General features: G+C 40.7%; 1 protein-coding gene across 2 annotated transcripts; it reads right to left on the minus strand.

Annotated features, from left to right (window-relative positions):
- Nucleotides 1-6,177: 6,177 nt before the first annotated feature.
- Nucleotides 6,178-57,219, minus strand: VLDLR (very low density lipoprotein receptor). 2 transcript variants are annotated; one of them, XM_075597176.1, is made up of 19 exons: nt 56,644-57,215; nt 32,513-32,632; nt 26,684-26,806; nt 23,759-23,881; nt 21,427-21,798; nt 19,200-19,322; nt 18,970-19,092; nt 17,361-17,480; nt 17,094-17,219; nt 16,604-16,775; nt 13,961-14,185; nt 13,364-13,482; nt 12,978-13,117; nt 12,508-12,649; nt 12,016-12,162; nt 10,524-10,589; nt 9,160-9,237; nt 7,464-7,633; nt 6,178-6,974 (listed from the first exon to the last, which is right to left on the minus strand). In XM_075597176.1, the coding sequence occupies exons 1-19, from the start codon at nt 56,864-56,866 to the stop codon at nt 6,939-6,941; spliced, it is 2,748 nt and encodes a 915-aa protein (XP_075453291.1). In that variant the 5' UTR covers nt 56,867-57,215; the 3' UTR covers nt 6,178-6,938. The 2 variants fall into 2 exon arrangements, with proteins under 2 accessions (XP_075453291.1, XP_075453302.1); XM_075597187.1 differs by lacking the exons at nt 6,178-6,974; nt 7,464-7,633; nt 9,160-9,237 and adding an exon at nt 9,270-9,721 and having other exon boundaries at nt 56,644-57,219.
- Nucleotides 57,220-72,089: the final 14,870 nt, after the last annotated feature.

The raw sequence follows: 72,089 nt of genomic DNA on the forward strand, positions 1-72,089 counted from the left end.
TAGTTATCAAAAAGTGCCTTTGCATACTTCAACTTTGTTTTTTTTTCCTTATTGAAGTAAATGAACTAACTGCAATTCAGTCATACAGCACGGTGCTCGCAGGTTCAGAAGACGCCAGTTTATAAGTGTGTCACAAGGACTCATCTTCCTGAATGGGCTCAGTCGTCAGAAAGACTGGATGCACCAGCTACACCCAAGGATCCTGTACAGCTACAGTAGGCCTTCTAATAACCAAGGTAACAAAATGTGATTGGCTCATTAGCAACATATACATCTCACCTGGGGGAAAACTGACACTGGGCTTTTTCTAATTGTTGGTCCTAAGTTTCTTAATATTTAGGTTCTCAATTTGCCATTAAAAAAAAGAAAGCCCATGAGCACCATTTAATGCCACGAGGACAAATTCAACCATATTGAATTCATGATTTAATTTAATTCAATAACCTTCCATTTGATATTTTACATAGCAACTGTGAGGAAATTGTATATTTGTGCCCCGAGAATAAAATAAATGCCAGAACAATTCCTAAGGCTGTGAAGTCACCAGCGTGAAGCGGGTGCTTTCCCTGGTGGACGGCGTCACAGAGCTGCTTCGCCCTCATAGGGCAAACTGCTCACGTGACCCGCGTGTCACGCCAAGAAATCTATGGACACGATCAATGCCTTAAGGCAATCTGATCGTGCTCCGTGCGGTCTCCCACATTATGGACTCAGCCTAATGATTCTCAATTAACACTTGGGTAATAAATATAAAAGAAACAAGTCTAAAATCAATGTGGGTAAATAAACAGGTAGGGGAGGAAATGGAAAAGAGGCAGGTGTTTAGATTCTTGTAGTAAGGGACAGAGGCATATCAGATTTAAGGAATGTAACAAAAGTTGCAATCAAATTTGCAAAAATGGATAATGAAAAAAGGATTGCAATAGAAACTAAGATCAACGCTAAAAAGTTCTTTAAGTACCTTAATAAAAAGCAAATTAGAATAGAAAATATAGGACCCTTTCAGTGTGAGATGGGCAGGCAGATATATTGGAGATAAGGAAAAAGCAGTAAGTATGAAACATTTTTTGCCTCTGTTTACTAGGGAAGAATTGCAATAGCAGTGCCGCAGGAGGAAACCACAACCCATATATTAAACGAACAATTGGTTAACTGAAGTATAAGTTCTTAGACGGCTTGATAAAATTAAAGTATATAAGGCACCTGGCCCGACGTCATACATCTAAGTGTTCAAGGAGTTAAATTCAGTAATAGCCAGATCATTCCATTTAATATTGAAGGACTCCACAAGATTGGCGAAAAGCCGATGTGGTGCATATATTTAATATTCAGGAATACCTCAAGGAAAACAAAATTAGTAATAGTTAGCATGGTTTTATAAAGTAAAGGTCATGCCAAACTAACCGTATTAGTTTCTTTGGAAAGGTAAGTAGGAATTTAGACCAGGGTGATTCAGTCAACTTCAATTGTGCGAAGGCTTTTTATATGGTTCCACACAAGAGGTTAATGTACAAAATAAAAGCAAATTGGACTTGGTAAAAATATTTGCACATTGTTGTCTATACTTCAAACCAGTTTTCAATCAGAGAGTTGTCCTAAATTGACCTTTTTCAGGTTGGGCTAAAGTTGAGTGGAGTACCTCAGGGATTGGTACTGGGACCCCTGCTTTTTTACTTGTTTATTAATGACCTTGAGGGTGGCAGAGAGCAAAGTCTCCATCTTTGCTGATGACAAAATTGTGTAAGTTAGTAGAATCAGAGCAGGATAGAATTTCTCTCCAGAAGGACTTGGATAGACTGGAAACTTGGGCAGGTAAATGGCAGATGAAGTTCAACACAAATGTAAGGTTATGCATTTGGGAAACAAGAAGAGGCAATTTACAAATAAAATGGGGATAAATTAGGGGAATCCTTGATGGAGAAGGATTTAGGAGTGCTTGTAGACTGTAGACTTTGTATTAGTGCCCAAAGTCATACAGTAGCTACAAAGGCAAACAAGATATTATCTTGCATTAAACGGGCGATGGAAGGGAAGTATGGAAGTGTAGTTATACATATGCTAATATAAAAATATTATAAGGAAAGCCATGCTTTGTGTTCATGTATTATGGGTAGCAGTGAAGCAGAATAGAAATATGAAAGTAGTGTTTTTTTTTTCTTCTCACCTTTATAAAAGCTGACTATTTGTGATCTTTTCCTATATGGTGTCTCACTTTATTTTCTCTATAAACATTTGAGCAGTAAGGCGAAGGAGGGACAGCAGTTAAGTGTTGGGGGGATTAGGGAGCCATAAATTAAATCTTTGTCCTGTCTAGTTTGCAAAATATCATTGGTAATTATGTAGAAATAAAATAGGATACCTGATGAAATCATATGGGCAGGCATTGCAAAATTATGTATCCACACCCATTATATTTTGGGGTATAAATATACACAAGTTAGTACATTTGTTAGATCAGACTCATGTTTAATTGTATATGAATGTCTCTTGCAATTAAAGTGCTCTATACAAATTGCTTGCCTAAATATGTGGAACAGTTTTTTCCACCACAGAAGTAAACATAATTATGCCCATTTAAAAAGCATTAGTAAGACCACACCTTGAATAGGGAGTACAATTTTGGGCACCATTCCTTAGAAAAGACATGATGGAACTAAAATGCAGATAAGAGCCACCAAATTAATAAAGGGGATGGATAATCTGATTGATGAGGAGAGTCTAGAGAAATTAGATTTGTTTATATTAGAAAAGGGGTGTCTAAGAAGGGATGTCATAACTATACAAATATATTCAGTAACAAAACGAGCTTTCAAAAGAACTATTCATCCCAAAGGCAGTACAAAGGACACGGGTCATCTCATAAGGTTAGAGGAAAGGCGATAAAGGAAAGGGCTCTTTAAAGTAAGGGCAGTTAAAATGTGGAATTCGTTACCCATGGAGACTGATGGAAAATACAATAGATATCTTAAATAAAAATGGTTGACATCTTTAAAAACGTAAAGGTATACAGGGTTATACCAAAAAAGTAAACATGGGAAGGATGTTGATCCAGGGAGTAAACTGGATTGCCAATTCTTGGAGTCAGGAATTTATTTTTCCCCTTATGCGATATTAGACATTTCACTGGTTTGCTTTCCTCTGGATCATTATACTCAATTTAAGGAGTAAGTATTTGTCATCTAAATTTAGCATAGGTTGAAACAGGACATGTCTTTTTTTCAACCTCATCTATGTATGTCTTTACATAAGGCCATGCTGCCGCAACTATTTATATTTACTCTGACCTCTTTTCAAGATATGTCTTTCTACCAGCCTTGTTATATCCAACTATTCATATATCCATAGCCACCTCAGTTCACATGAACTCCTTTCTTACCTGCGCCCTCTGACATTAAATAGCTATACCCCCTGCATTAAAAAAAAAAAAAAAAAAAAAACCCTACAAATCATACTCCCATTCTCTTTCCATGCTTCTCGGGATCTCTCCCAATCCTGGTCCCTGCCTTCTCATCCTCACCTCCCACATGCAACTTCTACTCCTTCAGGGGCCAACCCCTGTAACCCCATACCTGGCCCTCCTCTCCCTTTCGCCTATGCCCTTTGTAATGCACATACTCCCTTTCCAACAAGTTCCTGCGCATGACCTTTTCTCATGCTCTGCTCCACTTTTCTATAACGGAGACTTGGCTCTGCGCTGGAAGCTGCCCTCTTTCCTCTCCTACACTCCACGCCGTGATGGCATGGGTGGAGACATGGGGCTCCTCTCTATTTGCAGTTACTGAACTCGTCATATTCCTCCCTCCTTTGAGGCCCACACCATCCATTTTTTCTCTCCTCTCCCTGTCTACATGGCAGTCATCCATCGCCCATTTACCTCTACTCACCCCCCTTCTATCTCACTCTGAATCCTGGCTCTGCCCCCTGTTCTCCTTGGGGACTTAAACTGCCATATTGATGAACCCTCTCCCACTTGGGCTTCCCACTTTCTCTCCAACCTCTTTTGGCCTTCAACAGTGGATGGAAGCCAGTACCCAATAGGGTGCCCTCTACCTAGATCTGGTTTTCACTAAATTAATTTCTCCATTTCTTCTCTGATCACTTCATCTCATTTTGTCATACTCTTCCCTTCTCCACCTCCCCATCGTTTCTGCTGAAACCTGTGCTCTATTAACCTACCAGCTTTTGATTCCACTTTACAATCCTCCCTCTCGGGTCCAGACCTGACAACCTGGTCAGGAACTACAACTTTGCTCTAACCTCTCAACTACATGCCCCGCTTCCTCTGTGCCCTTCCAACCCCTGACTAAATTTCCCCACCATGCGCATGCTGCGTTCCTGCACTCGTTCCACTGAACGCCTCTGGAGGAAATCTCCTTCCTTCACTACAAATGTATGCTAGCATGTTTCAACTTTGCCCTCAGGCTAAACAAATACACTTTTCTTCACTAATCAACACGCATAAGTGTAACCCACACCAACTGTCTTTGACTCTACTCAGACCACCCTCTGCTGCCCGTTCTTCCTCCAGATCACCTCAAGACTGAATATTTCAAGGGAAGAAAAAAGTGGCATCCATACATCAGGACATCCTCCTCTCATCCTACACCACTTCCTAACTTCTCCTGTCTGACACTTTCCACTGTCAGGAGGATGCACCACTTCTCCCTCTACCACCTGCCCTCTTGAGCTCCATTCCCTCCCAAAACCGCTTGCTCCTACTATAATCCCCAAGCTCACATTTAACTCCTCCCTCTACTCTGGTACCTTTCCCTCCTCCAAAAACATGCAGTTATACCATTACTCAAAAACAGCAGACTTGACCCCATCTGCCTTTCTAGCTATCATCCTGTCTCCCTCCTGCCTCTAAACTCCTTGAACGTCTTGTATTCTCTTGCTTGCTCCATTTTCTCACCACCTATTCACTTCTAGACCCGCTACAATCTGGCTTCCACACTGCTCACTCCACTGAAACAGCCCTCACTAAAAAAAAAAAAAAAAACCCCATCATGACCTCCATGCTGTGGAGCACCCTCTTCGAATCGGAAACAAAGCTCTATCCTGGATCTCCTCTTACCTCTCCCATTGTACTTTGTGTCTTTTGCCAACACCTCTAGCGATCTGCAAGGGCTCTATCCTGGGAACTATACACCTGGTAGCACAAGCATGCTGGCTAGGGGTCACTACTACCCAAATTCAAAAAGGTAGCTAAACCTTGACTTTTTCCTCTGCCATATTACAAAGATACACCCTTTCCTCTGTTGCTAAAACTGACACAGGCACTCATTCTCGCGTCTCGATTACTGTAACCTCCTGCTGTCCGGCCTTCTTGCCTCCCCTACTCTTGCCTAAATCTGTCTCAGCGTCTCCCCTGCAGAAAGAAATCCCTCTCCTGGCTTCCCATCAAATCCCGTATCACACACTCCATTCCTCTCACTTTTAAAGCTTTACTCTCTTCTGCTCCTCCTTGCATCTCAGCCCTAATTTCTTGCTATACACCATCCAGACTCTTGCGTTCTGCTTAAGGTCTTCACTTACCTCTTGTATCTAAAGCCCTCTCCCATCTTAACCTCTCACCGACTGCCCTTCCCCTCAATATCTGATTAGCACCCTCTATCCACCTTAAAAACACACAACTGCTTAACAAATCATCCAAGTAGCTCCGCTGATTTTACACCTCATACATAAACCTTTGCCCCTTGCAGACTTACAGAACGCCCTCCTACTGTCTGTACGCTCTACCTACCAATTAAACCCTTTGGAGCAGGGACTCCTTTCCCCAAATGTTACTTTTCTGTCTGAAGCACTTCCCATTGTGTTCTGTATTTGTTATTTATATGATTGTCACGTGTATTACTGCTATGAAGCGCTATATACATTAATCCCCTATATAAATAAAGACATACATGTAACCAACTTCAGTCTTCCTGACAACATTGTGCAGTTTCACTAGTTTAAAAATACTAAGCATTGTGTTAGCCTGCATTGCAAGAAGAATTTAGGTAAATACTGCATGGCCCCAAAAAATAAAAATGCATCATAAGTCCTCAATTTCCAGTGTGTATCCAATTCAGCTAGATCATACCAATATTTTGTTTACATGCAGTCTAGCCTAAAGACCACCAAAAACAAATCCGGAACTTCAGGTTTTAAAAAACAACAAAGACAATGCACAAGACAAAATGTGTAAATACATGTTTTTCTTTTTAATTCTGAAAAGAATCTACAGTGGTTCCTTTGATAGGGTGCTTACCCTCTGCATACCTCTATAGAAAAAGGTCACAGTCAAGACAGATTTACAGCTGCATTCACTCACATACAAAATGTTTATTTACTTTTAGAAATTATTTGGCAATTTGATATGCATAACCCGTTTTTTTTGTCTATTGCCATCGCCCCAACCATTGGAAAAAAAAACAAAAAAAAAAAAACTCCAAAGTGTGTGCAGAAACCATTTATATTGAAATAGTTCAAAGTGCTTCAGAATAGTGATTGTGTTCCCTTAGTCATATGTACAAAAGGCCTATACAAATATGTACAGGTGAATTCACTATATATAGCACAATATTTAATTGCTGGGATATGGCTTTTTATGAAAAGTGCTTTATACAGTACTTGGCCTGTGTGGAGGGGGGTGGGGGAGGGGAGAAAGGTTGTTAATACTGACAGAAAAGGCTCAGGGGCTATAGAATAAATGGTAACCATATCAAGAGCTGAGCTACGTTGGTAAGAAATATTTACAAGAGGTTTCTGTTGCAAGCAGCGTCCATACTCTAAATCCGCTTCAAGCGTACAAAAGATTCTCTTCACATTCTTCCATTGGAGGAGGGTGGGAGGTGTTCAGCCATTGGCCTGGTTACCATCCAGAACAAAAAAATAATTCTTGTTGAAGCGGTGTAGACTGAAGGAGGATGGTGAATGCCAACAAAGTAGGATCATGCTCAGGAGAGATCATCATCAGTGTTTACAACAGATATCTAAAAAGAAACAGATTTAGAGTAGGTTGGCTTTGTAGTCAAGGAGTTTGTACTTCAGGAACTAAACCCACAGCTTTGTTCATGAAGGACCGACAGTAGCATCTCTCGCTATATTTGTAATAGACATGGCACAGTTCTAACTTATGAATTTGGTGCTTCTTATTCTCTTTTCACCATAGATGAGCAACCACCCCACTATTGTAGAGAAAATTTGCATTTCTATTTTGCTACTGACTAAGCAGGCATTGGTTAAGAGCGGCAACTGCACATTTCCAAATGAACCGCATATTACATAATTTGGATAATCAAAGGAGGAACCTAGTGGTTATTAAAAAAAAAGTATGGTGGTGTCGCGCCAAATTACTGCTTGACCAAAATATTTCAGAAGCCTCAAGGAGGGAAAAATCTGAAAAGTCATTTTTCAATTTGCAAGCAACCCAATAGACGAGTGAAGTGATCCCTTTACTTTAGGTTCATGCAAATACTCACCGCTGGATACGTGTGTCCTACAGAGCTGCTGTGTCTCCCGATGTCTATGGTGAGGTCCTCTTCGGTCGTCTTCAGGTACACTGGATTATCAAAATTCATGCTCTTCATGTTCTTTCGTTGCCAGTTGCGCCACATGAGGTAACCTCCGGTAGCCGCCATCGCCAGTAACACTTAAAGGGGATAGTTTAAACAAAATACTAAGTATTTACACAATACTGCTCAAGACATTCACTACATGATTGCCATTACCATAATTAGCATTACCATAATTAGCATTTCAAGCCAGAAATGCAAGATGTGCAACACGCCCACTTATAAAGGTCCATTTATAGTGTTGGAAAATAGCTGAAGAAAAACCTACAGTATCAAGGTTTTATTTACTTTTAAAAAAATTAAAATAAAGTATTCTTTATATTGAGAAATCGCAGAAGCAATTATGCATGTGATGAATGCACAGAAGTGGCCTGAGCCATTTGCCACAGTAGTAAAAAATCACAAAATGCCCTATTATCCTACAAGTATAATACATTAGGACATCAGATCATGTTATAGTGGCTAGACGCACTGGCCTTTAAGTGATTTAATGTTTTATGAACACTGATTCCTGGCAGTACTTGAAATGCACAATATTTTATGTTTTGTTGAAGGTGAACAGTACAGGCATACCCCGCTTTAAGTACACTCACTTTAAGTACACTCGCGAGTAAGTACATATCGCCCAATAGGCAAACGGCAGCTCACGCATGCGCCTGTCATCACGTCCTGAACAGCAATACCGGCTCCCTACCTGTACCGAAGCTGTGCACAAGCAGGGAGACTATAGAGCCTGTTACAAATGCGTTATTTACATCAGTTATGCACGTATATGACGATTGCAGTACAGTACATGCATCGATAAGCGGGAAAAGGTAGTGCTTCACTTTAAGTACATTTTCGCTTTACATACATGCTCCGGTCCCATTGCGTACGTTAATGCGGGGTATGCCTGTATACGCCTGTCAGTTTTTAGATTGTATGTGCCGATGAAGTAGCTAAAGCCCATTCATTAAAGTTTCATAATGGTTTTCCAACGCTGTGATGTTCTATCCAAGAGCTACTCTTCTAGGGAAGACTTTATATAATGAAAGCTACCGGGAATATGATTAGATCTGCAGTCTATAATAGACAACTAAGAATTGCCAAAATTTAGGACAGATTTTAAGAATATGAAAACACTGCTAACTTGGGAGCAGTTGAAGTACAATTTGTAATTAGGCCGACTGGTTAATTTTTTATTGGCTCACAGAAAGGTAAACTTCCAATGGAATATGAAATCAGAACCAACTGTGTCAGAAAACGCAGTATTGAGACAGATAAGATATCACCGGTAATAAATGTGGTGCTTGAGCTGAATTTAAATTGATTTACAAGAGGGAAACAAATATTTACATGTTTAGAGTGAAAGGACTGGCCTGTCATTAGGGTGCCCGAGGACTATGGAAGCATTGATTAAAAACATGAACGTGAGGGCACCATGATTTTCAGGGATTGTGGTGGTTCTGGATGTGTCAACCAAGAACCTTAGTGCAATATTTAAATTACTTAAGTTTGCTGTGAGCAAACCTGTGACAATCGGGAAAGGGAATGAATATCTTTACATTAGGAGTAGTTTAATTCAATAACCATTCTATTTTTCATAAAACAAACATGTACTTACAGACAGGAAGAATAGCCCAAGCAGCAGAGCCTCCTTTCGCCGGTTTATTTGACTCAAATACAGAAGCATTCAAATTACCTACAAAAAATAAATAAATCCAATGCCACAATTTGTAAACCGATGTTAAAAAACAGAACCTTTTAAAACCACTTGCCAAATGGTACTCTAAATTGTGATGCAAACCTTCAAATGTAACTCCAAGAGGCACGAACATTAAATTACAAGAAAGGATTCAAACCCTAGGATGGAATTAAGAGTATAGATCTTTAAAGCATGGCATGGCAGGGAAATTATTTTTGTAACCAAGGATGAAGTATAATGGAGTATATTGAAAGAACCCCCCGCAAAGAGGGAACAATTTTTATAAAATGTACAATACTGGTTGGGACCTTCACTCAGACCACTCCATAGAGTTTAGAACCTTAACAGAATCAAGAAGCGCCAAGCCAGCATAAGGTTTATTTTCAGTCATCACTGCTGAGACCAAAATTGCATGTAACAGTTTGAGCTGGCATTTATTACAACTCACCCAATGAAGTAGCACTACCTTCTTCTCTTGGCCCTCAAAAACAAGGGAATAATAACAAAAAGATTGTAGTTAATCAAAAAGGGCAACCATAATCAGATTATTGGGGTGGAACCCCTGATGACTTGCCATCATACCAACAGAACACAGGTGAAAGCCAGAGCTATACTGTGATTTGGTCATGAGCAGGTATTTTGTAGGCATCTGATAATTTACATGGATAATTAGAAATTCTGTGGTCTTTCCAAGTTTTAGAAATGCTGTAGGGTACAAATAAAGGCCATATTGCAGGGAGATTTACTTGCTATCCAGGGAGGCAGAATCTGGGCCTTCCTGGACTTTGCCTACCACCAGGGGATCCATCAGAGTTGAAACGCACCATTTTTCAATTCCCCGGACCCCCAACTCCCGATCTTCCTAGTTATTAAAAGGGAATTTGAATGGCCATCCAATAGGGAGCAACAGATGTTTCAGTTTCCTGAGGGAGATTTAGATTATGTAACTTCACTGCTAAGTATCTCAGGAACCAGGGGGTTCCTGAAGCTGATAATGTTAGCGTTTGGCTCGGGGAGACGTCTGGTTGACACCGTGTAAAAAGAAATGTGGTCTTTAAGTGGAGAAACTGTTCTTTAAATCTAATTTTTTTTAATGCATTTTTGTTGTGGGGCCTCTGTTCCAACACCGATTAAAAATAAATTCTGTTTCAAACCAGTCTCAGTTTTCAAAATAATCTTATTGCCATAGATACTATAAAAGCAAGAAGGTTAGCACGTTATGTTGCACATGATACCAGATCAAGTGTAATTACACTTGAATGAGCTGCACATTATACACTTACCATCTAGGAGTGGTTTTACAGCAGATAATCCTGTAGGGCTGACAGTGTGGTCCTTATTTTTACTACCTGAAAACAGAAAACGAATTGTGAGCCTTGCTCTGCTGATGTGTTGGTCCTGTCTTTACAACATTCATGTCTGGAATCCATTTATTAATTTTACCCCTACACTTTTCTATCCTACTTGGGCCTTTTATCTAGGTCAGTGGTTCACAGCCTACCCCCTGTAGAAAATATTTGTTTGGCAAAACCCAATTAAGAAATCTTATTGCCTACTCAGACTACGGCCTACAAAATGGTTTGTATGATTCCAGGTAATAGTGGGGGGGGGGAGGGAGAGGAAGAACTCTGCACCACCCCAAACTGCAGCTGCGTGTGCAGATTGCATGGGTGTTGCATAGTTACATCGTAGAGGTTGGGAAAAAAAAAAATCCATCCAAGTTCAACCTATGATAAATTTAGACAGATACTTTATCCTATATCCCTACTTCCAGTATAAGGTGTTATAGCTGTTTACTGCAAGAGCTTCCAAAATCCCACCTTACAATGCCTTGCTGCTTTGGATACCAACCATTGTGGGCAGCGACTTTGAAAGCTCCTGCTGTATACCACACACGCCAAGGGCCTTACCAAGTGCACAGTCCCCAAATGGCTTAGGAACCCACTATATGGACTGGGATATGCCATTATATTTTGGGGCACGGGTGGGGGGGAGAAAAACACCTCCTGAACCCCTGCTGAAAATACTCTAGCCAAGTCATTGACTGTTTAAGTTGCAATCTAGCGTCACATGCACTCCCTGTACAACATTTGATGAACACCTTATATAACCAAAATTACATTAATTCATTAGTTTAAAAATAAAAACTTCCAATTCAAAGTTAAGTGTAAATGTCAGCAACATATCAAACAACGTTACTATTTATCCAATGAAACGCATTAAAGTCTGGCATTTTCAAGACCACATGGTTACATCTGCTCAGGTTAATAGGTCTAAGAATATAGCACTGCTTTACTGCAAGTAGTATAAACAAGCTAGTATGATTATTTATATTACAATAAAAAGGATTACACACCTTTGTTCAAGATTAGTAAAGTTTATATAAACAATGTGCATAAGTTCAAGTCTACGAATGGTTTTATTTTCAGATGTGTAGTACATCTACAGTAGATAGAGTTTAAAGCAGTAATCCCACCTACTTTTTAATCTCAATTTAAATGAACAAATCAATAATGGTCAAGATCACTGCCCGTTTTAAAGGTAAACAAAGGTTAAAAAAAAAAATTGTCACTTAGGCAGAACATCTAGTAGGAGAAAAAAAAAAATCAAGAGCATTGTTAATATGTATGGAGGTATAAAGGAAAAAAAAATTAATTTGTTGCCTAAGCGAGTAGTTAGGTTAAACCCTAATGGTAACTTTGACAAGAGGACCAAGACATTGGTCAGCATGCCTTTAAACCGCAGTTTTCCATTAGTAGGTCTGTATTAACATACCTCCTCTACATCTTCGGCCATCATACAATTCGAAACCAGTGGGGCATACACAGGTATATTTAGGCGAATGCTCATTTATCTGGGGAGCGGGTAAACACAGATATTCACAGCCACCGTTTTCTATACCTTCATTGCACCAATTTTTACCTGTTGAAATAAAGATTCCGTTTCAATTCATTGCAACTTCAAAATCATAAGCAACATGGTTTGAGCACAGTATATTCAGACACTATGCAATTAGAGAACTGTGCCAATATATAAAAACTGAAGAACGCTCACTACCCAGAATCCTTGTTTGCATTAAGTCACTGTATGATCTGACAATGGTATGAAAGAGTAGGATTTGGAGGCTTGTAGAAAATAAATGTGCATCTGTAGTTCTCATCTTTACATACTTCAGTAAAGTGGAAGGTTTGTCACTTGCCATAACCACATTAGAACTAGTAAACATGAGCCCCCAACCCCTTCAGTAATTTACAAAGGTTTGCTTACCTGTGGGCTGGACAAGTTCATGATAAACAATAATGTCCTGAGCCTCATTTAAGTTGTTAACTAACGTTGCCAACTCCTGCCCGGTAAACTTATTGGCACCGTATATCGCTTCATTCTCCCCATCAATCCAATATACACGATCCTAAAGAAGAAAAAAAAAAAAAAAACAATGTATGCCACCACATTTAGTAAACTCGCTTTGCATCTCAAATTTAGCAGCCAAGCAATTATGAAGAATCCAATTCGTAAAGGGTGGGGGGAGAAGAGAAAGTAGGTTACAGCCAGATGTCATGAGGGACAGATTAACACCCCCCTCCCCCCCGCAAAAACAGAAGTATTAGTGTGAAGTTTTTTTTTTACATTTTGCCAAGTGGAACACAGGGCATGTCCACATAAATTAATCCAAGTACCCTTTTATATTGACAATTCAGATATTTGCCACATGAGAATAAAACAGCAATAAATCCTACCTCAAATATTGTAAGCGCAAGAGGGTGAGCAAGGAACTCGTGAGACTTTAGAATGATCCTGCGGTCCTGACCATTAAGATCCACGCTAGAAAGCATGTGCAGTTTGGAATCAAGCCAATAAAGACGACTTTTTATCAAGTCTAAGCCGGGGGGGGGAAGAAAAAAAAAAAAAAGTCATAAATTACTACTAACCCAACACTTGCCACTATACAGTAGTACAATAAAGGCGAGGGATCGCCAATACATTATACGCTATATAGCTACGTTAGCCAATTACAGATTTCTGGTGTTAACAATGTGTTTTATACTTTTATCCCTACAGGGATGTAGTATCTCAGATTAAAGCCTTAACAGTAATCTATTCCAGAAGCACAACAAAATAGTACCTAGTGCAATTCCATTGGGTCGCTGGATGTCAGTTGTCACCAATTGTTGTCTGTCTATTCCATTCATTCCTGCTTTTTCAATTTTGGCAGGCTCGCCCCAATCTGACCAGTAAATAAATCTAATATAGAGTATATAAATTTACAGGTGTAAATATCTAAAAATAAATGGATAATCTTTGTATACAAAAACATTGAAGTGTCACTTTCCCATATTGATCACATCATGTTCCATGGGTAGTAAACATTCACGGGAGTGCTTCTATTAGTCCTGATCATTTGTACCTTATGGGATTGATGCTGCATTGTTTCCGCAGCTGGGTGTACACCTCTAAAGATTGCAGCATAGATTATATTTTACCAGTTGTGTAAGTAACCACTTTATTGTCAGAAAATTGGCACCTTAAGTCAGTGAAGCGAAGGCACCAACATCTCATGTCTCAAATTTAGACTTCCAAATGGGCCAGGGCCTTTAGAAAGCATTAGTCTAGATTGTAAGATTATATACTTTGACTATAAGCCTGTCTTTATTGCATCATGCCCATAATTATGCAGTAACAGGATACAGTTCTGACAAGGAATAGACAAATAAATAACTACCCAGATATTGGATCCACAGCAATGGAGGTTGGATCTTTTAAATCTGTATTAAACAAGATGACCTTCTTGGATCCTTTATAATTTGACACCGAGATGGTCTTTAAACCAACATCTGTCCAGTATATGGTCTTATAAACCCAATCAACAGCAATTGCTGCAGGACTGTGCAAGTTGTCTATGATCTTCACATGGTTGCCTATTTTGTCACGGGTATCCATAGAGGCACTAGAAGAAAAAAATTAAATATAGACAACATTCCTGAAACAAAGTTCGAGAGGTGAAAGAAATTTGACTGGGCACAAGTCGCTGTTTTAAACAGTTAGCAATGTCATTTTAGCTTTCTGCTACTGGCCTCCAACATACTCTAAAACTTGAAAGTAGCAAATACTTACACTGGGCTACTAAAAAATAAATGCTAGAGAAACCAGCTGGGGGGCAAGCAAACATCAAAAGGGAGACCGAGCAATGTTAAGATTCACAGACGTTTGAGCAGAAAGAGGTACTCAGGAGTTTGATCGTGATAAAAACTGCATGGCTGATACCAATCGCTCAATATGCAAAGTTCAGCCTTTTAGGTGAATGGGGAAATAAAGCCAACAGTAAAGGGACACGTGGATGCTATATCAATGGGATAGCGGTTCATTCCAACACGGAGACACCTGGAGCAGGGCACAATTTCCTCTTTGCTTTTAATCTGGAAGGTGCAGAGAGCATCACGGTACCAATTTTACAGAAGGCCTGCCGAGCCCCTATGTGCCATAGAGTCTTCATTTTAGAGCCCCTATTCTGAGATAGATAGATAGATAGATAGATAGATAGGATAGATAGATAGATATATGATGAGCAGACTGATTAAAGTGAAATGATTTGAGCTGCAGAATGTTGGGTAGATTGCAAAGGAGAAAGTTGTGACAGAGGACTGGTCTCCACTATTGTAACCTGCTACAAAAGGAGAGAAGGGTATGGCATTAAGAGTTTTAGCAGCAGTGGGAGAAGGGAAAGGGCAAATCTAGGTGACCATATTATGGATTAGAAACATAACACTTTAAGATCACAGCTCCTTTTAGCTGTTGAACACTGCATCCACTTTGCTAGGAGCAAAACCACTTTTCAAAATGAAACATTGGATACATGTTCACACTTGTCTTAAGGAACAAGTGAAGAGGGCACTGTGGTCTTGGAAAATTACAATTTACGTAACTAAAGAGATCCTGTGGATTTCTTTAGATAAAGCAATCATTTGAATTGCCCTCCTTCACATCTTCCTCTATGCTATTCTAGGGGGCAGCCCAGGAGCACGGCCAGTTTTTTGCGGCTTTATTTTGGAACTAGGGTGCCTAGGGAACTAAACTATTAAAACAAAACAAAACAAAAAAAAAAAAACATAAAAGTAAACAAGTCATGGTCTTAATTACTTGTTTAGGTAATGCACATTTGCACTTCTCACTTGGGGAGCAGCGATATTTCATTTTTACCATGAGCCATTTGGTTAGCTTAATTCCATGACGCAGATTAGGTTCGTCAGTTGCTATACGACTATTGCGGGATGTTATAGGAATGTATCTTTTCCTTCATTTCCCCCAATGTGGAAATGGATGCGCTGTCTGGATTTGTAATGTTACATTTCTATTACTACTGGAACCAAGAACTTTACTTAAAAAAAAAAAAAAAAAAATGTTTAAAACAGCAACAGTTATCCATATCTTTCCTTGTTAAATACAGGTAGAATAAAATGTGCCACAGCACATTACTACAGCTATAATTTAGTCCAGCAGTGTGCAAACTGGGAGGTGCTAGATTTTCTGGGGGGGCACAGCAGTTGGAGGTCCCGCACTCTCCCTTCAGGCATTTACATTAAATGCCGGGGACTGCGCGAGGCCTCTATAATACACTTGCCTTCCTTTCCAGCGACATGTTATGTTACCATGGTGACGTGATGTCACATGACCCCGCCCATCATTTCACACCAGGGTTGAGCTGGGGGGGGGGGGGCACATGAAGAGAGCAGGCAGGGGTGCGCACGGGGAACATTTTGCGCACCCCTGATCTAGTGTTTATTGCCATTTGTTCTGGTTATGTTTTGCACTCTACCTACTTTAGGTACGCATTACTTTAATAACAGTGGTGCAAGTGCAAAGGGGTTAATACTTCAACCGATGTTAAACGGCCACGGCTGCTACTGGGATAATATCAAAATGCCCAAATGAAAAAACAAGTCTTGCCCCAAGATGACCCGCTCAAGTTTTTTTTCACCAAGTAAAAGAAAGCCATTAATTGTATGATTTATTTTTTTGCAGAGCTATACAATCTGTCAGCTTTAAATTTACAGTTCTGGATTTTGTAACTTGACATTACGCAGCTTCATACTCTACTGCATTAAACGGGAGCTTCTTAGGAGCCAGTAGTGATGCAAAGGGCAAGCATTCATAAATACCGTACAGGCCCTTTTGCTTGAAATATGGATTTTCCATTATGCTCTTTTGGACATGGCCTGTCCAGATTTGAAAATAGTCATTGGAAAAAAAAAAAAAAAGCTGATTCTTGCTAGCCATTTTGGCCATCCAAATTATAGTAGAACCTCATATCTAAGCCGAGCCCCAGTTTTACAGTCAATTCCAGCAAGATGAATACAAAGACACCAACCTGAATATTGCTTTTTGAGTAGTGTCAGCCCAGAATAAGCGCTGTCCTTCTATGTCAGCATCCAGGGCTACCGTATTCCGCAGCTGCTCCACCAACTGGATGTATTCTTTCCTTTCAAGTCCAATCTTCCGGATATCCCTGCGGTTTGTGAATATTAGACATGGTTCCCTTCCTGCAAGCAAAAAGTTTGTTTATTGTAAAAAGCCACATAGCAGATCCTTGCGCTGAACCTTTTCCACGAAAGGACCGTATACTGCAAACACCTAGGATTGGCAGTGGCACCACCAGTAGTTTCCATGTCGGAGTACAGTAAAGTTTCCAGAAGTGTATTTAAATGTTAAATGCAATGATCCTTGTATGTCGTCACGTCTGGGACAATATGTTGTATAATTCTGAAAGTGTTTTGTTGCAATACACTTACTTAGAAATGCAGCCTAACTCTGGAGCGCAGCGAGACATTGATTCATGGACATTCCCAGAAGGGATTTACCTACTGCCTTGCACACTCCTGTGGATAGATCCATTTGATACCCTCTGCTGCATTCACACTTGTAGCCTCCCTTTAGATTCACACATATCTGACTGCAGATTCCAGGATTTTGACATTCATCAATATCTAGGAGTGAAAATGTTAAAGGAAGAGATTTAGCACAAGAATGGCACGTTTATGTTCAGTACATTTCAATGCTGGTGGAGGGCACCAATGCAAAGTGAGGAGGAAAAAAAAAGTGGTTCATCTCCCAAAGGAAACACTTACCCCCACATGTTTTTCGGTCAATCAATTCAAAACCAGCTGGACAGTCACATTCATATCCGATAACCAAGTCCCGGCATATATGAGAACAGCCCCCATTATTCACCAAGCATTCATTTACATCTAAAAAAATAAATAAATTAAGTATTTTTACAGATCTGTACACATGTAGAGACAAAATAAATTAAAACAAAATCATCCTCTAGGAGAGGGTCCCAAACAAATGCAATCGTCCTTAGTGCATTTTGGAGTTTGAAGAGCATGTTCTACAGCAAGAATCAAGTGGCGCGGACAGGGCAGATGGGTAGGTTTATGTTGACAGGCCTTGCATGTGACTCCTACACAACAAAATGAGTTTGTCCAATATAAACTCACAGCATAGCAGCACAAGCATTGAGTATATATTTAGTTGGCTAATGAATTCTCATGTACCTCATTGACAAACATTTTTTCCTTTTCAGAGGATACAACAACATGTCATCTTAATACACGGATTTGCGCATTAAGTGCAATTTGTCCTTCAGTTTATTACTTTGTTTTCTTGGCATAGCACGTCCCACTTGCTGAAAGCAAACTTTTTGATCTGTATGAACCTACTAGTCATTAACAGCTTACTTTTGACAACCTACTATACATAGTTAAGTCCACTAATCAATGCTTGGTGACAAAGTAAGAGATTAGAACAGACAGGGAATCTATGTACAATCAAGTCAGCTAATAGCCACTTGACACATTAAAGCAAGAAATGACATTAGTCATGTTAAACTTTCCCCAAGAGTGCATGCAATTTCAAAAGTGTTATTGAACCAAGTACAGGTTTCACACTTACAAGACATTTCCAGTCAAAAACAAACAAACAAACCAGCAAGCGATACAAATATTGGGCAGATTGAAAAATATTTGCCAATAGATTGAAATTTGGCACTTCACCCTAGTCCTTCACCTAACGCCGTCTGAAAGACCAGGCTGCACGACTAGATTTGTGTAATTCACAGCCTTTTTCACATTTTATAAAGTGAAGTCACAACTACTCTCCTAGTTACTTCCACAAACAATGAACTTGCAGTCTAAATAGTTCCAGCAGTCTAAATAGTTTTAGTATCCCAGTCTCAGAAACAAGTGAAAAACCGCAGTACACAAACTTGCTTGTCTCATGTTTTTATGGATCCCTATCACTATTCACAAGCCGTCTTCCAAAGTAGGGGATTCTCTGGTTGTGTATTGTGAGCTGAAAGCAATTCCCTGCAGCTTTAAGCCAACAATCTTTGGGTCTCCATTCGCCAACATTTCAATCCCAGCTGCAGCTTCACAGTTGTCCATTAGTAAATTTATTCCAAGAGATTAAGTGGTTTAGCCCTGCTTAGTAAATATGGCCCTAATGTTGCAAGAGAATAGGACATATGCCCCCATCGCCCACCAAAACCTCCAGAATTTTTTTTATTTATTACAAGTTTGGGTCTTGTAATATAATAATAATACTAATACTAATAATTCTTCTGAAGATACAATATATTCTTTACTGGGCTATAATTCTAGCCTTTGGCTTCTGCACAAGGAATACCTTGTATGGTAGTGTGAATGCCAAAATTGGCACAACCGAGCAGAAACTTACCACATTCCTTTAAGGGCTCATCACTCCAATCGCGACAGTCTCTCTGCTGGTTGCAAACCTTGTGTATATCGATGCATTCTCCAGATCTGCACTTGAATTTACCAGGTCCTGAGCACTGATTGACTGAAGACAGTCAGTACAAGGGAAATGAGGGATAATCATGAGACAGGAGCTGGTCTTTTCTGCACAGACATAATACCGCAAATAAAGCCACTTTATTATCTGCCCACCATTTTTACAGTTGATTTCATCAGTGCCATCAAGGCAGTCTCTCACACCGTCACATTGTCTAGTGCCATGAATGCAATTTCCATCCTCACATTTGAACTGGTCTGGCTGACATGTCCGGGAAGCTGTAAAAAAACAAAAATAATAATTTTTACATATATGCAAAATTCAATGAGGTGCACACCATTGCTACAAAGCAGACAGGTAACTAGCACAGTAACATTTATTTTAGTGCAATTAAAGTATATTTTCTTCTAAGCCCTTCAATTTTTAAATCTATTTAAGGGTGCAGGAACAAAAAATAAAGTCTATTATAAAAATTCTTACAATAGATCATCATGTACTCTGATGGCGAGGCTGTCAGACAGTCACAAACGTTAAACCATGTGTTTGACAACTGTATGCAAAGAAAAGATATTACAAGTACTGGATGTGCGGGAATCCAATTGTTCTCAAAGAAAAGCAAACATCACCGTGACAAACAGTCATCCTTAAAGTTACTCAAGTCCAATGACACCAATTAGTTTCAGGGTTTTTGGCAACCTCTACACAAAAGCTACAACATCAAGGTCTGGCATGCTCCTGTGAAGCACTGAACGCAAACCGACCAAGGAATGAACGAGTAGAGCGCCTCTTCCGTTCAGGTCAGTGATGTCATGATCATGTGACCGTGACATACCACAGGTGCTGTGCATTCAAGTTCTTTTTAAAAGATTTCGCTTTAATCCTTCAAGGTGCATTACAAAAATGTATACTGTATAATGGTTCCCAACTCTATTGGCCATCCTTGCAAAATGCAGACCAATGTCCCAGGACATACTTGAAAACGAGAGGTAACTCTCAATGTATTACTTCCTGGTAAAATATTTTATAAATAAACAATTGCCAGGTTCTGTATTGCAGCTTCTTGGGAAGGCCACAGGATGTCAGGGAAGCAGAGGCTGAACCAATAAACTTCTCTCCACTTGGGAGTTCTGATTACCCTCCTTTCATAGCAAATCATTTGACATGTCCTTGCTATTTATGAAGTTTCAGTTTAGCTTATAGACCTGGTTATATATTAAAAAAAAAAAAAAAACTACTACTACAAAGTAATTTTACAAGCTTGAACTAGAAAAGGCATAATGTAGCCAAGATTTGGTATTCAGAAATCAATTCACTACTTTATTTGCAATTGAAAAAAATTAAAAATTATATATATTAAACTGTTGATGCTCCAATTAAATTGGTGGGGGAAGTACCACCAACATGCCCAAAAATAAAGCTGCCGATAGGGGAAAAAAAAAAAAAAACCCACACCCCACCAGCTGGCACAGTAGGTTTAAGTGTTTAACACCAATTTTAAAGGCATGGTTCAGCAAGTTAAGGCCCAGAAGTCATTTCTCTTTAACAGGCTCTACAGGGCCTCACATGATTGTTATTCCTATACCTGCTCGAGCACCAGAAAGAGTGAATTATTTCCAGCAGCACTACTCTTGAAGATTACAGGGCCGACTACAGCAACTGCAAGCCCCTACATCAGCAGCCATTTTGCATTCAAACATTGGTCCAAGGGGACATTTTCTCCCTATACCACAGGCCAGCCTGCCCTGGCTTTCAAGCCCTAAATAATCAGGGTCGCAGCCATCTGAAAGCTCCGGTTTCCCCTTACTTCCACTCAATTTGATCTGCAGGTAAAACACTGCCAACAGTAAATCAAAGCCATTGATTTCCTTTGGGGCACAAACTTCAAGACATGTTGCTCATTTGGAACTCTCTGCCAATAAGCTTCAAAGAGGCACCCTTCTGGAAAGCTTTTAAAAACATGCTCAAGACATGCCCAATTATCCAGGCACTTTATTCTGATACTTTGCTTCTTTTAAAGCGTTAAAGGCTTTTTTATAAGAAAAGTTTTTCTAATAAAAGTAAATAGTTTACATTTAAAATCTAATTAGCAGCATTCTTTTTGGTTTTTGTCAAAGATTATACCCTTGTCGTTACAAAACGTAAAGCTTTCTACGTCCAATTCTTCTAGAGAAAAACTCGCGTTAGAACATGGATCCCCAAAAACAGTCCATGTAGCTGGACAGTGCTACATACAATAAAAACATAACAGTAGATGCTGCCACCAGATCCAATTGCACCTACTTGGCAAACCATAACCTCATCTCCCTTGAGTAGTCTCCAACTTTACTGTATTGGGATCTTAAACACAAGGCTAGGGTCTTCTTGCATACAGTTATAACTTACGGCAGTTTATCTCATCGCTCTTGTCCTTGCAGTCTGCGTCTCCATCACAGCGCCACTTTTTGTGAATACACTCTCCGGAGCCGCAGGGGATCTCGCTGGGGGAGCACCTTTGGGGAGCCATGGGTTGGCGCCCACACTGTTCCATGGACTCATCCGAGTGGTCTGCACAATCTGCATCGTCGTCGCACACCCAGCTGAGGGGGATGCAGGAGGAGTTCTTGCACTGGAACTCGTGGGCTCCACATGTCGGAGGGGTGCAGTTCACTTCATCACTGCCGTCACCACAGTCGTTGTGGCCGTTACAGAAAAAGTTTCCTGAAATGCAGCGACCGCTGGAGCAAGTGAACTCAGCTGGACTACAAGTTATATTCCCTGGGAAAATGTAAGAAAAAAAAAAATATATATATAAATTATTTTTATGTAAACCATTTTATTTTTACTTTTCATTATGAGGCACAGAGGGCGTTTGTATATTCTAGGTTATTTTTTCAATCTTTATTCCACCCCAGATGGTGAGCCAGTAGCTGCGTAGGGAGTGCTCTGTTGTAAGATTGACACAGCTGCTATGTTGTACAGTGGTTATTTACAATTACACTCAAATGGCACCAACCATATTTGTATAGCTTTCTTAAAGTGCACATTTGCTCTATAGCACAATATCCATTTTGTACATAAAATGCTTAAGATTGTAATTAAGTTCAGCATTTTTATGCAGCACAACCTGATCTGGCTCTAAACATTAAGTAACAAACTGTTCTAGACTAATATTTAGGCGTTCCTTTAGAAGGTTTTAAATTGGTATATTCGTACAGCCATTCATTGCCATCGCAAGCATAGATTAAAAAAAAACCCAAGTGAAATCATATGGAACAGAACGTGTCCCGGTAAATTACAATTTTCGTCTCATACAAGAATAAACTGAACATGTCCTCATTTTAACCCTAGCTGGATGCAGTCCCCTGAGGGACGCCACTACATATTGGATATTGTTGCTAAGTCAGCTGCTGCTCTTCAGAATATCTTGAAACTGTCAGCAAAATAATTTTACACTTCACTGCTGAACAGTGACCCCACTGACCGTGAAAGTAGAAAAAGAAATAAATACCCAGCCTAAAAGCACCCAATCAATTCTCAGACTTTATTTTGCAGGCAAACTACATCTATAGAGTAGAACTTGCATAAAGCCCAATTACCAAAATATGCACTTTCTATAACTGAAACAGTTGTAATTCCTTAAACACAAAGAAAAATGTGCTGCCTCTCCACAGCTTACTAATCCTCTTTACAGGAACCCTCCGGTTACATCAGTCTGGTTACTGTGCACACGCAAACAAAAAAAAAACCACTTCAATACCACCCCAGAACTAGCAGTCTTCGTAATCAAAGCATGCTTAGGTGAAGGCCATCTTGTAGGTGGAGATTATAACCTCAACATTCCTAGATACCCGCCTAGAAAGAAGCAGGGTCAATGATGCAGAAACTTTCCCTTTGATTAAATGGATTGCATTGGGAACGGTTTGTTACCCCACCTCAACATACCGAGTAGGGGCCAGTGATAAAGTGTTAAATCCGCAATCAAAGAGACTTTATTTTGTTAAATAGGTTTGAAGTAGGGGGGTCTCCGGAGCTGAACCACATTGATTTCAGTTCCGGGCACCCACTGCTTCCAAAAGACACTTACCTCAGAAGGGGGCGCCGGTAGCGGCTCCGGCTATGTTAGTTGGGGGTTAATGGAACAGTGGCTTAAATATCACACAGGCCAATAGGAAGCCATGACGTCATCCCTAGTGTCTTCCTATTGGCCCACGTGAACTGGGAGCTTTAAACAGCAGAGAGATTTAAACAGCTGCCCCTACGGAGGCAAATATTTTTAGGAAGCAGGTGTCCCCGGAGCGGAAATAAACACAGTTCAGCTCCAGAGATCCCCTGCTTCAAACCCATTTATAAAAATAATAATACAAAACACATCGCTTGGAGTGCTCCTTTAAAGAAAGCTCCACTTGACAGTATCCAAAAAACCCTGCAAACTTAAAGGGGCAATCCCTCCCAGGAAAAAAAAGTAACCGATTCCAGAGACATGCTTTAGGTTTTATCCCCGTGATTACCTTTTTAAAAAATGTATTTAGAACACATTTTAAAGTTAGAATTGGGAGGGGGTTTAATTTCTTGTGGCTACTTCCTTGATCAGCAAGTGCTTGTTTAATTAGCAACAACAACTGGGAAGAGACATCAAAGCTCCTAGTGTCACAATTCGACAAAGACACTTCACATTATGCCAATGTCACCGGCTTGGGGGGGCGGAGGGGATCTAGGGGTCACATTGTGCACCTACCACAGTTCTCTTCATCCTCGGCACTGTCGCAGTCATTTTCTCCATCACATTTCCACGACAGAGGGACACACTGCGTTGAACGTGGACCACAGCTTATTTCATTGACTCTGCATGTCCTCATATCTGGTAAACACATTGGTTATGTCAGGTGCAAAGATTCCCAACCTGTATACCCGTCTTGTGACCAAACTACCCCTGGCATATTTCATTTTTAGCCTTCTATTAAGTGGACAGGTTGGATTTTATATTTTATAGTGGGGCACCAGATACTGGCTCCTTTTGGACTAAAAGAAAATGGGAAAGCCTGTTGATTCTATTCTTTGAATTCAAAAATGTAGCCAATGTCAAGGCATTTTAATTCCACATTCAGGTTGTTTCACTTTATTGAACAGTCTAAAATGGATGGCATAAAAAGAAGTCAGTGGAGCCGACAGACCATGCACTTGTTTTCAACCTGTCTCATGCTTATTTATGCTTTTGTAAAGACAAAATCTGTTCATAGTATAAACACATGGAAAACCTTACAAACCATATTCAGCTTCACCTGAAGTTTAGTACTTTCTGAAACTCCTTACCACAGAAAGATAGTACAATAATAAGGTTCCTGAGACACCGTGCATTGGACTAGCAAGTTAGAGGTTTTTTTAATAGCCTCTGGGTACCCCCGGTTCCTGCCATGCATAAACCTGTAAATGGTAGCACTGGAGCCAAGCCCTCCAGGTGAAACAAAATGGGGGTTAAATCTTGCATTATGTGGGGCCAATGGGAATCCACACCAACTGTTACAGCTTCCTGCAGGGGATTCAAATTTGCAGAAGCACCTTCCCTGGTAGTCCTTGGTGCTAAAAGAAAATATTAGCTCTGCTGCCACCCTCTCCCCCACACCTGTGTGGAGTACACAACTATTTTTTTTATATATAGTTTTAAAAAAACAGAAATATCATTCGAGATTAATATTTTGGCTACCATTATTAATTCATGGGTAGGGATCTGAAAAAGCTTCACGTTAAAAAAAAAGTAATCTCCATCTTCTACGGTTACCATAGTAATCTTCATTCTAACTTGCTGCCCAGATCAGTCTGAAGCTCTTCCTAGACCACTTCAAACACCAATAAAAATCTGCTTCTTTGCTAAGATTGTAATACTCAAGTTTTGAAAAGGACACGTTTTAGTGCAGACTGCTGCTTTTATCCCTTGTTAGCACGTACGTTTAACACCTATATCGACCAAAATGTCAAAACTTGAGTGCAAAATTTGGGGTCCCAATTGGCAGAATTTATACACGTTACAAGTTTCAGCCCGCAGTGCTCTAAACTGTTAAAGCTGCAGTGTTTCATTGTGAGATAGCCCATACCATGCAGGCAAATAGAGCACTATAGGTCCCAACACGGATATAACCCTTTCACTGCCTGAATGACATCAAATTAGTATTATCTCCCAAGCACTAATGGAAGAGTACTTTTGTCTGTGTGCAGTCCTCCCTTCAGCTCCTCTGTTTGAATCAGGGCTCCTAGAAATACTTGGATGTCCCAAAAGGGTTCCCTGCAATGGTCAGGTCACATAAAAATTGTGCCAAGTACAGAAGAATTTACAATGCATCTGATATCACACGTGCATGGGGAAGGGGGGAGGGGGAGACGAACAAGTGCACAACTCCGTGTAGTATAAAAAAAAATCTATACTGTATTGTGAATGAAGATGTGAGAAGTGCACGTACATAATATCTGTTTTTAAACATGTAATGTGACAGGTGGTATTTTTTTATACTACACTGAGTCGTGGACTTCTTCCTTTTAGTTCTATGAGATGACAAGCCATCTTTTGTGGACAGCAGCAGACGAACAACGACTTAAGGATATATAGATAGATTTGTTTGTTTGTTTCTCACTCCATATTATTAGTGTGGGTATGTGACAAAATCAAATGGTGTGCTGCATTTTTCTTCACTATTTTAGAGAGCGTTGGGGTTCCTTACAATGCATCTGATAGAATCCAACCAAAATGTCTACGCAACCTACTCCATATTGCGCTACGAGACCGATGGAAAGATGTACGGTTAGCCTGTCAAAACCAATCCACCATTACATTAAGTGACAAAGACTTAGGTGGTTTGGCCACGTCTGCTGTATGGACATCCCCAGACTACCATACCAGTGCCTCAACACCACACGACCCATAGGCTGGAAAGTGGACCGAAATGCTCCAAAGAAAACGTGGTCGAATCAGGTGGCGCAAGATCTCAAACCGCTCCACTTCACAGTAGCTGAAGCCCAAAAAGCCGCCCTAAATCGAGATCAATAGCGCAGAATCACTAGAGACGTATTGAACATCCTACCGCTGGCCTCCACAACGCATCGCTCCTTACCTTCGGAAAAAAAATTGAACACCATTGTATCTATCCAGTTCAGTGCTGCTACAGTAACTGAGGTCAGATGCCAACTGTGCACAGATGTCACTCAACACTGAAGCAAAAAACACAGACTGAGGTCAAATGACAGCTAGAGTACACTATCTAGTCTTTAGGATAATCACTGGATTTTAAAAATGAAGGAGCCAATATCTTCCTTGTTGTGAAGATGCAGTCACCCTTAATGTAATCAATTTATAGCGATTTTTCTTCAATGCTGAACTCTGGTCCTATAACAAGAATTAAGCAGGTATTGACAAAATACTCTATTTTTAGTCTCAAGACTTGCATATTTGTACCTAAACAAATGCTGCTGTTGCAAATAAATAAATTTATACAATGCATCTTGCAATAGTGCAAGCTATTTCCTAAAATTAATTCATGCAGCCATCACAGGCCTGACATTACTGTATGTCGAATGAGTCACATCAGCATTAGACGGGTAAAGACATACTGTAGGTCACAGGAACCATCGTCAGCATAGCTATAGCTGGGCAGCACAAGTCTGCATCACTTACGGCACAGCTCTGGCGTCTCATCCGATGCATCTTCACAATCTGGGTCTCCATCACACTGCCACCGGTTGGGGACACACTGGCCATTATTGCAAACAAAGTCAGACTCTGCACATGTTTTTTTCACTGTAGAATGGTAAAAAGTAAGCAGATATGAAACCAGTGTAGAATTGTACATTTTTAATATACTAAAAGTAAATTCTCAGTGTGATGCTGACAGAATGCAAAAGTCAAAATTAACACTATGTAACCCTCCCTGTCTGGCTTCTAGGGGGATAACATTGGTTTGTCATATATGGCTACTCAGCATGCGTTACTTGGACTCAGTGGCAGGATTTAGGTGTGATGGTGATGACGTAAGGCTGTAGAATGGGCGCCAGTAACTTTTGTAGTACAACTCATTTGTGTCCCCATGGACAGGGAACACACGTTAAATTGTATTTTATAAAATGGAATAACTATAGTCATGTCCATCAGTGCCTACTAAACATTCCAATGGAGGTACTTTGACGCTGTAATTAAGGGACCCGACCCCCCTTGTTGCTTCAGATCAGATTACTCTGGGCCCCTACGGTATTTCTGGTGGGTCTTACTTGACCCAATACCTTTTGCCTGTTTGGGAACTGCAACTTCCATACAAACTGATTAAATATTTGCACTGATCTGCTGGCACCCAGGAGCCCTCTATGGTGTGCTATTTTCCTTTTCATTACGGATTCAGGACCATTCCTTTTTCTCCCCCAGGGATTCTAATTTTACTGACACCATAACAGGGGGGCCTGATCTATGCAATTACTTTAAAAAACAACATTAATTATGCACTCTCCCAGATGCTCCCCTCAAATATCCCTACATGTTTAGATCACATGGCAAACAAGGGTGAGGCCCAGCATAGAACAGCCATGTTAGCAACCCTTTACAAGGGGGGCTACACAAAAGTTTAAATTGTGAGGTTTACTTTGGTTATCAAGTGACAACAGGGTGTCATCTGGAATAGAGAAAGTTCCACCCAACTCAAATGTGGCAGGAAATGCACTGTCCTCAAAATGTGGCAGGAAATGCACTCTGTCCTCAAAATGTAACAGAAGACCCTTCAATTAACTTTGTTGCCAGAAGTCCAACAGCACTTTAGTGCTGCATCCAGGATCAAGAACCTATAGTATGTGATAGTTTGTCATAAGGGCAGTAAAAAAATATTATATTGAAAAATTAAAAGCATTCCAAAAGTCTAAACTCCAGCCTTGTTCAGGCATGCTCAGATCCAATCTTTATTGAAGATTGCTACATGCATGTTATCCTTTTGAGCGTACACTGTAAATTCACCAAACATTAAAAGAATCGGTATCCACTGTCCACAGCTTCATGTACTGTCCAGGGAAATGCCAACTTCTTCACTCAAACAGTGAAGGGGTTAAAAGATTGGCAGAAGATTATTAAAGGGTACCCAAAGGATGTCAAATCAGTGGCAAGAGCTGTGGCAGCTCAGCATGTTGCTAGGTCATGAACTAAAGCAGGAGTGGCCAACTCCAGTCCAAGGGCCACAAATAGGTCAGGTTCAGGATCCCTGCTTCAGCACAAGTGGCTGTCATTGACTGAGCCACCTTTGCTGAAGCAGGGATATCACGACCTGTTTGTGGCCCTTGAGAACTGTGAGTTTGCCACCACCGATTTAGATCAGCAAAAAAAAAAAAAAAAAAAAAAAAAAAAAAAAAAAAAAACCACACCCCGAGAGCTACACTTCCATAATAAAGTCAAGAAACTTAAGTTACATTGTATATATTTCTACAGAGTTTGGAAATTCAAAATATTAAGTGTTCTAGACAAATTACATTTCAGGCAACTACTTGTGCAATTAAGAAATTTAACATTTAACCGAACTCCTGGCAGAAGAGGGGAGAAAAAAAAAAAAAATGAAAATCCAATTAAAGAAGCAATCCACCAACCCATTTGTTTTTTGCGCCCCAGCCACTGCAGGATTGGAACTGGGAATCCTCCAGAGTTGAAGTGCACCATTTTAATCTCCAATGATCCCCCAGTGTTTAAGGCACTTACTGGTCAAGTTCCTAGAATTACTTCCGGATTTAAAGGCATTTAAAATGGCCAAATGGGAAGCCACAACCGATTATGTTGTAACTTCTTATATGCAACAAACTTGGCAGCCATTATGTTTCCAGAGGGAGATTTAAATCAGGTTACGTAGTCAGCATCTCTTAACTGGGGCTCCCCAGAACTGACCATGTGTGGCGTGTTTAAAAAAAATAAAAAATAAAAAAAAGCCACACAAGTTACCATCATTAGTAAACTTTGGTCCCAGCTACTGAAACCCAAGCATGCCTGATCTACCATTCAGAAAAATTGCCTCCAACCTATGTCTTTCAGATAGCAGTCACTGCAGACTACAGTATGTGTTGGGTGAAACTATGGAATGCCCTTGCCTACTTTTAAATTGCATGTTAAAGATTTAATCCAGCTGAACATGTAAACTCTGGCAGCAGAGCGGAGGAATTTTAAAAGCTCACATTACAAACTTGGCATAACACGCAAACAAAAATACAGTCTGCCAATGCTATTTTTATGAAAAGCAAGTAACTGGTGTAAAGTGGTAGTGTTTACTAGATAAGGAACACCCCAAACATTAATGCAATAAATAGTTCATACACAAGTGTACAAGGAAGTGCATGTTGCATGTTACACCATTGGTTTTAAAAAGTAAAATCTGGGACATGAGTTTATCAAAACGTCCCCCTCCAGTAAGCAGCCAGGTTTTAATGTATAACACTTACATTGTAACATACTGTTAACAGGCCTTCCTGCCTCAACTTTCTCCTTTGCAAGCTCTCCAAAATTCTGCTACTAGAATAATTTCCCTTTCCCCCAAAACAGTCTCTGTACATCTCCTTAAATCCCCCCCCCCCCCCATCAAATTATAAATCACCTAGTGTCCTCTAGCTTCAAGGCTCATCAGCTCCTCCCTACATAACTGGTTTGCTCTTTGTTATGCATCATGCTCTCTACCCATAACTCCTTTCCAACTACTGCTCTTGACTTCAGCCCTTTATCTGTAGAACTCCCTCACTCGGAATAATAATAAATAATAATAAACTCCACCTTGAAGTCAAACAGCTCTTAAAAAGCAGTCCAAGCTGATTGGTTTTTAAAAACAATAAGTTTTCCCTTTAACATGGGCATCAATACAATCCACACATCGATACGTAAATAGCCAAGTTGCCGGTCAATCCGTTCTCCTGTGATCGAAGATTTGGCTCAGGGTTCACTAAATGTCAGTCAGTGCAGCAGAAGAGGGCCAAAGATGCAAAGTTGTGGGCAAGATGGTGTGACCAGGCAGTCACTAGATACAATTGGTGCACTGCTAGAGAGGGCAGGGCCAGAGTCTGATTCAGAAGAGGAAGGGGATGTGACTTTGGAAATGGTTGCTATAGAACCAAAAATACTTGTTACATTGTAATACATAAAATATGTAATTTAGAAGGGTAAAAAAAAAATGCTACAAGTATTTTCTCATAGTACAGAACTGAAGTTTAATACATGTAGAATATTGATTGGTTTCCAGCTTTATATTAAGCATTTAATTAACATAGACTCGTGGCTACCTTCCCACTCAGGAAGGTCCTATCAACCATGTGGCCAATACTGCTATCTACTGCACTTACTTGCTCACCTGCTGTCTAAGTATCCCAATATACCATTTTATTTTGTAAGCTCTTTAGGACAGGGATTTCTTAACCCATTGTCCGATTGCACTTATTGTATTATAATTCCCTTACTGTATGGTCTCATTTGTAAAGCATTAAGTGCAGCTGTGGGCATTAAAGATATACATGCCAACCAAAACCAAGTATAGTGTCCATTCCGCCTACTTTGGGCAATTATTCCCCATCTTTACATATAAAGTATTCATGGGTTAATTTCAAGGAATCTCTGTAAATCAGTATTGATTACCTGAGGGAGAGCAGAACTCTCAAAAGCTTGTCCTGTATCATTTGTTAGTCCAAATATTTATTTTTTATAAATTAAAAGTATCGCCTAATACTGAAGTACTCATTTACTCTGCACTAATGCAACAGGACACAGCTATTCCCACTTGTTGCTAGTTTAAAGTTCTTCTGGAAAAAGGTACAGGACAGTCATCAGTAAATGAGCATTGGGATAGGTCCATGAATTGCAGGTCGCTTTCCTTTGTGTCAATGTATGAAAAATTTTCAATAAGTGTGTTCTGAGGTGGTTATTGGAGTAGATCGTTAATTCAGTGCATTCAAGTGTGCCAAAGTTAACGTTTTCCTTTTTGTCAGCTACATGCTACAAGACGGAGGTGGCATGAGCCCCTGTTCCCAATTATCAAATAAAGACTAAGTTTTCTCACAAGCATATTCCCTCACCATAATCTTATTGCATAGCCTGCAGAATGTATGGTTTAAGATAAAACTATCCTAAAATGGAGCAATATGTACTGTTCCTTATAGAATCTAAACGCTATATATTTTACTCCATGCTAGTCCATAGTTTTATATAGCACTGTCAATCAACTTAAAATAGGTAAAAAAGGCTATAAAACATACAGAACACCTACAAGCTCAAATTGAACCCCCAAAATACCCACAACATATATATAAGCATATAAGTTTCACAGAGGAGTGCTACTGAGCATGGCAATTTATATTTAAAACCAGAGACATAACATAAAACACAGACAAAGCTCAGTGCACATCCAGAAAAACTTATATACGGTGCAGTGCCTAAATATACATGTATAAATAACTAATAAATAAAATGGTCTTTTAGTTTAACATTTTGGCCAAATTGTTGTAAGCCCTTGAGCCAAACTTCACGGCAGACCACGTTCAAGGGTCCCTACACTAATATAAATTCTTAATAACCTGTGCATTGCCAGGAAGAATGATTTATAATAAATCTGTCAATATGAGTTGCAAAAGTTCTAAGTCTGATTGAAGCTTTTATTAACCTGTACATTACCAGGAAAAGCACTCTGTAATAGATTTGTCACAATCACACTGCATGCAGGCAAGTTCCCCTGATAGTTGGAGATGCCATGGAGTGAGCTTTTAACCATTTAAATGTGGGAGGGAGTGAGCTTGTGCAGCTAGTCTTGGCTGTTTTGGAGGGTGGCAACCTCCTATCCAATTGAAGCTCACTCCCTCCCACATTTAAATGGTTAAAAGCTCACTCCATGGCATCTCCAACTATCAGGGGAACTTGCCTGCATGCAGTGTGATTGTGACAAATCTATTACAGAGTGCTTTTCCTGGTAATGTACAGGTTAATAAAAGCTTCAATCAGACTTAGAACTTTTGCAACTCATATTGACAGATTTATTATAAATCATTCTTCCTGGCAATGCACAGGTTATTAAGAATTTATATTAGTGTAGGGACCCTTGAACGTGGTCTGCCGTGAAGTTTGGCTCAAGGGCTTACAACAATTTGGCCAAAATGTTAAACTAAAAGACCATTTTATTTATTAGTTATTTATACCTGTATATTTAGGCACTGCACCGTATATAAGTTTTTCTGGATGTGCACTGAGCTTTGTCTGTGTTTTATGTTATGTCTCTGGTTTAAAAAAAAAAAAAAAAAAAAGGCTATAAGCCAAAATACAGTGGAATGGAGTCTAATCTACGTTCAAGCTAGGTTGATATATTGTACCCAGCACCATTACTGATCTACCCTGGGGAAAAGCCATGTACAATAAGCATTTGTTCCAACTCAAGACCTGCGCTGTTGCTGAAGGATTCGATTCCTGCTCGTCAGCAACTAACACCCATTTGGAAACAATGTAGAGCCAGTAGGTGCTTACCACACGAGCTCTCGTCACTCCCATCAGAACAATCTTCATCTCCGTCACACTTCCACAGCGAGGTAATACAGCGCCCGTTACTGCACTGAAACTGGGACTCCTCGCATAGTGTTCTTGCACCTACGAGGAATAAATAGGGTTGCAGTTCAATGGGGCAAAGGAATAAACACAAAGATTAGAAACACATAGGGGCGTTAATAGTTTAGTGACAGTTGAGCAGTCAACCTCCTCTAGAGAATGTGAAGTACAGCGTTTTCTGTGAACTCAAAACACTGGGGCTGCGAGTCCAAAACAGAAGTAATGTGTAAGGTTAAAACTGTCTGTCAGCTCTGGAATTGATAAGGTTAAACAGAATACGCTGGCCTTGCTATTTTCACGGGATGCTATTGTAAATAGCTTTTAGACCAACTGTTTCGTGCCTGTCATATGTTGTTAAAACAAGGCTACAGCCGATAGGGCTGCCTTATAAGTCACCATTGTATATTCCTCTTGCTCAGCAGTTAAATGCTTTAAGATCTACAGAAAAGGCATTATGTAGAGGTTACATGTAAATTTAGATGTGTATCCATATTTGTAACAGATGACAACTGTATTTTTGTCCCTGCCTTATGTATAAAACCTGCTTCGTGAACCATTAAAAAACTCAGTTGTGGGAATTCAACCATCAGCCTCCTTGAATTCTTACAGCTCCGAGCTCGTCTACCATACTATTTGAAAGCATCCCATATCCGTTGCGTTCCATGTGCTCCCGGGAGAAGTGTGTTTTGCTTGCCCTAGAAAAGGACCTGATCTGTAGAGATCTAACATAATGGAAGAGAAAGTCTAAGGCGGCGACTTCTCTGAACTAGCAAATACCCCCCAGAGAAGAACCCCCGTCCCCATAAACAGATTATCGCTCGAGCCTGATGGAAGGCACTTGGCTGTGGCGGCCGCCTCCCTCCTTCTAAAATGCATCGCCCAATTACGCTGCAGATGTTGGTGATGTCCACGGTCATTGGACGCTGCGATTTGGGAGAAGGAAGGTGGCAGCAAGGAGGCGGCCACCACAGGTAAGTGCCATGGGGAGGCGAATCTTCAAATCTGCCTCGGTCTGAAAGAGTGGCTTTGAGTAAAGCCACAGACTAAAAAACAAATGGCAATGAGTTTGAAACAGGGGAGCCTGGTGCCACCTACTTATGCTTCAGGCACAAAAAAAATAAATAGATTGTAAGCTCTACAGGGCAGGGACTAGTCTGGCAAAAAAAAAAAAAAAAGTACAGTGCTGCATACACTGTCAGCACTATACAAGACAAGTTTTTTTTTTTTAATTTTTACATCATTTATATATGCCACAAACCTTCTGGTGAGGGGGAAAGGGTGAGAAACAAACTTATTCTAAAGAAGCATATAAATTAGTACAACATGTCTGAACACAAACCTATTGTTTCATGTCTAGTTAGTACAACGTCTTGGCACCTGTAGCAATAAAGACGTTCATCTGTATATTTAACACATACAGTGCCTCTGGCATGTCATGTGATTGCTCCATGAGCAAATCACATGATGCAAGCAGGCTCTGGATGACAAACTGAAATAGAGGGGGCTCATTCATGTCAGATTAGGCTGGCCTTCAGAAACTAGCATGTGTATGACGGAGCCGCTCTGTCAAAAGCACGGAATGAAAAAATAAGCGCAACCCAATTATCGTGTCGGTTGCAAAGTCGTAAATATTAACATTGATAACTTACTGAGGTATGTGCGAAATGCAGCTGTAAGAAACAGTCTTTTCATAATCAATAGTAAAACTATTAGGGAGTTACAGAAGTTGCTCTGAAACCATGCAATAGCTAGAGATACCATCCTTAACCCACCCACAGCAACTATGCAAAGAGTGTCATGTCCATGCAACACAAATGAGGCAAAGTTAAATAAAAAAAGAAGGGTGGATATAAATTTAAATACATGTAAGGCTTTGATGCATGGACAATGGCCACCAAGAGCAAGTATGCCAAACTCTGTAGTAATTATGCGTTTTTAGTCTCCCAAATACTCTTGAAATTAACGCATCAGGCTCACCCTTTCCTCAATAAGCCCAGAGGAGTTGAACTCCTATAATGTTAGTATTTTTTGGTGTTGGATGCTGGAGATTGATTCCTTAATCATTTGAGGTTTAACTGCAGAAGGGAGACAACCATTTTGACCAGACGCTTATAGCAGCAATACCCCTTAACCAATAGGATGGGAACCAGAGATCAACTGCCATTTTCAGCTCTGAAGGACCGTTCGTCTCTTTAATTATTAGATTTACATGAGACTCAAGCACTGAGTAACCAAGCAACCAACATTTAGCATTTTCCAACAGCGTGTGTGATAACCAATTCTTGTCTTAATCTTCTACATGTTCTGCGGTTACTTTGTGCCAAAATCATGGCAGATGGCACACAATATGCAAAATAGTGTAAACAAAAGCAATTTCAGCCTCTCCAACTAAACAATCATCCAAGATTCTCAAGAAAAATAAATAAAAATATATATATATATAAAGTAATTATGCTGGTACAGAAACATGCCCAAAATACACCTCCGTTTAACATGACGTGCTAAGTGCCCACTTCCCCCCACCAAAGAATGACGGTATTTGCAGATAAAGGGCCACAGCTTTGTTTGATTTTAAACCAGAGTTTGTTTACCAAAACCCTTCCTTATCCTTTGCCAGGCCGCCCGACTGTAGTACAGAGCCCAACTGTGTCACCGTAGCTCATGACTCCCACTGCTGCACTTAAGGACAAGCTTAAAATGTTCCACCAGCCCCAATGAGGGCACCATTATACTGGTATCCATATACCGCCTAGGCTCCAGGTTAACATGGATCCATATAAAATTACTAGCATAGGAATGATTGTGCCTGGGTAGGTTGGACCCCGAGAAACACCTCCCAACTATATGGTCATTACTGAGGGCGCTACAGAATTCAGACCACAATACAGGTCTGTGTGAAGCAGATCTCAATGAGGAGCTGGACAAAGGACTGGATGACTTTAGGCCAAGGCTGTGGCCATAGTGCACACAACTAAAATACAGTAGCTCCCAGGCAGGCCATAGGGCGACAGGATATGACAAACGTACTGGGTTTTTTTACGCGACGGCAGCATCACGAACGGTTCAGCCATTGAGGGTGAACCAGTCTGGTGTGGCCACGCCTCCCCATCGCAAGCGCATCAGAGTCCAGAGCTCGCTCAGGTGACAGGCGTGCGCGACTCAGTGCAGCCACGCAAGATGTCCAATGGCTAAGTTATATGTGGTCTTGACCACAGGTAGCAAGTATGGGAATAAAAGTTGTCCTCACAAAAACTGCATTTAGATACCCCACTAGATCCCTGGCTATTCCTCTTAAGCAGATCAGACTTGTCTAGGTCTGAAAATAAACTAAGCAAGCATTGCAGTCACAACTAGTGGAGATAGCCATATGGAGAAAAAAGGGGGAAGGGAAACAATAAAATAATTTTTTTTTAAATTAATTTCCTGCCTACTGAATTATTCATGCTCCAAATTTCAGAAGGCCTGACAGCCACGGATTGCATATGCAGCCATTCAAGGCCTTAATCAGTACGCCAAGAGGGCGAGTGAATCAGACGGGGAAAAAAAGGCACATTCTGTAAACCTGCATTCATATCTAATACTATGCAATTATTTTCAATTGTGTTCATTTCCACCTCATCCCTCCCCCCATTATTTGAGAGAGTGAGTGGTGGTAAAAGGAGCAATCCAAGCAGTTTTTCTGCTCTTCATTTAATACAGAATTGAAGAGCCACCCCGCTTCTGTAGATACTTCCCTCCAAAGGGGGTTCCGGTATCTGCAGTTTTCAGCTTCACCACATGTGCCAATAGGAAGCTACACGCTACAACATCACTGCTTCCTATTGGCCCAGGAGCTCTAAAAAGAAGACATTAAACCCTTGAGTGGCTACTGGCAGCCACCAAGGGAGGAGTCTCAGGAAGCATGGGTACCCAGAGCTGAAATTCAATGGAGTTCAGCTCTGGAGACCCCTCTCCAATCCAGTGTTTATATATTAAAAAAAAGTGTAGGACTCTGCTCTGAAAATCACAACTGTTTTAGCCTCTAAGGAAAGAGCACAGCAACAATTTCAAATAAATACAAGGAAGCCTGCAAGGGTTAAAAAAGCATAGGAAGTGAACTCGGAGTGCTCATGCAATTGAAGATGCACAGAACTAGCAACAGTTTACGTCAGGCGGAGATGGCTTGGAAAACAAACTAAAAGCTTAGGACCCTTTCAATATTTAAGACATGAACACAAGTCCTACACTCAACCTTGTTAGAACATTTGCAGTACATTAGCCTGCAAGTGGCAAATGTTTGAAGCAAGGGGTCTTAGGATCTGAACTATGTTTCCTTCAGCCCCGAGAACCCCGTGTTTCCTGAGAACCTTACATCATAAGGTGATGCAGCCCTGTTTGAAGGTCCTGCAGCACATGAAGCCGACAGGGATGGCATAGAGGTCTTTTATCCCCCAGGATCTTTGGGGATCTAAGGCCGTGCTTATAGTGCCCGCGACAGGGCCCAAAAACAAATACATTGCCGCCGCGTGCGCTTATAGTAAGCGCGATGTCGACAATGCGACGTGAACTTCGGAAGCTGGAAATTTGATTAAGGGCTGTCGCCTCATGTGACAGCCCCTGAACAAATCAAGTACCAGTACGCCCACACCGCCGCAAAGCAAAATATAACTTTTGCTAGCAGCAACGCCACCCGTCCGGGCACTATAATCGGGGCCTTATGTGCACAGCTGTAAGTATCTCGGGAAGGAGGGCGTCCTGGAGTTGAATCACTGTTCAGCTCTGGAGCCACCCAAACCTAGAAAATCACATACACACTTGAGACAAACGCTAAGGCCATGTTCACACTGGGGACTTCGCCACAGTGTCTGCGCCTCACATTGCTGTGCGATGTGTGATGATCCCCAGCAGATGGAATGATCCGACACAAGGAGACACCCAGGAAGTATAAACAAGTGCCGAATCATTCAAAGTACACGAAGGACGAGTGTTCTTAAAATCAGGTTCCACATATTTCTGCGATCCCATTTGGTATGTTTAAAATGCATATGAGAAATATTTCATTTTTCTACTTGGTTATTTTATAAATTGTTTTGTGCATGCTTTTGAATATGTCACCATTATTTTCAATAAACATAACTATGTAAAACGAGTGTTTAATGTCAATGATAAATTTGCATCTGATACATTGGCTCATAAGACATTACCATTTTAGATACACGGGCAAAATTAAAACCAAAACTCCAATGAAAAGTTTGTGCTCATGGCCAGATGTGTTTTGGGTCTATCAATGTTTACATTACATTGATGTGCATCTGATTTCTGGCTGCAGCAGCGACAAGTCTCCCGCTACAGCAATACTGGACACTACCACTGGCTGACAGGAATCTGTGAGGAACATGCGCACGTTGTGTAGCACGCTGTGTGAGCGGGGCCTTGGAGATATAGCCACCACGTTTAATTATAACCATGCTGTGCCCATTTACTTTTTATCAGTTAGTTAAAAATCAACCCCACATCCAAGCTTTTTTATGGACAGTTTTGGGAGCACTTATTTCTGATTCTGCACAATACCTGTAGAACAGACAATCAAGACGTATTAACAGAGCAAGACTTCAGGCTTGAAAGTTATTTGCGCGCACAGGATTTAAAGCAGCGTAATAGCTCTGCAAAGTTAGATCATTTTAGTTAATCAACTATACCACCCCAAAGTAAATATTTGCCTCCCTTGAGTCAGTTGTGGGCCTTTGCAAGCATAAGAACATGTCCCACATGACTAATTTCAATGAGCACAGCATGACAGGTCATTGAATGACTAAAAATCTACGAGCTTTTGGAGGCGTGAATGAAGCGGGTCAGTTGAACATATCCATGCAAATTACCACAAAAACAGAAAAGGGACTTTAGAGCAGTTTGGCCACAAGTCAGTCACTTTTTCTATAAAATGGTCTTTAATGTATACAGTAGTTACAATTGAAGTATGTGACAAATGGGTCTTTAAAAAAAAAAATGAAAAAGTAGACATTAACCCCTTTCTACAATAGCACAAGATTGTGTTTACATCGGACATACTTTTTAAAGCTGCAATCCTTGCCATATGCATTTTAATTTGAACACATTGAAACTGTAGGGGACATGCAGTGGGATTGCGGCTTTAGAAGCTGTCGGGCTAAACATGCAACTCCGAAGCACCCGTAAGAGGCACTGTTTCACAGAGGCAAACTTTCAGTTTAGTGCAATTTCCATATAGGATTGAAAGCTAGATGTTGCTGGCCTCCCTGGCAGTGAATAGATTATAGCGAAGATGTTTGTAAGTGGTAGCCACAAATCACTATTGTCAAGTCAATAATAGAAACTCATTCAAGAATGTTAGAAGCATGCCAGAGACGACCAGTACAATCAGAAAGGCATTAGGATCCTTGAAAGGGGTATATTGTTTTAGAAATCACTAGTCATTGCTTTTGACACTGAATGCTGCAGTTGTACAACCACTGATTAGAATGTCAAAGTAAAACAGAAAATGGATTGTCACTGAACAGGAACAGCCTCTCCTTCCTCCCCCACTTTTTGCTTTGTTTATGGTACTTCAAAGCAAGAACAATATTTAGTTTAACATAACGGTACAAGTAGACCGATACTCAAGCATTGAAGGATTTCTTGTTCAAGAAGCAGACACTGGTGTAAAATTGCACAGCAGTTATACATTTGTTTTTTTTAAAGCCATAAATACTGTAGTCAGTCATCTGTAATTTCATCAAAGCTTTGTCCCATCCTTATTCCATCTCGTTCCCCAGCCTCCATGCTATGAAGCACACCTTGTCCACACAGAAGCAGGTCATAGATGCATATACTGTACTCCCTGCAACATTGCGTCTCTTGTACAGTTATTAAATTGATCTGTAAAGACTGCTTGTTTCAGCAACTTTAAATTAACTCTATGTTCTCAAGGTCTACATTGTGGATAACCTACAAGAACCTAAACAAACACTAAGCAGGCATGAATGAAACGTGTTGCTAGGAACGCCTACAGCTGGCATACAAACCGAAGTGTGGTGTCCAATTGTTCAACCAGAAGACCCTTGTGTTTACTTGTCAATTGTATTTAAAACAATGATTCCCTGTTGCACTGTTGAACTTGAGGGAAAGAAGCCTTTTTGAAGAGCTCTGTAGGTGGAACATTTAATGGGGTCTCTCAATGGTAATCTCTTCTAGTTGACTCTCCAGTCAGTATTTTCCATTTTATTTGAGCTGGGCAACAGGTCTTAATGGTCATTTAACAACCTCCTCTAAAATCATAAGACAGGCAAGTATTAGTACACCAAAATATGTCAGCCAATTAGAAAGCAGCTAGACTAGTTCAAAACATACCACAACTTCAGAAAATCCTGGTCAGAACCCATCTCCTTTACCCCTCTTCCCCCGCCCCTCCCCCCCCAAAAAAAAGTTAGTTCAGCCTTCCAAAGGTCTCAGAACCTCATTGATTAATAGGCTATTGTTAAGTTAAATAGCAACCTGTCAAATGTGATTTTATTCACATGACAAGGAACAATTAATCCCAGCAAGTTAACCCAGCAAAAATTAAGTCACTTTCATTTAGGATTATGAGCAATACAAGAAGCAAGCATCGAGACTTTCCAGATTGGGTCATCAATTTGCTACATCTGGGACGTTCGTTCAAACCAGACTGCTAAAGGTTTTACAGCAAGATCCTTAAATGGGTAATTTGACATACAAAATGCTCCAAAACTGCTTGAAAGAGCACGTTCCATGGCATCCTCTTAAACATGCCTAGTGAGGAGAAAGGCAAATTGGAGTTCCCCCCTCAGGTCCATCTCATCTTCAGGACGTAGTTAAAAAACAAAACAAAAAAAAGGCGCATTGGAAATGTGCACGAGTAGATCAGCATGGACTGCTGCTTTATCACACCTAGGAAAAAAGGGATCCAGCGCTCCACGGATTTCTAAGTAAATTTATTGTGCCACACAACGTTGACCAATAGGTTTTTCTCAAGTGACTCAAGAAAGACCTATTGGTCGAAACGTTGTGTGGCACAATAAATTTACTTATTTAGAAATCCGTGGAGCGCTGGATCCCCTTTTTTCCTGAGTGTACATTGGATTTTGCCTGGCAGGTACTTCCTTGAACCAGCAGCACCGGTAAACTGTATGCCCTTCCCCTCAGTACCCGACTAGCACCCTCTCTGTCCACCTTTAAGACCTACCTTAAGACACACTTGCTTAAAGAAGCATATGAATAGCACTGTGGATATTCTGAACACATGATACATAAAGCTTGGCCCCCTGCAGACGCACTTACCAGAACTCCCTCCTGTCTCTGTACGTTCTCCCTACCTACCAATTAGACTGTAAGCTCCTCGGGTCAGGGACTCCTCTTCCTTAATGTTATGTTTATGTCTAAAGCACTTTTCCCATGATCTGTTATTTATATTATCTGTTATTTATTTGATTACCACATGTATTACTACTGTGAAGCGCTATGTACATTAATGGCGCTATATAAATAAAGACATACAATACAATGTCTTATTTTATTTGTGGAGTTCAGCCTTAACCCTCTTTTACATTGCTTTATCACACCTCACATACAAAAAGAATATGGTTTTACCAAGTAGTAAAACAAAATGCAGTTGGTAAATTCCAATGTTAACATAAATGTAAAATGGTACTATAATTTTTACAAGGGGAATTCCAATGTTTAAGGCTACATGGACAGTCATTAAATATGCAATACACCAGTGTCCCCATTTAGCACCCACCAATCGCAGATAGGACCATTACAGGGTTGTGGTGTATACCTGCTGGTAACAAAAACGGCTTAGTCATCCGCGATTACTTTGGGACACAGGAACAGGATTCTGCGGTCCATACCCCAGATAATACTTAGCAGTGCAGCACCTCCATCTGCCGTAGGCTCCAAGGATGTACGGAGATTATTTCCCACGGTAGAACTTTTACTCTCCCCCAGTTAGATCACACACCAGGGCGGATATATATTGCAAATAGGAACCGTTTTTTACAACACACTTTGCAGTAACACAGCAGCAGTCTGCTGGATAATCTCCTTAGATCAGCTCTCACTGGAGATGGTCCCTGGACCGTCACTACAGGCCAAGGGCACCAAACCTAGCTCTTCCCCACCTCCCTAGCGGAGGCAGAGGTATAGGTTCACACTCACTCCACCCCTCAGGGAAGAGCACATGGGTAGGCCCCAATCTCAGGCTCCCAGTCGTGTGACCCGTCTTCCTCAGAGGAAAGGAACAACCTTCTAATTTAGGGTGGTCCTGCCCTTAAGTACAGCCAGAAGGCGGGCACCCGTTGTCCCAGCTACAACAGGATGTACCACCTCCTGCTGTCACTCAAGTGCAGTACCAAAAGGTGAAGGGGAAAACCCCATACCAACTACTGGCAAAAGGAAACAATTAGCGGATGAGGGCCCCCCCACACAAAAAAAAAATAAAAAATAAAAAATAAAAAAGTGTGCTGCAGAGTATGAAATCCATATACTTAATGTAAACAGCTCCGGATGGGAAGGAGTTAATGGAGCGATAACCTGAATTGACCCCTAGTAAAGGGATTAGCCAAGCAAGGGGAAAAGGGTTGACCGGAGCTGGTCTCTCGACCGACAACGGACCCCTAAGTGTGAACCCTGCATAAATGGCTAATTTCCCCTGGGAGGTTGAAAATGTAAATAAATGAATAAGAGTCACTTACTCCATGTATTAATCCATCCGGATAGGTGTGCTCCAAACTGAGTGTAAATAGACGAAAAGCCTCTCTGCCGGGAGAGAGAGAGAATCAGTGAGCACTGCGAGCAAAAAAAAGTATGACGGCTGGACTGTGCTAAACAAAAATGCCTTTATTAATCCATGAGCAAAAAATAAGATAAGAGGGAAATAGATCCCCTGAGCGCTCTAACGCGTTTCACCCCTTTGACAAAGCCCTATAGGGGTGAAACGCGTTAGAGCGCTCAGGGGATCTATTTCCTTCTTTTTATCTTATTTTTTGCTCATGGATTAATAAAGGCATATTTTTTTAGCACAGTCCAGCCATCATACTTTGTTGCTCGCAGTGCCCGCTGATTCTCTCTCCCGGCAGAGAGGCTTTTCGTCCAACTACTGGCAAGCCTGTAAATACCAGGCTTTACTGCTAGCCCATTGGGTAGAATAGTAGCCAGGGGGTACCGTGCTACATTAGAAGTAGTGAGAAAATCTATGTATAGAAGTATACAAATAGACTACAAAAGTTATAGGTCAACATGTCTCCATGAGTGTTTATTTTCTTCGAAGCGCCTCTATCCCACATTGAGGGGAATGAAAGTCTACCCATTTTCATGCACCATACGTTGGAGAGTTTGATAGTAAAAAAACCTCCCATCTTATCCAGAGGCATTTTACCATTTGGAAAATGGTTTGGGCACACCATTGTTTCGCTGCATTATGAAAAAACACCTCAGCCAGCTGCATCATTACACCAATAAATGAAGCCACTGCTAAAGTTTTTATAGTTAAAGCATGCACGCAACCGTAAAGTTAAAATGTAGTAAAAAAAAAAAAAAAAAAAAAAAAAAACATTTAAAAAGTCAAAGTACAATATACTCACATTCTGCCGTCAAGATAGATTTAAAAAAAAAAAAACTAAAAAAAAAAAAAAAAAAAACACTTCCAATTTGGTCTGGTAGTCATAAGAATTACTAGATTTCTCCATTGCTCTGTTTCATAGATTCTGCCCATTGCTCATGCCAGTACCTCCCTAGAATGCTGCAAAGCTGGCCAATCTTGAGTATTTAAGAATAGATGTGCAGAGTTAGATTGGACCCAAATCTTTGGGGGTTATTCATTAAACTGCAATAACGCAGATCTGAGTACCATTACAAAAATGCCTATGGAGATTGACACAAGGGGGCTTATTCGGCATCTGCCAAAGCGGCGGATGGAGATGTTTTTGGCAGCAATTCTCCATTAAAGAATTTTGCCTGAAGGCTCAATTGGCAGTGGATTTACAATAGCCCCCTTAGTGTTCTGAGAAAACACATTTAAAATGAAGTAAAAAATTATTTTTAAAATGACATTTTAAGCAGGATTGTTTGAACATAGCAGCTTGGTTTGTAGTTTCGGAAGGAAACAAATTGAAAGGCAATTTTTTCTAGTAACCAGGGGGTCCCTGGATGTCAGGGGTGGGGGTGATCATGGACCAGCACTAAGGAACCCGCTAGTTTAAGTAAAAATAAATAAAAACACCCCACTGCAGGCGTCACCACAACATGATAGATATACATTTTTAAACAGCATAGTTTCTTTTAAGGTTCATGTTCTTCCCTGGTTCTTTTCCATTACCTCCTATACTGCCACAGCCTAGGCCTGCCACTTTGCAACACCTCCCTCAATACCCATTCCATTAATCTAGTCCATATGATATTTATCAAGCACCCACTAAGATTTAATCTTGGTAAGAGGTTAAGCAATAAGTATCAATTAGCCAAAGAGAGGGGGGAATTAAATCTATACATCAGATCTTTGCTTTTAGCAAGCTAAATTTTGATTTACACAAATGTGAAATATGTGCAATCCCATGTAGCTGACAGGAGTAGCAAATGCAAGAAAACAGATATCCAACTAGCAACTTAATATGTTTTACATACTGGACTGTGCCATTACTCCGTACCAGGTGAGGTAAATAACACATTTATGTATCTATATTTATCCAATTTGTTAGTTATCTATATATAGTTGCAAAAACCTGACTAACAAGGATATGAATATGCCAATTATGTTGGCCTCGTTCAGAGTTTGTGTTTATCACTGGAATGCTGGAGGCTGGTATAGAGATGGGAGGTGGGCGACTCATGAGCATTATAGTTATGTCTGAAGGAGACAAACAGGAAAAATCCATCTTGATAAACATACCAGGATTTACTTAGCCACTGAAAATATTAATATGGCGTATGGCCTACATGTGGGGCTCAGATTACTTCGTAATTCATGCATGTTCTCATCTCTAGCCTGTGGTTACACTATGCTAAAATGTGAAAGAAAAAAAAACCTACTTTAATTTGTCAGTCGAACCTTTAGCCAGACTACATTGAATTTCTAAACCAATTGTGGACTGTGTGCGTCTACATCAAAATTTGCAATTGATTAATTGCCAACAGGCAAGAATCACGACACCAGGAACATTTGTTTATGAGAAGAAACATAGGTCAGAAGTTTAACTTCTGCACTGCCATGCTGTGTTTCAAACATTTATTTAATGGAGATTTTTTTTTTTTTTTTGCCCAATTCAGTTTTACATAGCCTACATTTATAATCTATGGTCACGTTATTTAGTTATACAGCCTTTGGATCTCAAAATGTACTAGACTATTTTAGTTTTGTAAAGAAATCATTAACCAAACATGCAGGAAGAACAGTGTCTGAATGCAGATTATTTTACAGTGTCCTTGGAACTAGTGTACACACGTATCCAGGGGGTTCCCCATAACTAATATTTTAAAGCTCAGAGTCCTGAAACCTTGCCCTCCAAAAAGGCACCAGCATAGGTCCCTTACAGGGGAAAGAAAATGGTTTAAATCTCTTGCAACAGAAGACCGCACCAGGAAGGGAGCTCATCCATTTATAAATAAAGAGCTAGTGAGCAGCTGGGACTGTTTCTCCCCACCTCCCAAATTTTGCCAAAACAGGATTGTGATCTGTGCCACGAATCCCCTTGCACTAATGGGATTAAACATAAAGGCAAAAGCTCTCATGTCTGTTTTGTACAGGAGAGAAGCTTTCTAAACTACATTTGTGCATTTTTATTTATATATTAAAAAAAAAAAAAAAAAAAAAAAAAACAGTTGCCGCTTCCCTCAGATAGTAGAGAATTCTGGGATATTCCTCTGTGGTTTAGCAATCTATTTATAGCAGCAACTGTAAGAAGGTTGCACTAACGTTTGGGTGGCTCAGATCCTGGATAGTTTGTAAAGACATCTTCACCTGAACTTAGAATATGGGAGAATTCTTAAATTTGAGAAAGGTTAGCACTTACAAAACACCATTTTTCTGCAGTAGTACTCACCCTCCCCCCAAAATTGTTTTATCATGTATATGCTGTGCAATGTTCAGGGAACCATATTTTAGGTGTAACAAGTGCCACGGTTTACACATGAAGTGTTGAGAAATAAATCAATCTTAAAGAGGCAATCCAAGCACTATCCTACTTCATCACTTCTGTAGTATTAAATACTTACTGCATTTTATTATTCAACTCAATGCCATTTTGAATGATTTAATACACGGAGCATCAGTGCTGCTGATGGTGGGGGGGAGGGGCCGCCAGTTTAAAAACAAAAACAAAAAAAAATTAAACAACTCTAGTCCTGGGAAATTTGTTGATGGTCCTGTGAGTATCCTTTGGACTTTTTAGCACATCTCTCCAGCAGAGCAAGATATTTGCAAATCTCAATCATTTGTTGCCAATATTTGTCATTTTGAGCTGCAAACTGTCAATAGCCAATGTTACCTTAGCTACTGCTAAATTACACACCGACTGAAGGATTAACTGAAACTGAAAGGCCGCCATTTATAGTGAACCATGGGAAGTGGGATCTTTGCAGATCAATCACAGGAGAACAAGTAATTAGTTTAATAAAAAGGTAAAATAAAACATTTGTTTTAATATACTGTAAGTGCCACTTGGATTGCCTCCAAGACAGAAATCAGTGCTGAGAGACTTACAAAATCAGCATGTAAAGTCATTAACAATGATGCTGCCGTGTCATCACGTGGAACCCCTCCCATTTCAGAATATTCACCTAAAAAGCTGCCATTTGAGAGTTTAAAATTGAACATGGGGCAATGACTTGGTCCTAGTGCTCAACACAGCACACTACATGTGTAATATCCAACGTGTATATTGCCTGGATGTGAGAATATTTATGACAACTAGATTTGTATTTTTGATCTGCTTTTAATCAAAAGAATGATCAAATATTTGATTTGAGTATGTTGCAGGACCTTTTTCAAATTGCCGTTAACAGCAAGCTGCCCAAACGCCACTTACTGGGAGACTGAATGATCAGAAGTTGAACGCTTCAAACAATTCAGACAAGCGGCTCGCCTGCAGCCATTTTGGAAGGGGAAAAGCCCTCCAACAATGTTTTTCTGCAACTGGAAGTATTCCCCATGCACCCCAGATCAAGCCCCCAAAACTTATTAGGAATGCATGTATTTATTTAAGCATTGAAAATTGAAACAGGGCAGAGAGATGTAACCGATCAAGTTTCACACCCTCCCCTTTTGATAAGGGATGGAGTGCAGCAGACAAGGGTTTCCTCCACTAGTAGCACCAAGGTCTAGGCTGCATACAATGACGTCACCCTCCTTGCACAAAATCAAATAGGGCTTAAAATCTTCCTGCGCACAGAGCGGATTTGGTTCCCTACCTGGTATGATGTGAAATCAGAGTCCCAGTTTAGGGCTTAGGAAAATAAATCGCTTCTCCAACAAACCCAACATGGTCAATTGTGGTTGCTTTAATGTGTTAAACGAAACTAGTTTAAAAAAAAAAAAAAAAACACTTGAGTCAGAGAATGTCTCTTTAAGAGGAGAAGCTGCTATTTATGAAGAAAGTGAACACTTACTCTTACAGTATGAGAATGTTAAAATCAGTGTAACCACTGAAGAAAAATTTACAGGACAAAGTTGCCTTTTTATTGCAAGTACAGTACAGCTCAACCCTGTTATAATGCGAATCAGATTTATGAATACTTTACAACACGATTATTGATCTCTTAAATACTTTATTGTACAATGCATACAATTGTACATTTCTAACGCGATCCGCTTATATCATGATGTGATCCTTTGGACTCCAAGTACAGCGTTATAAGGGGGTTGAGCTGTACGTGTTAAACTTATAAAGTGACGAGGAAATGTCTGCAGGACCAACATTAAGTGATCTCTAAACAAAATGGATAGCATGAAAAAAAAACAAAAACAAAAAAAAACTGTCAATGCCACTGAAAGTGCACCATCCTTTTGAAAGGTTTTATTTATTCCATGCATACAGATGGCTTAACGCAAATGAAATAAAACGAACCAAGAAAAGCAGAATTGCCATCGTCTAGTTTAGAAAGTTCTGCATTATCGTCTGGAGAATTCTTTCTATTTGCACAAAACATAGATACCTCAAAGGGAAAAAAATATTACAAGTTGTCAAAACCGCTATATCTCTTTACACGTGAAGGTGGAAAAGCTAGTATCTGTTAAGATTTAATACTGTAGAAATGGCATCTACATTTTCTCAAATACTAGAATAGCATTAAAGGCTTTCAGCAGCTTCCCAGATCCATGGAGTGGAGGAATTTTGTACAGTACAAGAATATCATACCCACCTTTGTGAGGAGAACAATGCATCTCACTATTTCCAGCAAAGTGATAGTAACAACCTATGGGTATAGGCAGATATTCGTTTGGCCTAATGTTCTGGCATAGACATGCTAGTGTAACGGCTGGACCCCCCTTGTCTGACCCACCCAATCTCACATTGGCCCGTGTGGTCTAACCGGTCCCCATTACAAGGTCGTGTGTGGTGGTGCATCTGCAAGTAACAGGACTCCTGAGTTTCCCACTTGGTGTTATAAGAGGATATCATCAGGACAGGTAGCTGAGGTAGTGGGTACGAGTCCAACTTACTTCACGTGCAGCGCCTCCACCTCATCAGGATCTATGCTTCCGCAGGGAGATGGTCCTGGTGAGGAACTCCTTCTCGGTGGTGACTGCCACTGCTGAGTAACTTCACACTCACACAGTGGAGGTATCTTTGAACATGGCATCTTTATTGTAGTTTGGGATGTAGCAGACTGCCCCATGCAGCTGCCGGCTCTAGCCACACATCTCGTCGTGCTGTCCCTTTGCCAGGTACGCCCTCCCGTATTGAAGTGGGATTCCCTTTCTCCTAGGGAGATCACCACTGCGCCAGGTCCCTGGACAGTGTGGCTTAGACAGACTTGGTCACTCTGCTACCGCTAGTTACTGCACTAGGGTCACAAAAGTATTCCTGCAATCCCTTATGCAGGAAGATACATTTTACCAGCTGCTTCTCTGCCAACGTTGCAACAACACTAACTGACAGGGTTGTGTCTTATATACTTCAGGAGGCGGGCGCATCTCTGATGTCACTATCCAGAGACTCAGAGCATACAGCCACTCCCCTCCATACATAGGACACTACACCAAGGTTTGAGGGAAAACCTCCATAACTACTGCTGGCAGGCCTGTACTTACCAGGACTTACTGCCAACAGGGAAGATGTATGCAGTCATTATTATGCATGGCTACACTAGTAAGAACAAAGCCAGTGTCAAGTTTCCCCCTAGTAGACTTAAACATCCAATCATAGAATCAGATCTCTACTCATTTACCGAATGTACAGCAAGACAAAAAAAAAAGGGAGAATAAGGTTTCTCAAGCGTCAAGCAGTGTGTGATCACTACAGTAAAAAAACAATTGGATCAATTGGCTCCCCACCCCAGTCTTCCCATTAATCCATGTTACACCAATTGTCTTGCCCACTTCAATTTTATATTTTAATATTTTCATTCCCAGCCAGATGGCCTAAGCCCCAAGACATCGAGAACAAATAAGGATTGCCAGTGACTGCCAAATCACCCAAATGGTATCACGCTGCAACGTCATGCAAAGTATTGAACAGTTACTTTTTTCACTGCTTGTCCCACAGTACAAATACTGTGACTGTTCACCCTTGTTCCCGAACGGATGACAATGCTAAAGGCCTACAGCACAAGTACCATTGTAAGATGCCAGTGTTGCATTTAAATATCAGTCGTAAGACTGTCATTTCTGTTCCAATGATTTCAGAACAATGTATTCCCTCAAATAGAGGAAAGTAAAGCAATGCTGGCAACATGTTTAAAGTGTCTCACCTGGGTAATGGATTACAGTTATACAGATCTGACACACCTATAAGTAATTTTAAAGTTAGACTTGAGGGCTTGCCTCTGGCTGCCAACATGAGGTCACCATGTTCAGCAAGTGCTTGCACAAAAAGATTCTCCCCCCTCCCCCAGATCGTCAGTATACCGTCCTTAGAGAACCAATAAAGAGGTAAAGGGAACATGTAATTGACAAACACTTTCCCATTCAGAGGCCCCAAAGTAATTCAACTTGCCAGCAACTGTATGTGGGATTGCACATTACACACCTGCTTAACGATGCATACAGTATGAGTAGCTCTGTGGCTGATACTTTACACCTCATACATAAACCTTGGCCCCTTGCAGATGCACTTACCAGAACACCATGCTCCTGTCTACATTCTTCCTACCTACTAGATTGTAAGATTTTCAGAACAGGGACTCCTTTTCTTAAGGAAATTTTATGTCTGAAGCACTTCTTCCTTTGTTATTGGTATTATTTTGTTATTTATAGGATTGTTGTGTGTATTACTGCTGGGAAGCGCTATATAAATAAAGATATCTTTAGAGAGAAAATGGGAAAAAATATGGAGGAGGAAATAATCCAGCTACATCTACAGAAATATATAAAAGAGACCCTGAATCCAAAGTTATTTATAGACTGATAGCTATCCAATGTTGACAGCAGCCGGGGCTAGAAAAAGAATGCGGACGACAGGTTTGGGTAACCACCTGGTATACATTTGGTTAAATTAACTCCAAGCAATAGATTTTAAAATTGCTAATATGTGCAAGATATGTACTTAATGTTTAAAGTAACAATCCACCATTTACACAATCTTTGTGTGTCTGAACCAGGAGGTCCCTTGCCCAGTTCCTCAGTAATTACAATTTATAAGAATGATAAACCAAAGAATGAGTCTACTTTGCTTTTAAACATGGTTACATTTGCTTAAGGAAGCAAAGACTTGGCTGGTTTTTTCTTGAAAAGTAAACAAAAATCACTTATTCAGAGTTGCTGAATGGAGGAGTGGAGGTCAGTTAAAGACAACACAGAATTAAAAATAAAGACATACTCAGCAGGGAGATAAAGATGAGGGGGGTTTGCCTATGCAATTTCTTGTTCAGCAAATAGTGATATATCGCACAAGGGAGCAACCGGGAGTAACAAAGCCACTACTTATAGCATAACTCTTATTTTGAATGGAAAATTAAGTGAAGATATGCCTACACTATGCACTCCGATGCTGACCTTCCTGCCATCTATGCTATTTTCACAGCGCATCTTATCCAATCAACATGATCGTAACATTGAGCATGGTGCATGGCTGTGCTCTTCAATGCTGAACAGCTACACTAGTCACAAATATTGTTACTTATGGCGCAAGTTTGGGCAACAAAAGCAAGTAACCAGCATTGTTCTTTACTACCCTCTCCAAACCTTGTGTCCTCACTGCTGTAGTGCACTAGTCTGAACACTACCTTTTGCACCATTCACCAGTCTAAAGTGACCCATAAAAGGCACCTCTTGCCAGAAAATTTGCTCACCAGTTGTAGTGCGTAAGCGTAAGCCGACATGTCAGAATATTCATTGTAGGGTTGAAATCAGTTCCCTATTAGACATGTGCTCATTTTTTAATTCTTTAAATGGACAGGTATTTTTTTTTAATGAAGTGTAAAAGGTACACAGTAAACAAAACACGGCACAAGTTAAGGGGGTGCTACTCTTGCAAAATATTGTGCAAGAACCAGCAGAAGGGCATTTAAATGAGACTTAAAACTCCAGATGCATGTAAACAAAAATGAGCTCTCTAGTTAACACAATTTGAGAACATGCAGTACTTTGAATTAGAATATCGATTAGACTGGAGGTTACATTCTTCTTGAAAGAATATTTAAGGCAGATTTCCCATTTCAACCTCTAAAATCCATCTGCAGTTTGCTGCCTTTCAAACCCAAGATTCATTCTTCGTTCTTATTATAAAAGCACAAACTTTGAATATTTAATCGATCAGAATATAGCTTGGCTTCAGCAGTTTTAGTGGTTTGCTTCATGAGTGTCACTCATGTTTACGTCTCCCTATATTTGCCACCACCGCGAGTCAGAGCTGGATGACCAACATAAGACATGTATTAAATCTGTACCTTGCACTTTTAACCCCGACTTGGCAGCTCCGTTTACTGTACCGTCTAAATGTTGCAAACCAATAGCACTTCACTGAAACTATTCAGAAAGTGCACTTCCTCATCACTGCACACTGGGAAGTGTTTGTTCCCTGAATGCAGGAGAGGAAAAGCCACTCAAGCTAGTGATAGCACACAAATTGACTTGCACTTGTCACACACACAAACCATCTTCAGCCATTCAGCTCAAAGTGAAGATGGCAAGAACAGGTGTGGACATTGATTCAGATAGTCAAAACAGCATTGTGTTTTGCTTCCTCTTTAGAGCAATCCCCAGTGTGTTTTAGTTGGTTGTATTATAACGGTCTGTCAGCTACTGGACAAGTAGAACTACAACAAATTTCCACAGCAAACCAAGGTTGCCAGGAGTATTAATGCAAATAAAGTCCACAACAGATCACTTCTGGTTCCTGTACAGTGTAGACTAAAACCAGATGCACAGCATCATGTTACCCATGTAAATAGAAAGTTTAGCGTGAAAACACTGCCTGTGTTTTACATAGCATGGCCAGTAGGCAGTGAGACTTTAAGGCATAGAAGATTTAAGATTTTTTTTAACCCCATTGATCTCCATTACAAGTTGATGCATTAAACTTTTAACTACATATTCATTTTAATAATTTATAAGCCGCATAAATTGGAAACATTGTAAACGGACACTTTCCCCACAAAGCAGCAACACCAGCCACACTTTGTAAAAGGGCAACATTCCAAAAGCAGGATACATAATTCATAAACCTCATGTTGGTCATGGATTATAATAAATTTCAACATTAACCTATGACTACACCAGTTATCTGGTAAAGTTAAAAAGACAATACCACCCAAGCCAACAACCCTCAGTAAATAATGTTGCTGTCTAATTGGCATTCCCAAACAAATCTATCCATTCCAACAGCAAAAAGTGCTTTTCATTGAACAATAAAGACATTTTAGGGACCTTGGAATGGGGAAGTATTTGTGAATCAAGTGTTCACTATACCCTTAGCCCACCCTGGCCTCAGAGAAGGGTGGGAGATGGGCTTTGAGTGTGTAAACCCTTGAACAGTGAGAACATTAGCCACAGGTAATCAAACCCCTTCCAAGTCTCAGCTCTCCAGGTTTACAAACCAACTTTATTAAAGTGTTTGAAAAATGCTTATATATATCAGACATACACACCCCCCCCCTCCCAACACAAAAAAGCATTAACCATGAGATGCCCAATCATTGTTCTCAATAGCACCATTAACCCTTTGGATGCCATAGGGGCCTGGCACCAGAGTGCCCCTCTGGCAAATCACAATCATGTGATTGCAGCATCGTTTAACCCAGAAACAGTTATCCTCTTCCATTTTTCTGCATTAAAAATCTCCCCAGGCATAACATGTAGCCACCACGTTACGGGGCCCCTGGAGTGCCAAACCACATAATGTAGTGGCTACATCTTGGGACACCCAAACAATTAAATCATGCTAAATCATGTTAGCAGGTGCAAAACAGTTTGCTGCATTTGTATAGGTGTCAGATTTGGGTAAGAAGGCATCAGCCACCCAGCTGTAACTCCAACGCAGCACCAAAGTGCATAAGTCCATCCTGCAACCTTACAGATTTGAAAGTACTGTAGAAATATTCCCTAGCAACCTAGAAATATTGTCCATGATGTAGCTAATAGGGCAATTTGCCACTGGCATGCCAGACTTCATGAATGGTAGCTACTCAACGTCAGAGCACCTAAAGGATTAAACAGGTCACTGGCACGTATGTCAAGTCGGTGTTTAAGGTACACCACACTACGGGTTGTATATATAGTATACAACCACATTGTCACACGTGCTAATCCTGCAGAAGTGTTGTTCAAGAGCAGGACAGCACAGTAGTAGAGTGTATTACCATCTGGCAATACACTGCCAAACAGCATGTATTAGAGAGGTGTGCCAATTTGATACAAGTCTGCCGGGAAGTTAATCAAGCTTCTGTCCCCTCCCACATCAGACTGAGCCACACATCCAATTACTAAGCACTAAAGCAAACACTTGAGAAGTTTATTCTTTCTGCAGACAACCACAATTATATATGGTGGCCACTGCAGTAGCTGCAGAGTTAAACTTTTTGGCTGCCAGATCTTTAGTAAGGGGGAAAAAAAAAAATACATTACTTGGAGCCAATTCCTTGAGATAAGGCCATGTTTGTAAGCAAACCCAGATGGCAGAGTGTCCAACTAAACCAAGTTTCAGTGAATGTGACCTTTCCCAAGCAAAAGTCGCCACAAAACGTGATATTAGCTTTTACTTGCGCACAAGGTTGAGCCTTCAGAATCCGCAGCTGTTGGTGTTTTTTTTGCCACCTGAAGCTGTTCTACTTTGTAATAAATATCAGGGGAAATTTGCCATCAACATAGCACATTAACAATTTCAACAGTTTACTTACAATTTAAGATACATGTTCGAGACTACGCCTGAGCAACAAATAGGAATAGAGCGTATGTCTATGTTAGAGGCTTAACCCTGTCACTAGCCCTGCTAAGCAACCTGTCAGGCCCAATGGCCACACAAGGGTCAGAATGAAATAAATATAAAGGTTTCCATAGCAAAAAGGGTGCAGATTTTCATGCCAGTCATCTTTTCAAGATGGAAACAAGACATAATTTCTCTAAAAAGAACTGCTGTAGGATTGGGGCATTTTGCAGAGAATAACTTGATGATTAAAATGGAAAAATTTGTACAGCAACAAAAATAAAAAAAATGCTCTTTTACACATGAAAGTGCACAAGAAACAAAAATCTAAGACAGGTTAAAATGTATGGATCCCAGAAGCTACTGTATAATGATTTTAAGTGTACCAGGTTCAAGCCTGAGTCAGAAAGATACTTCCTGTTAAAGACGCTTGTTAGCAATTGATCTCCGTTGAGGAAGCGCCAATAAATCTCAACGTCACCAGCCTTGAGTGGGAGAATTTGATGGTTTGTGGGATATGGATCACCTACTCCATCCTCTTTCAGCAAGCAGGGGCGAGATCAAAATAAACAGAAAATAATAAGTACATCACAGAGTGAGTGCAAGGTAGAGCCATGGGGATAGACATAAGGCGATCCTAAATATGCAAGGTCAAGGATCAAATAGGGTCTGAAGTGTTACAGCAGATGGGAGAAAGGCCAGGCTGGGTGGGCCATGAGCTTGCTATTCAACGTCATAGTCTAGGTTTATATTTACCAAGCAGTTCTCTGCCATAAGACACCTGATCCTAGAAGACATTGTAGAGCTTATTTATGCGATGGGGTCTTATGGCAGAAAGCTTCTTGCTTAGTAAATATGGGCAACAATCCACAGTAAACCTAAATGCATCATATCTGTATACTCTCCCACCGTGCGGTCCTGCAATGCTGGCAGATCTATGCCAACACCATGTGGTCATAAAGCAGCAGAACAAACACAATTCAATATAAAATGTCAGCCCTTCACCCAGTGAAATGGTTGCAACACATTGTTGTATTGTGTACCCTATAAACAAGGGTTGCCTTCTAAGTTGACTACTGTATGTCGGCTGCTGCTAGCCACATTTTTCTATTTACACTGTGCTAGGATTTTATTTATGTTTCTTTTTTTTTCTACAGATGTGACTTCCCACACACTTAATATTTTATAGCTGTAATTAAATATTGCACGTAAGGTTTAAAAACTCTAGGGAAGAGGCACAAGCTCCATTGGGATATACAAGTTTGCACCTGTGACCCTATTATGTTGCAGTGAAAGCACCAAGGTTATGCAGCACTGAAAGTGTTCCCACTTAACCCCTTGTCCTGCCGGGAGGTTAAAGTGGTTAATTGTTAACAAATCAGTAGGACAGTTTCTGGAAGTTCAAAATAGACCCATATTCTTTTCATAAATCCCTCAACTGACAGGGGTCAAGAGAAGTGACTTTTACCCTTAGAGGGGGTGTGGAGGATCAACAAAAACAAAGAGGCTGTCAACACGTCTGCTGGATGTTTATATATTTTCTCTTTACAGGTTTTTCAGGGCATGTGCAAGCTGGTGGTGACAGAAAGAGAAGCGCACTTCTCCTGCACAGTCCTGTAGCGACACATAAAAGTGCCGCCCTGCAATCAAAGCCTTTTATTACATGTGCTGGGCTGGTGACAGACTCCAGGGCTCAGCAAGGAAATGAAGCAGAGGTAATGCCAACACCATTGAAAGCTTCCAGATCTTGTACTTCACATCCCATTCATTGCCCTTTAACTCTAGGACCAAGATAAACAGGTAGCCCTGTATAACCCATGCAGAGCCGGGTGAAGGCTTTGTAAATTAATTGAAGAGATTACAAATCTGTTTTGCTAGGTGACTTGTATTCATTACGGGGGATTTCGGCTTTCCTTTTAAAATGCCATAAACAGGAAGGTCCCATCTGGATGGGTACATCCAAGTCACAGAAATAAGAAAGTTTGTAAATCTCGTCACTGAATGGTATTTAATATCCAGCACCTTCAATGGCAAAGCAATTAGTTAATTGAGAACCCCCTCCCCCTGGTGGCTATGAACAGGTTAATTTGGAATGGTACTTCCAATTAAAAAATTACAAAGAAAAAATGATTGCTAATAAGGGTAGCCTTAAGCTGTCCGAGGTCCTAAACTATAATTATATAGAAATGTAATCCCATCACCCAATAAAATGGCTAAACGCAACCACATACCAACCTGTGAAAACTCAGAAGGAAAACTAGGGCGCCCTTTATTTGTTATACACTCATTGGGATGAGAGCTGCAACATTACCAGTTCTTTAGCTCCATGTAATTCAATGAATAAATATGGGAGCTAGATCTTCCTTCCTAGTTTTATTCATGAGGAAGAGCCATTCTCTCCCATCTCTGCAGTCGCAGTAAAATAATCAAGAATATATATATGTGTGTGTGTGTGTCAGAGGTAATAAAGAAGCCTTGGTATGGGGAAAGGGGGGAGCAGAAAAATACATGTGTGTGTATACTCACCATGAACCCAGCTGAGCCCGCATGTAGAGATCAGCAGCAGTAGCACAACCCTCCTGCAGGACCTGCTCATCTCGTTGCACCTCACAGCACCCAGCCCCCCAGAGAGCCAGCTGGAGAGGGGAGGAGGATACACAGAGTGACCATGGGTGCCAGGCGCAGGGAAACACCACCCTGCCTTTGTAATCCCGGATTGCAGGTTGCTTCTTTTTTTCTTTATAGACATTTATATTTCTAACACCTTTAGTGGATCCCTGGAAATAAAATCCCCAGTTGGCAGAGCTGCTGTGCTCGGCTCCTAATCCCAGGATGGATGTGGTTGGGTGGGTTGCATGCACAGAGAGCCCTGTCAGGAGGCGGCAGGTCCGGTGGAAAAAAAGATAGGGGAGACGTGCAGTTGGGAGTGACTCCAGAGACGCTGCTCTTATAGCAGTGGCGGCAGCTGGATGTGCAGCAGTATGAGGAGGCAGCGTGAAGATGAGGAGCTGGAGCAGCAGGCGGCGCCCCCAAGCACAGGCTCACATGCACAGGCTCTCCTGATTTATCTGCCAGTCTCTGTGATCCGGCTCAGCCACGGATTGCATGATCCGGGAAAACCTGCAGCCCACACTTATGTCTTACAGCATGATTGGTGATGAGAAAGGCGATGTGTGTGTGTACATGATTAAGTGGTGGCTGATTGCATGATGAAGGGCTGTGTGTATGCACAGTATTGCATGACATGGGGCTGTTTGTATGCACAGCATAACATGACGAGGGGCTGTTTGTATGCACAGCATAACATGACGAGGGGCTGTTTGTATGCACAGCATCGCATGATGGGGGACTGTTTGTATTATTTAATTATATATCAAATGTTTTACCAGGCAGCAATACATTGAGAGCTACCTCTCGTTTTCAAGTATGTCCTGGGCAAGGCAGTCAAGGCAATACGAGGGGCTGTTTGGATGCCCAACATTGCATGACGAGGGGCTGTTTGGATGCCCAGCATTGCATGACGAGGGGCTGTTTGTATGCCCAGCATTGGATGACGAGGGGCTGTTTGTATGCACAGTATTGCATGACGAGGGGCTGTTTGTATGCACAGTATTGCATGACGAGGGGCTGTTTGTATGCACAGTATTGCATGACGAGGGGCTGTTTGTATGCACAGCATTGTATGACGAGGGGCTGTTTGGATGCACAGTATTGCATGACGAGGGGCTGTTTGTATGCACAGCATTGTATGATGAGGGGCTGTTTGGATGCCCAGCATCGCATGACGAGGGGCTGTTTGTATACACAGTATTGCATGACGAGGGGCTGTTTGTATGCACAGTATTGCATGACGAGGGGCTGTTTGTATGCACAGTATTGCATGACGAGGGGCTGTTTGTATGCACAGCATTGTATGATGAGGGGCTGTTTGGATGCCCAGCATCGCATGACGAGGGGCTGTTTGTATACACAGTATTGCATGACGAGGGGCTGTTTGTATGCACAGTATTGCATGACGAGGGGCTGTTTGTATGCACAGCATTGTATGATGAGGGGCTGTTTGGATGCCCAGCATCGCATGACGAGGGGCTGTTTGGATCCACAGCATTGCATGACGAGGGCCTGTTTGGATCCACAGCATTGCATGACGAGGGCATGTTTGTGATTACATAAACCTGGAGCTGTGTTTGTACACAAAATTGCATGAGAGGAGCTGATTGTAGGCACATCATTGCATGATGAAGTAGCCAGTCAAGGCAAAATAATGGCCACAGTACCTTCTCATTCCTTTTCCAGCTTCTTTTTTTGTGACAATGTAACTCCCAAGGGTTAAATGACTTTGAGACACTTATTTTCACAGAGGGGATGGGGATTCCTTACATCAGTGGTTTCCAGCCTTTGTTTTGTTTAAGGAACCCTATGTGAAATTCTAAGGAACCCAAATCCTGAGATCTAATGCATTGTAAATTATTCTGTATTTGGTAACATTTTCAAATTACCTGAAAATTACAGGGAACCCTTTTGGGGATGCCTGGGGAACCCAATGGTTCATAGGAACCCTGGTTGAAAAACACTGCCTTACATAAACCCTACTTTCATTAAGCTCAGATCAAAATGGTTTAGGCATCAAATCATGTGCCAAATTGGGCAAGGGTGCCCGTTTTTCACAATTTGAATAAGTAGCGGTAGTGTTTCCAGGGTTAAAGCAGCATCAGCATTTATTTTTTTGCTATCTTATTTTTTTTACTTTTGGAGGTTTTGCCCAGGAGGCACTAACATCATATGAGTTACATTCATATAGACGTCTGGGAGGAATAGCTGCTGCGTGGGTTCCCTTACATAATACTCACAACTATCAACATATTGCAATGGAAAAAGTAGCTGTTTTTTAAGGGTTTAATAAGATTGCCCTTTATAAAATCCAGTTTCGTTTTCCTTTAGCAGACAAGGATTTTGTGTCAATTTAGGCCTCAAACGTGGATCAGGTCCTCGGTGTATTTCAATGTACTGTGAATAAATAAATGGGTTTTCAAAAAGTTAAATCACTTCAGGTCACTTTTATAAAACCTAGTTGAATTTGGCCTGTCTTGAAAAGAAGTTTAGCATCAAATTAGGCATCAAACATGGCATAGGTATCAATGCATGTAAACTTACAGTGATTAGATTAGTTTAAATCACCTCAGGACACTTTTTTCTTTTTTTTACAGGTTTTATACTTTGCCTTCCTCACGATCAATATACTGTAAGTACAATTATAGGATAAAGTATCTGTCATCTAAATTGAGCACAGGTTGAACTTGATGGACGTATGTCTTTTTTCATCTACAGGCATACCCCGGTTTAAGGACACTCACTTTAAGTACACTCGTGAGTAAGTTCATATCGCCCAATAGGCAAACGGCAGCTCACGCATGCGCCTGTCATCACGTCCTAAACAGCAATACCGGCTCCCTACCTGTACCCCTACCTGTACTAAAGCTGTGCGCATGCGGGGAGACTATAGAGCCTGTTATACATGCGTTATTTACACCAGTTATGCACGTATATAACGATTGCAGTACAGTACATCCATCGATAAGTGTGAAAAGGTAGTGCTTCACTTTAAGTACATTTTCGCTTTACATACATGCTCCGTTCCCATTGCGTACGTTAATGCGGGGTATGCCTGTACTATGTAACTGTAACTATATTCACAGAGGGTAATGCCCTTTATTAAATCCAGTTGAAGAATTTTTACATCAAATGCGGCATGACACCTGGCACAGGTACCACCAATACATTTCAATTTACAGTGATTGTTTAGGTAGCTGGCATTTTGCACAGGTTACAATTCTGAGGACCAACTCAATAAAGATCATTGAAAAAAAAGAGCCTACCCTTGTAAGGAAATACCCCATGGTGGGAAGAATGATCAAGAATCTTCTTTAATGAAACATGCAGAAAAAGGTGACCGAATATTGTTTATGTAAACAGAAAAACAACCATGGTTGGATTTTCAAGAACTTGAGGATTTGAAAAGCAAAGATTCAAGCATTCGTACAGTCGTGAAAGTACATCAACATTTCATGGTGAAAGATTGGATGAAAGGAAAAATTGAGTGTAGTTTCCATGGTAGGACTATCAAGGCAAAATATTGCAATAATTTAAAGGGGCAGTTCAACAGACCTGTTTAATTAAATTGATCAGATGTAAAGGATTATGAGCATAAAAATAAAAACACCTAAGCTTCAGTGGAGGTCATATTCTTCCCGGTATTCATTTCACTTTCCATTCTTCTGGAAAATCATCGTGAATTGACTCGGGAAACCTGCATCTCCCTATGCTTGGTATCATGAGGGAGGGGACTGCTTGCATGCGCATTATTTAAGTAATAATCCCCTCAGAACAGGGCATTACTGGCCAATAATGCCCTGGCTGGAAGAGTTGAAGGACCGAGGTGAAGCCGAGGGGACTTTAACCCAGCCAGAGCATTATTGGCCAGTAATGCCCTGTTCTGAGGGGATTATTACTATTATAGGCTAAATGTAGGCTTTTTTCATAAAATAATTGACACTTTTGTATAGATATATAAATCGGAACTACGCTGATGCACCTGTGTAGGAAAACAAAGTAAAGTAGCAAATGAGAGGGGAGGGGGGGGGAGAAGAGAGAGAGGTGAGGGGAGAAAAAGGGAAGTGGGGGGATGAGGGGGAGAGGTAGGTGGAGGGGAGAGATACGTGGAGGGGAGATGGTGGGGGGACAGTGATATTTACTACAACTAAATAAAAAGCAAATACAAATTACCTTGGCACAAGCTATAGAAGTGGTGAGAAATATTACTTTGTTGCACGTAACAAAGTTACCAGTTGGGACACACAGCTTCTGACAGCACTAGCGGCTGTGACAGAGGGAGAGACTGCATATGCTGCCAAGCTGAGTGAGGAGAGGTGCTGTGAGAGCGGGAGAGACTGCATATGCTGCCGAGCTGAGTGAGGAGAGGTGCTGTGAGAGAGGGAGAGACTGCATATCATGCCGAGCTGAGCTGAGTGAGGAGAGGTGCTGTGAGAGAGGGAGAGAGTGCATATGCTGCCGAGCTGAGCTGTGTGAGGAGAGGTGTTGTGAGAGAGGGACAGACTGCATATGCTGCCGAGCTGAGCTGTGTGAGGAGAGGTGTTGTGAGAGAGGGAGAGACTGCATATGCTGCCGAGCTGACTGAGGAGAGGAGCAGAGGTGCTGCCGGAGCTTGGACCAGAAGAGGTATTTACAGTTAAGTTTTAAAATTGGCATTTTTTTCCACAGCGCGCTCTCTCTGCATCTCTGAAAGGGGAATTGGCAAGTTGCCAAAAATTCCGGATATTACTGAGTGGGTAATGCCCAGAATTCTACCAGTCAGAGATCAGGGATTTCAATAATGCCCGGAATTTTACTGCTTTAGCCTTTAATACATGATAATAGAGTTGCATATACAGTATGCACCTGTTAGCTATTTGCCTACGTGGCATCAATGTATTCCTTGAGTGCAGTGAATGGTTAAAAAGTAGTTGTGTGCTCTAAAAGGAGCAATCCACTTTAACCAACGGCCATTTTTACAGAATTGGACCCGGGGGTCCTCCAGAGCTGCAGATTTTTAAATGGGATTTAAATGGCTATCCAATAGGAAGCCACAACCAAAGACGTTACAGTTTACTATTGGCTCAATATTTGCCATTTTGACTCCTCTGAGGTTGGTTCAACCCGGTAACCCGTGGCGTTTGGCTTGAAGTACCTTGGTCCCCATCTTGTAAAAAAAAAAAAAAAAAACGGGTTAAAAAAAATAACAAATAAACCAGCAGGAGGAACTGCTCCTTTAAAAAGTTAATAGTCTAAAGGTTTAGTTCGACATAGGATCAAAGGGAACTAATGGCAGTGACATGTTTGAAGAATGGCATTAGTATTCATTTGCAAAGGGTGTCAATCTTGCTTACTCCATCCTGGTCATAAGGTTATAATTTTTATGTGGTCAAATTACCTACATAAACCTTAAGGGTGAATTACCTACAATTTTAACTCCTTGTTCTCTGATTTTTATTTTTTTCCAAGTCGTCAATCACACGGATTTATGCTGTACGAACAGGCACCTGTTGAAAATGCGGTGAAGCTGTCTTCTTGACAGGGTAGCTTTTAAACCCTGGTTATTTGGACAGAGCTTCCGACTTCTGTGAAACAGTGAAGATGTCCTCGTGGCATTTTGAATAAGGACCTAAGGGGGAGAAATAGCCCGTTTAACCCCTTCGCTGCCAGGACAGCTAGAAACGCATTACTGAGCAGCTAAAGGCATAGGGGACCAGGGGAGTTGAGGACAGTGCAGCATAGGAGGAGCAGCAATCATCATGTGTCTGTGTTGTGACTGTGCAGTGTGGGAGGGATCATGGTGGCCATGAAAGCAGCAAATCTAAGCATCGTCTTATCCCAAAGACTTATGGCAGGCCCTCCAACATTCGGCATATGAAAATAGGGGTACGCTTTATTTGCTACGTCAGTACAGACCGGAGATTTCCAAGCAAAGGATACTTTCTTATATGGACTGTGACATGTGCAATTAACTATATGCACAGATCATAGTACACATCAAATATGTGTATTTTAGGATTTATGTGTGTGTGTATATATATATATATATATATATAATATATATATACACACGCACACACGCAATTGAAGTGACCAGTTACCCTAAACCAGCTTATCATTGGCAGATCAGTCAGCAATCTCTCAGCTGAAGATTCTGAGCTTTAATCACTGGCAGAAATACATACAATAAGTACAGCTGAATTTAATAGGTATAATACAGGTACAGTACCGTCTAAATAGGTACAGTTGGATGGTATGTTATAGCATTTCTTGGAGCCATTCTTCCTGTGTAATGTCTAGAGTCTTTTTGGCAGTAAAGGTGCATAGTCCTTTATTGCTTTACCATGTGGTACTGGCTTTTCCTGTACCCAATGTGTTAACCCTGTAAGTGGCACTGGGGCATTGTAAAGTGTTGCAGTCCCCTCTAGCACTGAAAGGGTTTAACGGGCATGCAGATGGGAAATGTATCCCCTCCTCTGCAATTTACTGGGGGCTGGTCTATTTGTCACTTCGGCTATCTTTAAAAAGGCATAGTAGATTGTAAAATTAACCGAAACAAACTAAGGTGATAAATCTATATACTGTAGTCCAAACCATCTGCTTGGGTAATTTTTCTGATGGAAATCTCCATTCACCTTTGCCAAAAAAGGACAGAAGGCCGCTTCGGACAATATAGAAAAAGGTCCTAAGTGTTGCTGGCCTCTTCTAGCACTGATGGTGTTTACAAATGATGCTATGTTGAAATAACGCTCTACTTTGTTCTGCAATGTGTTGCTGGTTTAATCGCACACTGAAGGGTAAAAACCTATTACAATACTGAATTACTGTAATTTTGTTTTGCCCAGTTCTGCAATCTCTGAATTATATTCTGACACTGAATTCTTTGGGAGTTGTCACTCTAGGAAGCAGCTGAGGTTCTATGTAGTCCATGAAGGTACTGTACCGATCTTCTCACAAATCCAAACTCCCTGCTACTGGGATTCTCATTTTACTCCTCACTGCCAGAGGTATCAGCAACATGCAGCGGACCCCTCATGCAGTGAAGGATTAATTATAAAATCAACTGCAAACACATGAAGCTCTCATCAGCAACAAAAACCTGTTATGAGGGTGCTACTTAATTTACTCACAGTGATCAAAGTAATTTCTTTGCCTGCTAATGTGAAACACCAACGCTGACTCTCTCCTGTAAAGAAGGAGTTAACTTTGAAGGCATCGATGCAAAGCGCCCTGTGTTCAATGTTAAGCACTACAGCTGGGGTGAGGGGACTTGCAGTATAGGAGGATCACAGTCATGTCTGTGTCTATGTGATGGATGCATGTGGTGGATGCATAGTGTGCAGGAAAGGGATCTGATGTGGTCCTGGAAGCTTTAATCTTAAAACCTCAATTGCACAATAAAAGTATTACCAATTGCGATATAATTTACTGTTTTACCTAAGCCCTTCAGTGCTGAAAGGTGCCGGCCACATAATGTTCGATCCTATAATTAATTATACGGAGTGAAATGTTTAGTCTGTTATGCAACAGATCTCTAGCTCCTGTCCACTGAACACATGCATAGCAACTACTTATATTGATCCATTTGACTAATAATGACGCCATGATTATTTTATAAATAAGGTACAATATATATATTTTAAAAAATAGTTTACAAACCAAAAAATAAATAGATAAAGGGTGGCAAAAAAATATTTTAAAAACTTATATTGTATACAGCTACGCTGTCTTTAGTTCACTTTCATGAACCCTTTGTCAGATTGTGTAATGATGTTGAAATTACCCACGTGGGGAGTAAGAGAGGCATAGTTATTAAGACCTAGATCCACAGGACATTACATTGAAACACTGAAAACGTCAATGGCAGGTTGACCCCTTTGCACCAATGTATCGCTGAGCTTGGTATCAACTTAGCTCCGCTTGCGTCAGTAAGTGCAATGAAACGTGGTTTTTGAACCAGCTGAGGGAAGAGGTATTCAGTGCATCACTTAAATAACCTCTATGCATAGGAGATCAGCGAAAGATGTAGGAAACTCACAAGGTTTAATACATACAGTTCCTTTATGATGTCGGAAGATCGGTAACAACACTGAGTCCCCTCTGACTTCCCAGATCGCTACCATGGGATTGCTTTGGCAGTATTTATATGGTGGCGGCCAGCGCCCTTCTGTTTCGATTACGTGACTTCCCTAGAAAAAAGGCAAAAATAGTATGATGTTCTGTGAACGTCATAAGGGAACCTTAAGTGCTGTGAGTGAGGGATGCTTATACAGTAGACAAATTTAGTCTTCAATCTCAGCCCGAGCAGGAGCGATTGGCTGAGATTGAAGCAGAGGAACCTGGTTCAATTCCCAGTGTCAGATCCTTGTGACATTGGACAGGTCACGTTATCTCCCTGTGCCTCAAACACCAAAAACATAGATTGTAAGCACAGCAGGGACTGTGTCTGTAAAAATTCTATGTAGTGTGCTGAGTACCATGCACTGTACTGTAATTGTGAAGCACTTTGGGTCCCATTGGAATAAAAGTGCTATATGAAATAAAGTTATTATTATATCTCTGTGAATCAAATTTTGCCTAAAACGTTGCAAATAATTAGTGGAACAGAGCTTGACACATTGGCCCATCTCTATTTGTGACGTTCAGGGAATGACATAAGGACACTGTAAAAGATATGATGCTGGTGCAAGTTAGCACCAGAAAATGTTTCCAAATTGTATCATCTTGATACATGTTGCCCTAGGAGTTGGTATTGAATACTCCTTTTCATTGGCGTCCTGCCATGCATTACCCTTCTTTACTGGTGTAGAACATAGACACATATTTAAAGCTGGGCTGAACTGCAAAAATCTCTCTAGCACAGAAGGGGTTAACTACATTATCTGATTTTTAGTCTTGGTCCCTGGAAGTAATATTTTTTAAACAGTAGTTGTACTGTCCCTGATTTCAGGAAACCCCAATGTTATGAAAACAAGGGGGCCATGGCCTGTGACTATGGCTTATATGGATATATTGGTACAAGACGGGAAAGGCAGAGTCCCGGCTGAAGACGTATTTCTGAAAATGTGGGTTTGTAAATAAGTATTCGTCTTAGGGGTCAAGAAGGGGTCCATGTTGAAATGGAACATGAAGCAAAAGGTGACACTGCGAGAGCTCATTTGCATGTCATTGCCCAGAATCCCTAGCTGCAGTGGTAGCACTGTGTGCTAGGAGATAAAGGGGAAGCACAGGGTTGCAGACCCGTCCGAGACATACGAATGTGCTCACGGGTGATCTTTGTATTTGAAGAAGTATTGAAACCCCCTGCTGCCATCACACTTCTTCCACTGGAAGCCTTGCAGTGATGGGATTGGGAAGGGGGGAGGGGAATGACATTTCTTTTTTTATTTTATTTGACAAATGTTTTCATTTAGTGTCTCACATTTTCCTTTCCGTGCATCTGTCTGCAGTAGTTTTTATTCGCTAAAAAAAAACACGGCTGATGAAAGGAGATGATTCCTGGCGGAGGGGGAAATTGCTAGTCTCACTAACGTCATTAAAGGTTGAAGTTAATTAGTAATTGTAGCAAATTATATGCGAGGTTTCTATTCATAGAAAGTTGTAGCCTTTCTTTGTTGAGAAAGTTGGCAGAAATGGTAGTTTTGCTCTTTGTGTATTTTGGAACAGTACATTCAATTATGCATCTTGTAGGTCAACTTCTTCACTGCCGGAAGGCAGTATTGAGAGACATGCAGCAGGCCCAGGAGATTTAACTGGCATGTCATTCGCCTTTTTATGTCAAAGAAACTATAACTGGAGATACTTTTCTATTTCTGACATATCTTGAGTAGAGATGTGCAAACTTTGTACGCAAGTTCACAAACAATGCAAAATTAGCCCTTTTTTTTCTGTTGAAGAAAGCTTTGCCGTTTTAAATGTTCGCAAGTCGTTCACCCAGCAAAAGACAAACTCCATTCCTCCTTAGACTGAAACTATGTTTTTTTTATTATTATTTTTTTTAATTTTTTTCAAGAAAAAGATCTATTTCAGGGTCTTGATGTTGTTTGAATTTAGATCAGCTGGTCAAATTACCCAATTTTACTAGATGTTAGACAATTTTGAGACAATTTTGCTTGAACGTAGACAAGTTCCAAGGGAACTTTTCACAAATTCTTTTTGCAGCAAATAAAAATATCATGTGTGAGCACATTCTCATGTCCCAGACAGGTCTACGATCCTGCTTTTCCCCGTTATCACTTTGCATACAGTGCTTCCACTGCAGCCAGGGATTCTGGGTAATGACATGCAAATGAGCAAACAGTGTCATCTTTTGCTTCTAATCCATTTTAACATGGACCCCTATAAGCTTATGCCTGCCGCATTACACAGCTTTTCAGCACAGCCTGGGGTAAAGAAGTGCACAGCCAGTAACCCTACACACAGACAGCAGTTTTGATCTTTTGGGTCTCGTCAGTGTGAGGATGGTTATACAGGCTTTGCAATGTGAAGCTGGGATCGCCTAGGTTGTGTGGTTAGAACTTTTTTAAACCTTTGAACGAAACAATGGCAAGGCGAGCCTCAACACACACACTAATAATAGAGTTTATACTAAGGTTAAAGTTTTTAAAAAAAAAGCCTGTCAAGTTTTATTTCTTTAAAAAAAAATGTTTTCCATGTCTGATGGATCATCCAGATGGTAAACTAAAGCTACATGAAAGGTTCTGTGCTACTTTTTAGACCAGCTGATTCCTGGTAGTAAAATTAAGTGTCATATCCTATATCAACCAATAAAAGAAATGTTCCCTTGTATTTGTAAACCCAAAGAATCAATAAATAAGTACATACAATAGGTACATACAGTAGGGTATACAGACCACACTTCCCTTTGGTAATTTGAATTCAAATAAAGGGAAAATCGAAATACTTTGGTAGTCAGCCTATCAGTGTAATTGGCTTCCTTTAACAGGTCCCCGACTCTTGCGTTCTGCTCAAGTATGTCTTCTCCCGCCTTAAACCTTTCTCACTCACTGCCCCACACCTGTGGAATGTTCTTCCTCTCAATATCTGACTGGCACCTCTCCCTCCACCTTCAGGACCTTTCTTAAAACACACCACTTTAATGAAGCATATGGGTAGCTCCTTTGGCTGATACTATACATCTCAGAGGCACTGACCTTGACCCCTTGCAGACGCACTTACCAGAACGCCCTCCTACTGTCTCTGGAAGTTCTCCCTACCTACCAATTAGACTGTAAGCTCTTCAGGGCAGGAACTCCCTTTCCTAATATTACTTTCATGTCTGAAGCGCTTATTCCCATTTTGTTATATTACGTGTATTACTGCTGGGAAGTGCTATGTACCTGGATGGCGCAATATAAATAAACTCATACATACATACATCATCCTTAACTCCTTAATTGCCAGAGGGTTCTGCTACCTCAGTGGCCACAGACTCTCCTGCACTGACTGATCACGCGATCGCTTTGGTTCTGGCCGCCGGAAAGGAAGGGGATGGGCCCGCCCCTTCAGTGTGGTACGTCATCCACGCTCCACGGGAGCACCGATCACGGACAGCCCCTAAAATAATGGCATAAGGGGTCCTGGGGTTCCACTTTTCATGACATGCTCTGTACAGCATTATCGCTCCCAGCGTTTGAGATACCATCTACCTCTTATTCCACCTATACTCTACTATCTACACACAGATCAGCGAGTGCATGTTTTTGGGGGATTCCTCTCTGCCAACTCTCCCTCGTGGAGAGAATCTCAGCATAGTTCTGTCCTATTACCCCTATTGCACCTTAAGCTCTCCTGCCTACCGGCTAAGCAGGTGTCCCACACTTGTTCTACTATACATCATTAGGGCACTGAAGGGCTTAAATAAACATTTATTTGTATTCCGTGAAAAAGAAATGTTTAGCATTTTTGATGTCCGCTCAATTTGAGCACCACAGCTTTTTATGTGGTTCTGTTTGTCCAATGATGGCATCGGAATTACTGTAGAAGGGACATACCAAAAACAAAAGTGCACACGTAGATTTGAGGATTAACAGTGCTATGACCAAAAAGATATTACATAAATATTGTAAAACCCACCCAAAGCATTTGTTTACCATGGAAATATTAAAAGTTAGAACAATGATTGAAGATACCTAGATTGATTTTTTTTTTTTTTAAGGTGTCAATCAGCTACTTTTAATTTAACCTGTCCTTAATTTATTTTTGCCTTAGTAAATGCATTATCTTGATACATGGCCCCCTGAGTTATTTTACTAATATGCCATTCAAAAAAGGTGCATAATACTTTACTTAACCCATCAGTAGTGCCTTTTTTAAATAAAATGATACTCCATGTGTCTGTTACCTCAAGCAAAGGAATGTAACGTGAACAAGTCTTTTTTCTTTTTTGTATCAAACTCTCTCATCTTTTCATAGACTTCCTGCTCAATTAATTATGGTTCAGCTTTTCTAACTATCAATTTAGCAGGATAAATAAGTCCAACTGAAAGTGTAGGACAGTAGTTCCCAATCTTTTGGCATTGGGGGCTAGCAAAAGCAATTGTTTTCTTTTTGGTACTTCCACCCCTCCACCCCCCCCCCCCCCATTAAATCCCATTTAAAAGTATTTTTTTTTAATGTACTTAGTGGAATATAATCATTGGGTTATTAATGCAGTGAAATCATGAGAGGAAAGGTATTGCACTCTGCTAAAAGATTAGCAACATTTTCTGCAGTCTCATTTTAATAATACATGTTTTCATTAATCACCAAATAAGTGATGTATTTTTCAAAAATGTTATGAAGAAGTGCTTTTGTAATTAGACCCAGTTTTCCTTTAGTTATCTATATGCTTGTTCTGAAAAGAGTACAGGTTTTAGTGTTCAGAATAAGTTCAAGATCAGTAAGACTTTCACGCACATTTCATTTGTGACATAGGATGATGCAAACGTCTCCGGGATACCAGGATGTGAATTGACTCAAATGCCCTGAGAACAAGAAACCTGACTATTTGCTGAACTCTATGCTAAGAACATGATACATAGGTGAATTAGGTAGTTGCATGTTTATTAAACACAGAGTACATTGAAAGGCTCTTAGAGGATGCCTGAAGGTTACAGAGCACTTTGCTCAGTGTTTAGGGCTTGAGAGGCCTGGTAATCTGAGGAAAGTATTTCAGGAACTCTAAATCACCCTGCTCAAAACAGATGACTGTGTGTACAGTATGAAGTCAGCAGACTTGTCACGTTCCACGCCAACAACTATATATGTTTTAAAGGAGCAGTTCATGCAATATCCTACTGTACATGTGTGTTTTTAAATAAATCAGTTCTGTAGCATTTCAGTAGATAATACTTACAATTTTTTTTTTATTCAACGCTTAATGCCATTTTTAATGAGTTTTAATATACCGAGCATCCTTTGATTTCTATAGCAGGTTTTAATAGACTTCTTCAGCAGTGCAAGATATTTGCAACACTTTCTTGTTTGTGATAATTTGTTGCCAATATTCCCAGCATTTTGAGCTGCAAACAGTAACAATATATAATATCACCTTAGTAATATCAGGCTACATTGTAGCTGCTGAGTTACACTGACTGAAGGATTGATTGAAACTGAAAGGCAGCCATTTAGTGAACCCCACTGTGACGGTAACTTTGTGACAGGCTATTAATAATACACACCAAAATATAACTGGGTTGAACTGAACGAGGCTTAGATATGATAAAATATAATTTATTCCTTGAAAAAGGTGAACACACGAGATATACAAATAACAGACAAGATATGCACTTACTTAAAGTTGGAATGATGAAATAATCAGCAAATCTTGATTAGCAGTTCATGCAGCAATCTTGAAACTCACAAAGACACGATAAACAATAGCCATAGGCTGAGCCTGGTTCTTATACAATTATTTCCCATTAAACACTACATAAACCCAGCCCCTCTCATAAATCAGTGGTGAGGTTGACAGTTTTCCCTAGAGTAAAACTCCTCCCACCCAAGGACGTTTAAAAACTGCTTTTCCTATCTAAATAACTTCATAACTTCAGTTCAGTAGTACTTACTGGCACGCGAGCTTATTAATTCATTACGGCACGCATGACGCTCCCAATAAGACTAAATATTACCGTGTAATATTAAAATTAAGAGAGATATTAATATCTGTCTCTTAGTACCTGCTTGACATCATGTGTCTGTAATCCTTATGTGCGAATCAGTCCCACGAATACACATATGTAGCTTTTAGCACGTTCAGCCGAGGACATCTCATAATATTCTTATATTTAATAAGGTCACTCATTCTGATATCTCCTTGGGTAACCGCACCCCTGGCCCCCATAACCCCTGGTCAATAAATCCTTTGAAGCAGGGACTCGTGTGTAGAGAACATTTGTCACAGGTGCTAGATTTCACACCCAATGCTCCAGACATGGGCCTAGCTGTCTCTACCAGCAATATGTGTTAACATACACCAAACCCCCTCTGTACTTTTCACATCCAACTTCAATCAAGCCTGTTGAAGCCCAGATATTTCTGAAAAGACACCAAACATATTTGTATTTTCCTAAACTGCAGCTCATTAACCCCTTAAGCCTCCCGCATCAATCCCAGTGTATGTGTTGGTGCAGATACTGGAACAGAAACAATACATTTTTACAGGGGAATATACATTAGGATGATGAAGCAAGGTAAAAACACATTACTGGACCACAGTCCAGTTAATCCCTTGCTTCCCAGGTGAGAGTAGGGGGTGGCCAAATGGGGTTTAATCCCGGGCCAAATCCCCTCTCTCTTGACACCCACGAAAAAGGATCTTTGCTGATCGATCACGGAAGAATGAATTGGGCGTTAGCTTAGGTAATTAGTTTTCAATAAAGGTAATCAAAGGCTACTTTCTTTTTAAAGTACAGCTTAGATTGCCTCTTTCTGACACTCAGTAAAGGACATCAAATAATTTAAGCAGCAAATCCCTAAAAAAATGAGCATGCATGTCTAAAAATAAATTTTTTATTTCCAATTCCAAATCTTCTTTCATCTCTTTTCTGCAAGAGGATCCAGCAATACCAACACAGTGCTGCCTTACCTAGCGCTGCCTTACCTAGCGCTGCCTTACCTAGCGCTGCTTTACCTAGCGCTGCTTTACCTAGCGCTGCTTTACCTAGCGCTGCCTTACATAGCGCTGCCTTACACAGCACTGCCTTAGACTAAGGCCATACAGCCTTCGTCCGCGTGGAGGCGAGCGAAAGCTGTGATGTCACCAGCATGAAACGAGTGCATTTTGTGTCCATGTTGGACACGACATGGGGGCGTGCCGAGTGGCGTCACGGAGCTGGTTCACCCTCATCAGTTTCAACTGATTTCTTCCGCAACGCGCGCCCCCTCCTGCTTGCGTCCGCATG

The sequence above is a fragment of the Ascaphus truei genome, chromosome 1 (assembly GCF_040206685.1).
Source record: "Ascaphus truei isolate aAscTru1 chromosome 1, aAscTru1.hap1, whole genome shotgun sequence".
Lineage (NCBI taxonomy): Eukaryota > Metazoa > Chordata > Amphibia > Anura > Ascaphidae > Ascaphus > Ascaphus truei.

Coding starts and splice junctions, on each gene's coding strand:
- VLDLR (XM_075597176.1), bottom strand. CDS start 56,866: ATGTCTATAAAGAAAAAAAGAAGCAACCTGCAATCCGGGATTACAAAG. Junction 17,220..17,360: donor TGACCGAAAAACATGTGGGG/GTAAGTGTTTCC, acceptor TTTCACTCCTAG/ATATTGATGAATGTCAAAAT. Junction 6,975..7,463: donor TAGGACACACGTATCCAGCG/GTGAGTATTTGC, acceptor GTTTCTTTTTAG/ATATCTGTTGTAAACACTGA.